This window comes from Orbicella faveolata, unplaced genomic scaffold (assembly GCF_042242905.1).
Source record: "Orbicella faveolata isolate gen_17 unplaced genomic scaffold, um_ofav_v1 contig_3, whole genome shotgun sequence".
Taxonomy (NCBI): Eukaryota; Metazoa; Cnidaria; class Anthozoa; order Scleractinia; family Merulinidae; genus Orbicella; species Orbicella faveolata.
Window position 1 is genome coordinate 23,335,230 of NW_028301558.1, and position 72,089 is coordinate 23,407,318.

Sequence of the window (72,089 nt, forward strand, 5' to 3'; positions counted from 1 at the left end):
AAATAGCGAGGATCTACTGTATGGGAAGCTAGAGACTCTACGGTTACTAGAAATGGGCAGTAACAACCACAAACCAGAGTTTCGGAAAACGTAGGGAAGGAACTAATTTGGTCACTTTGTGTTGCTTGGTTAGTTTGATGTTTTTGCTTTTGTCGTTGTTCTTGGTCAAGTCGTTATTCCTTCACTCTTAAGTCTAACTTGGAACTTTTAGTGGCCTTGAATGTACGATGACATGCCTCAGAGTTAATAAAGGCAGTGCTAACATTATAAAGGACTAATCATTCTGTCTAACCAAAGCGCCTTTTCTATGCACAACCCAAGTGCTATTCTCTCAGCGCTGTGCCTTGCCTAAACTTTTTGTTAATTCTAGGTAAAATGTCAGTGCCCAAGCGGGCTGCATTCAGCGATCATTCAACTTTTGCTCAAGAAAAAAAAAGAAATAAAAAAAAAATCAGGTACGCACATACATACATAAACTTATTTAGACACGGTAAAAACATCAGTTATAAGATTGAGATTTTAAAAAAATCTGATTTACATGCTTGCCGTGTGGGAGCACGAGGAGGACAGTTGGCAATTTATGTCATTTCTAAAGTTAATAAAAGACCTAATGGCTCTGACTTCAGATGGAAGGCTATTCCACAAATGCGCCCGCGACCGTAGCAAAAACTACGTTTCAAAAAATCGGTGCGGGGCTTAGGCAAAGCCAATTTGTTTTCAATATTTCTGAGTCCATAGTCCGTGCTGAAGGGTTTAAATAGGCCTTTCAGGTACTCCGGAGACTGATCATTCAAAGTTTTGAACATTATTAAAAAAAAAATATTCAAAATCTGTCGTGGTCCAAACATGTTAATGAGATTGCCAGGATTATCTCCTCTGGTATAGGTGCACTTAAAAGGTTGAGGCCGTTCATTTTCGAAGATGCAGCTATATTGCTATATAAAGCTATTATCGAACCATATTTCGATTACTGCTGTCCTGTGTGGGACGATCTCAGCAACGAGTTAGCCGACAAATTACAAAAACCACAAAATCGCTCCATTAGGGTCACCACCAAATCTGATTACTATCTAGCAGTACTGCCCTCGGCGGTAAGCTAGGATGGGATAATGTCTATATTACGTATCAGGTTTGTTTGCGGATAGTTCTACCCCGGTTTGCTTGCGAATAGGCTTCATTTTGTGGTATATATTTAGGCTTAGCAATGAATGCACAGCGCTCTCAACAGGATAGAACTGCCCTTCACCACCTGCTTTTTCAATTTCTTTTTCAATTTATTCTCGATGCCCTGTCGAGTCGAAACGGTTTCAGCTCCTTATGCTATTAACCTATCTCGACCTTGAAATTCAAGTTCACAACAAACTTAGCCCTCAGACAATGTAGAACAAAAGCTATGTGAAACGTCTAACTTCGCATTCGTCCTTTCGCTTACAGCGCCTTGTATTTAGATAGTAAGCGTTATGTTTTTTGAAAATACACTTGTCTGAGAACGCCAAGGGTGTGATGCTTTCCTCTTGTTTTACGTTTAACGCTTTCATTTTATACATAAACAATCAAAAAATCAATTAAAATCAGTTTTTTTTAGACAGATAGGCGTGCACGAATTTTCACATAAATTGCTGGCGCCTATTAAATTGTGCAGATCAGTGCATTGTCAGCTTCAAAAGAAACGAATACTAAACCTGCCTGGGAGGCTTGACCGAAATGGAAATCGGTTGTTAGGCGACATGCGATAATTAATCCCCCTCTACTGCCATTTCCCTTCCCAACGCAATCCTCTTCTGTTTCCTTATCAAATTCAGCTGCCATTGCAAACCGAGTGCAGCCCCCGCACGTCATGCGCCTCCATCATGCTCTTGACATACAGTTCGTTTAGCAGCCTCTACCCAACACAGACACGCACAGAGAAATCCCGGGGGTACAAGAAGCATTCTGTCATTTACAAGGGAGACATGATATGCACACACTCATTTTAATGGAGTTAAATAGAATACCACACTTAACAAAGCTACATGATGAAACATTAGACCCAAAGAAGCGCAAACGCTTATAGTGTTTATATGAGAGCCTTCATTCATCTTTTATCATCTCCATCAGGGTAGCTTTGATTGCACATGCCGCAGTCCTGATAGAAAAATGAATAAATATATATCCCTACTTCATGCTATTCCCTTCACACATGATAAGTTGCATTTATTGACTGTAGTTAAAGATCGTATTTAAGGTTTCCAAGAGGTGTACCATGTTGTCTGTAATATATAGATTTAGGCCAGCCTAAAAGCGGAGCTCCTCAGTTATTTTTCGGAATGTTGTTACTAATGAAAATAATCCAACATGTATTAGGTAAATTGCGAATGATTTAATAGTTTCAGCCGGAACTAGTATTACTTCAGCAGATCGAGGTGTAAGATGGTGTGATTATGAAATATAGAGCCACGATTTCAAGGATTTCTGGGAAGCTACCAAAAATCTTGATCACATAACAGAACTGTCTTCTGTGCTTTTTGGTGGCATTTCTTGTTCTTTCCTACCTTATTCAGAAAGACAAGGCATTGTCATTAATCATTATATTCTTCCTTAGTTAACATGGGGACTCCCACACAAAAGAAGTTTACACATTTTTTTGTTGTGGGGACTGATTGAAATGCAGTGGTTACAATATACTCAGTCCCTGAATCTCTACCAAATGAAATCTCACAAAAATACCAAAACAGTATACATATGTGAAAAGTTGGAAAGTTTTGTTTTCTAACTTGTCCCCAAAGATACATTTAGCCATCTTCACTATTGTATGGAGTCTCCTCCTGCTGGAAGGGTTTGCAATAAGCAAAATCACCCTCGCATGAATGGTAATTACGATATTTTTTTTTTGCTGATCATGAATACTTGCATAGGCTTCTAATAATAATTTTATTATTCAATTTCAATGTGATTTGTTCTTTTTCTCGACTGGCATTGTGGACTACAAAAGCTGCGATTGGGTTCCATTGATTAATTTTGCTATGATTAAATTATACCAAGAGTTATCAGTGAGCTAAGAGGAAGTTATATTATGTACATGTATTTTGTCTGCACTACACAACCAAATGCACTCAAAGGTTATGAGGCATAGGTACATTTGTCAGAAGAGCCCAGCATATCCAAGATATGTTTTGATTGACACATCAATTAAGATAATTTACAGCAAAATGGATAAAAAATACATCAATATCCTACATGCACCAAAGCCAGGCATGGGGTTATAAGGCAATCGTTTAAACAACAGATTGAAATAATTTATAAATTAGAGAACACTATTTCTACAACAGAATGGAACAAATTAACCTTATCGGACATTGCGAATGGCAAGGCTGTCTGTAGAATGTCACAAATTTCTCAACCCTTTCTTTCTACAAAAATGCTAATCCTGCAACTTTGCTTAAGACCCAGTTCTCCATTTCGTGTTGGCAAAATATCAATTTATGCCATGTCCAATGCAGATTATCACAAAATTGATTTAAAAGCTCAATAAATATCATTTTAAAGCCAAAAAGCCAATTATTTAAATAAACCATGAGTAAATTATCTCTAAGAAAAACTGATTAAATTAACAGGCACTTAAAAATAATTAGTTAATATGTGTTTCTTAATAATGTAATGCAGTGTATCTGTCACAATGTTGCAGCTATGATATTACTACACAGAGGATGGGTTGCAGAACTGAACCTCCAAGTCAGTTTATTCTATGAACTTGGTGTAGAATTTATAATCCCATCAAGTTGTCTGTAAATACAGAGAAACCAAACAAAGCATTACAATCATAAGTAATGAATTACTAAACTCTTTTACATGTACTGTATGAACAGTGTATGTTCCATTAATATTGGGGATCTCTCAGAAGCTGCATCCATGATAAATTAATTTGTTCCCAGATGCATTTGTTTATAGAACTTTTCACAAATTATTATCTCTGTCATAACAGTGACCTCTGTGTTCTCCAACAATTAGCACACAAGAAAAATACACTCAGTAAGATATTGTTTACAATAAAAATCAATGCCTATAAGCAATCATAAGGACCTTAAATTTATATTACCTCAGAAATATCTCACCAGGCCATGGTTGCTTTGAAAATCTTTGATGTTTTAATACAGGCTCCCCATCTGTAACCTGTTCATATATTGACTGACAGGAACAGGCATGTAATTCCTTTCTTTGATATACAGTGTACTTCATTGTTAGCTGTTTACTGAGTGTTAGTAGTGAATCAAATGCTAGGGGTTGGTACTCCAACTTTCACTGTGGCAGGCTCTGCCCTGAGATACAAAGCAAACTTACATAACTGTTATGAACTTCGCCACTTGCTTTCGAGAGCAAATGCAATTTGCTTCAAACAAGCAACTGGAACATTGAGGGTTACAACAATGTGCACAGTCCCAATCACAGGGTCATCCAGGCTGTTTGGTTGTACATATAACTGTACAACTGTATATGAGTTCAGCTTCCAGAAGAAAATCAGAGTTTGTCAGGATAAATACTGATGTTCTTGCCTACTCAATGAATGAATGTGCAGTTCCAGAAGATATTCACACCCAACACCCATTCACGGCCAGTCTTTAGAAATTCCAAATTAACGTATCAGGAATCAAGAGCTCTAATAGAGAAAAAACCTCCATGTGGGGTATGAATCTTTTCTTGAAGAAAACAATGTCTGAGAAATCATTAATTACAAAATAATGTTTAAGAAACATCTTACCTTTCAGAGAATTTTGTAATCTACACTGTCTGGCCAGTTCATATACATGTATTTGACAAGTTGACACTGGGCATGTTTGTAAATTTGTGCACTTCAACATCACATTACTATGTAGTAGCACTGGCCAACTAAAAACAAACAGCATAATTTGGTTAATTAATATACACTGTACATTATTAGGTTGAAATATTGGTGTAGATTGTTGCACATCAACAGATACAGAAACTATTTGCACCTGAATCATAATGAGTGAAAAATCGTGCATGAGACATTTGCATGTACATGTAACAGCCCTCCACCTCAGAACCATCACAGATATGATATGATATTTTTAAACTCTCTGAAATTTCAGATTATTCAAGATTAACATATGCACATACATCATCTGGGGCAACCCTAAAACACTGAATTTGGAAACCGAAATCCGGAATCCAGAAGCTGGAATCCAGAATCCGGAACCAAAAACCAGAATCTGGAATCCAGATATTATGAATGATGATAGAAATAATTCACTTCAGCGATGTCTAATAAATAAATATGAGCAAAAATCATTTTGTTGTTATTTATTTTCTTGGCTTTACTTCAGCCACAGACTGTAATTGCTAAAAAATTATTGACTAGTTCTGAACAACCCTTAGCTATATATCTGGCCCCGTTGTTCAAAAGCTGCATAAAGCTATTCATTCGGTACATCACTATCCAGTCAGGGTTACTGATTTTTTGGGTGGATAGAGTTACTCATAGCCTGCAAGCAGGCTCTAGTATCTGTCTCTATTGTCTGAGCAGGCTAAATAGGTGTCTAGTGTTTTTCTGCATTGGCATGTCACCAAGAGCCTTCATGCGGCTTTGCCAATCACACCCCCAGCCCAAACACGAGAGCCTGCTCATAGGCTAAGTTACCCATCTTTTGTTCAAGCTGACCCTGGTGAGAGCCCGGTTCTTGTCTAGATCAAATTGCTCTGAGAAGACTGGTGAGCAGCACATTAACAACAAGCTATTATAGGCTATTGCAGTGAGTTTCTGGCAGTCTTTTAGCATCTCTGAACAGCATGTGGTCTGATCTGTCAGCAAGTGAGAAGCAGACGGAAGTAAGTGTGCAACATTTCTACAAATTGTTTTAATATGATGGCCGCCAAGAACATGAAATGCTGATTTGTCACAGTATGTGTGGAAATTGTGTTAATCTGGAATTGGTCTCGTATCTGTTGGAAAAATCAAATTTCATATTTAGACCAGACGGGTTAGCCCTTGGACTTCGAAATTGGGGGGCGTGACCGTCAATGTACAGGGGGCTGCCACTGATGGATATCCTGTTCTCTATGACATTTTCTATCTTGTTCAGTATGTACTAGACATAAAGGATAAATTTATACTTCCGGTAAATTGAAGATCACTTATTAAACAAAATGGCAATTACCAGCAAGCTTATTTTAGACACTCTCAAGGTGCTTGGAATAAAATTAAGATGCACTTTACTGAGATTCTCATAATCATAGCCCTCACTAAAAATAACGGTTGCACAATTTCAACAGACGGGGAATTTTTGTTTCAAAAAAGGTTAAGTTTGAGGTCCTTTTTACTTGGCAGCTTACTTTTTACAGTCGAAAAGCTAAGCAAAACAATTTTCGCGTACTTGAAGAACTTATTTTCTTTGATTTGCGGATTCCGGTTTCCAGTTTCTGGATTCCGGTTTTTGGTTCCAGATTCCGGATTCCGGTTTCTGGGTTTTAGGGTTGCCCCATATTTAACATATTGTTTGCTTCACATTCAGTTTACACATGGCTGTTATCCAGCATAGGCAGACTTATAAGTTTTCCTTCAAAAATATATTGCAACAACTATTGCATCTTTCGTTACCTATTCTTGTGATGAAATGACACAAAATTTAAGAACAAGAAGTCATAAGCATAAAACTAACTTACATGGTAGTGCTTACAGTTCCTCTTACCGTCTGCATATGCTGTCCATAAACTGATGCTGCCTGGACAATGTACTCATTATTTTTCTGATCACACCTTTTAAAACGTCACTGTTATATAATTTGTCCTGAAAAAGCAATACATGAAATGTTATGCCTTTGGCACTCACCAAATGCCTTTACAAGATGTATAATGTACACCATATCAACATTCACAATTCTCTTTACTTTCATTGTAACTCTTTTGTGTCATTTTCCCTCACTTGAAGACAGGACTTCCACATTAGGTTATAATTGCCTCTGGAATCTCTATGAATTCACAGGGAGTGATAACAATTAAATCATGACTAATTTTAGCAAAGGAGGCATTCAAATGTCAGATTTTAATGCTAAGTTTATACAGTAACTTTACATTACTCTTCGTACATATATATAACCTCTCAATTATTGCACCTATAGACAGAAGGTGTGCTGGGGGAAGAAATGTTCTAAACTCTCTGAACTTTTCCCCCTTACCTGTAATAGGATGACTATTATGAACTACAGTTTGTAACCAACACCAACATCAGGTTATGTACTATACACATGTATATTTTGTTGTCGTCTGTAATCATAAAAAAATAAAAATTTAAAATCCCCCATAAAGTTCACACTCAATAACACTGCTACATGTAGCGCTGTTACTGGAAATCAATTTAAGTGAAACTGTTGAAACAGCTCTGCCAAAATTTTTCCTAACAGTTAAGGCAGGATAACAGAATATACATGTAGCACACAGCAAAGGCTAGAGATACACACATGTTAGTTATCAGTTAGGATTTGGTGAGCTTCTGTGCTGTAGGTATGGTGGAAAATAATAGATTATCAGAAATGAAGGTTCCTGAGACATTTTGACAGCACTGAGAGGAATTAATATATAAATTCACAAAAGAAGGAGAAGTTCTTGCCCTGTCCAGTTCTCTGTAATAAAAATATCATTTACATGAGTCATTTATAATATGTGGTTTGTGTTTAAAGCCGATATAATGCACACTCTGATTTGCCAATTCCAGTGCATTATTTACATTTACATGGTATACCTCGGTAAAACCATAAAACATTGCGTGGGACTAAAATAAAAAATATAAAAAATAAAAAGAAATGCCTAATTCATAACAATTTAAAATACTCAACACTAAAACGAATGTAATTCTTTACTTGAAAATTATTCTCCCGTAATGTCCATAGGCCAATTACAGGCAGGCTAAAAAGTCCTAACACAAAGTAAAAGGAAATTAAGAAAACTATTGCTTTTTTCCGGAAAATTGTAGCAACTGAAGACAATGATGGAACACTCTGAGAGTGCATTCTATCAACCTGATGAGATAAAATTTAAGGAGAATAGAGAATTCACGAAGTTATATCACAAACAAATTGGTACAGGACAGGAGAAAGGAAACTGTACAGCCAGGAAGAAACTGAAACTTTCTTCGACCAGCAAAAAAGTATGCATGCACAACAAAGAAAACAGTCAGTGACATTCATTTAATAAGTTAGTAAATAAAAAATTAGTGTGAAGAAGAGAGTAAAGAGAGAGAGAGAGTGGAGATAGGAGAGCACTCTCTCCAACTAAATTGTGTATATATGTATGTAAAAGTTCTTCTTATTACTGAGAAATGGTCAGGGCAAGAACTTCTATTACACTGTTCAATTTACCGAGTCAATTAGTACTATCTCACTTTTTTGGAACATTTCCATATTAAGTGTAAATACCACATTGGGGAATAACCTCTTATTAACAAAATACGGTCCATGTACCCCCAACCAAAAGCAATGGCACAAATAACATGAAATAGCCAATCAAAATCAAAGCAGAGCTTCATTTGCAGACAGGATTGCCATGCATAATCGTCTACATCTGAGCTCGAGTATCAACAGCAAATCCCTTTTCAATGAACGGTGACCGAATAAAAGAGAGGGTAAAGAAAATTCGTTTAAGCTTGCGGTGTTAAAGTTGCAAAATTATTCACGCTTAAATTTGAATATTACTGAGAGTCTGTATTTTTGCCGACGGCTTAATTTAGCTATGCAGTCATTTCATTGGCAGTAGCTTTAGCAGTCTTCAACCAATTTAACCTCGGAATTCACAAAAGCATTTCGCCAAACCGAATAAATTGAATTAACAAAACGAGGAAATCTCCATACTTTGTAATCACAATATGCAAATATTCACATAGGAACAAAGGTAAATTTAGCAAATCCTGTTCGCTTCGGCTTAAAATGGTTTGTAGACCTTTCTTGGTTCAGTTTTCAACAACAGAAGAACAAATTTTAGCAGTCTACGAAGCGGCAGTGCTAACTAAATCAGAGAAAACTTCAAAACTCGCCCGGCCGTGTTTACAAGTACGATTTTGGTTAAGCTTATTTTTAGATGTGAGGTTATAAGCTTAAATTGACGACGAAAATCGATAGAAAACATAATTTGTTTACAACTTACAGCAACCTCCAAAGCGACCCACGTGTTATTGTTTAGAGACGAGCGAAATTAAAACGATGCAATTTTTAAAATCTCTTACAGCATGGCTTCAAATAAGGAAGACTTTTAATGGATTCCAATTGAAAATAAGCTTATATCGCCGAGGAAACTTGTTAATTTTCATACCAAACGCAACAACAAAAGTCACTTACCGCAAGTTGGCAATTCAGTTCGGCCAGTGTAAATCTTCCAGGCAGAAACTTGCAGCAAAAGTTGTGAAGACTAAACTGAAGTTATATTTTCGATAGATCAACGAATCAACCACTTCTTTCCGCTACGTTTAGTGTTTCGCAATTTCTCTAAAACACTCGGGTACGTTTGATTTCTCTAATGTTCCTCACCTGACCAAATCAGGTGACTTTTGAATTTTCTTGCACGGCTGCACAGCATCACGTTCGCGCGAATTTTGAACTTGGCCATGGGGAGTTCGGCAGTCTTCTGAATCAATTTGTCGGGTACTTTCGCCTCCTTTCTATAGCCCTCGTTAGCTTTGGTTCACGGCATTGTTCGGTATTATTTCACCTCCTTTCTCTAGCCCTTGACTAGCTATAATTCACGGCATTGTTCAGTACTGTTTCGCCTCCTTCCCCAGCGCTGGCCCGCTCAGTCTTTTTCGCGATATTCTTCGCTACTTCTTTGCCTGTTAATTCTTGCTTTCTGTCTTTTGCTTCAGCGCAACCCTGTCTTAAAAATATTAAATCAACCTCCGCTATCGTGTTTCTTTTAAAATCCTGCCAAGAAAAATGGCATTCACCCGCTACCAACTGAGGGTGCATGTCTCTGTCAACCTATTAGCTGGAGTATGGCCGCCATCTTGCGCAACTCCGTCGTCGTCGTCGTCGTCGTCGTCGTCGTCGTCGTCGTCGTCGTCGTCGTCGTCGTCGTCGTCGTCGTCGTCGTCGTCGTCGTCGTCGCCGTCGTGCGTACGCGCCCACGAGCAATACCGCTAGCCATGATAACCATGAGAAAATCAATTCATGGGTTTCCTTTTCTCCCCTATATGGGTATGGGGCTCCGCCGGAGCTCCGCTAATATTGTTTTACACTGCTGTGATGGCTGTCAGATCTATACAGCTAAATGCTTTGTCTTTGTTTGTACGCAATATAAATGGTAAATTTTTGAAAGCTTCAAAATTAAAGTCGTCTTGTGTTCAAGTATTTTATATATGGCCGGTGATTTAATACTCTTGATGTCTAGCAGATAGTGTTTTACCTTAAACGTCTGCGGTCAAATAAACAAATCAGAAAATCCACGCAAGGGAATTGCTTTTTTTCGTTGGCAAAAATTAAAATAAAGCATGTTATGCAATTATGTCCATGGAAATTACAAATTGTATTAATATTTGGAAAAATGATGATTGATTGTTTCAGGAATAATGTATTTTTTCCTCCATTTTCTAAGGGTTATTAAGATCAAGTCCTCCATTAGGCAAAATAACACCTGGACTATCGAATCTTTGTTTTTAAGCGACTTTATTTTCTTAGGTGTCCATGAGTGAAAGAAAAATGTACATAGCATTGATCTATATTAATATCAACAAGGAATTATTTTTGATGTTTTATTCTATCTTGGACAACAGTTCTTTCCAGTTTACGTAGAAAAGCTCAGACAGTATATCACTCAGATTGCTAGGGAAGGCGATTAAGCGACCACGACATATCCAGGCGCCAAGCTGGAATCATTATCACCAGCCACGAATGCTCAATTACTGGGCGATGAGAAATTTGCCAGAAAGGGTGTCGCTTCACACGCTGATTAACATAAGCACAAATAGCACCGTAAGCCATTGCTTGATCTCAACCTCTCATTGTCTAAGTAATTTTTTTCGGTGCAGAGTTTTCTTTTAGAATTAAATTATCAGTATGTTTGAACTTTTTTTTTTTTTTCAGTGCAGGACATAACAGGTTTGATTTGACGAAGCAAATAATCACTTGCTTGTGATATTCGAAATTCATGTGATTTTCAAAATTCATGTTTTCTAGTTTGTCATCTACTTAATTAATATAATGAGTCGGCGAAAGGCTCTTGCCGTTTCAACATAATTACAGTTCAATTACGTCCTTCAGAATTAAGCATATACAAAATACTCGCTTGCGTAAAGTTGAATACCATGTCGGGAGCGCAAGGGAGAAATAAGACGAAATATAATGGAACATACAATGTATTCCTAAACTGACTAGCTAGCTTGATACGAAATATAAAAAGTGCTTAGCCCTTTGTGATTCGATGTTTTGCCGTCAGAGCTCTTTGAGAGCTACAAGATGTGAAATCTTAAATTTCTTACTCTGTTTCTAGCCGAGTGCTAACCGTTTGACAGTGTAAACGAAATATGCGCCAAATTAATTCAAATTAACTCTTGGGCTAGGATAGTCACCGATGAAACGGAAAAAAATAGGACAAAAATTAAAATTGAAAACGCGCACAATATACTACGCAGACAGTAAAAAAGAATAATTGGAATTAATGCAAGTGTTGATGTAAAGGTTCTTATCAGGTTTTGATTAAACTGCTAACCTCGTTATATATGTATATGTGTAACCCGCCAATGTTTTCATGTTGTGTCAATTATAAACAGTTGAATACTGAATGGACGGAATATTACGCTTTATGTTTAAAGTTTTTTTCTGTTTCTCCAAGGCTATTAACAAGGAGCACTTCTAACTGGAAAAAAGAACAGGAACATTCCTATTATTTACTCGGCAATATAAACTTGGATTTTTCACTTCGAGTTTTGTCAGTTTTGGTGAAAAAGTTGCTGGGAAATCTGTGTTTTACTATACGAGAAAAACTCAAACTTTAAAGTAAACAAAGTTGTTAACATATTTGCACCTGTTTGCCAGCTAATTTCAAAGATTACCGGCTTATATCGTGCCGTGAACATAAAAATAGTTCAACCTTGACAAATCATTTGTATTAAGCTTTTCACATCCTAAGGAGAGTAACAAAAGAGCAAGCTAGCTTGAAACCTCGAGATACCTGTAAGAAAGAAAGAGGCATCTTGACGCGGACCAACAGGTAGGTTTGAATGAGAGTACCAAGCCATTCATGTTTAGAGAGTTCACTCTCAGATTTTTCATCATTCGTGAATGAAAAGGAGCTCAGAGTGCTAGCACTGAAGAGAGCATCCACAAAAAGAAAACGAAAGGAAGTCTGCACTGGGCAAAAGAGGAATGCACTTATTATTTCACCTATTGAAAATTTGTTGGAAATAAATCTTCTTTAGGCAAAGCAGCAGGATCCTAACTAGACCTAGAATGCATATCGCTTCCATTACTGCCCGCTCCACGATCTTTAATCTTTCAATTTTGTATTTCCATGACGAGCCAAATGGAGTGTGATGTCAATCCAGGTAGAAGGGTTTCGGCTCATGGCTCTACTTCTCGAGTCTGGGAAATGCTCTACTGTATTTTGTAATTTACCTCGCGTTGACACCTGTACAAGACTGAATGGAGCGGGAGTATCACAGCATCATCAATAGATGCATTTAACATAGAGGACAAGGTGAAATATCGTAGTGTCTATAGTTTATGTCTTCACCAAACAAAAGCAAATTTCTTTAGAAAAACAGTAACTCAGTATGTAAAGTACGAAGAAAATGGAGAAAAAAAGCACTTGCGTACACCTGTTGAGAAGAAGAAATTATGTTTCGTTTAGGGCTGAATGGGTTAAAACTGTCACTTGTAATATCATAGACATGGAGAATAGCATAGCATTGTCTCCAAATTATAACTATCCTTGTAGATCCACATTTAAGGAAATGGAATTGTTATACAAAGCTTATCATGTTCTTCTTTTCTATTTTTCTTATTTCTAAAGGCGGGGAGAAAAACAACGTCAGCGGAGAGGACTGAATAATCTAAAACATGTCATCCAGCTTTGTACCGCTCTACTTGTGCGTTATGCTGTTGAATTTTGATCTATGTCTTGGTGAGCACTTTCTCATATTTTCAAACACGAAAATGGCTAAAAGAGATGATTTACTTTCTCCATAAGAATAAGAATAAGAATAAGAATAAGAATAAGAATAAGAATAAGAATAAGAATAAGAATAAGAATAAGAATAAGAATAAGAATAAGAATAAGAATAAGAATAAGAATAAGAATAAGAATAAGAATAAGAATAAGAATAAGAATAAGAATAAGAATAAGAATAAGAATAAGAATAAGAATAAGAATAAGAATAAGAATAAGAATAAGAATAAGAATAAGAATAAGAATAAGAATAAGAATAAGAATAAGAATAAGAATAAGAATAAGAATAAGAATAAGAATAAGAATAAGAATAAGAATAAGAATAAGAATAAGAATAAGAATAAGAATAAGAATAAGAATAAGAATAAGAATAAGAATAAGAATAAGAATAAGAATAAGAATAAGAATAAGAATAAGAATAAGAATAAGAATAAGAATAAGAATAAGAATAAGAATAAGAATAAGAATAAGAATAAGAATAAGAATAAGAATAAGAATAAGAATAAGAATAAGAATAAGAATAAGAATAAGAATAAGAATAAGAATAAGAATAAGAATAAGAATAAGAATAAGAATAAGAATAAGAATAAGAATAAGAATAAGAATAAGAATAAGAATAAGAATAAGAATAAGAATAAGAATAAGAATAAGAATAAGAATAAGAATAAGAATAAGAATAAGAATAAGAATAAGAATAAGAATCTTTATCGAGATTGCCATGCTTGATGAGCAACTCTATTTTTGATAAATCACGTCAAATCTTGATGTAAATATATCAAAGAAAAATGTGATATTCAACCTCGCGTCGTTGGCAAAGCTTTTATTTAAAACCCGAAACATTTTATACATTTATACATTTTTATACCTAAAAGAAAATGTTTTAGGTATAAAGTTAAGTTTTTTAGTTAGGCGAAGTTAAATAAAGAAAACTTTTCGTTTGTTTTTCTTATTTCCATAACAGGAACTCGTATAACAGTTTCATATGACATCAGTGGTAACAACGGAACAATAACAACCCCGAACTTCCCATTATCTTATCCCAATTACATAAGAAGGCTTTGGAACATAACAGTGCCAAGTGGAAAGCAAGTAAAACTCCATTTTATCTCATTTCATCTGCACTCCTCCGTCATCTGCAAGTATGATTTTGTTCAAATCTGCGATGGCCATTTCCCGTCCAGCAAGGTCATCGTGCGAATGTGTGGTCATCAGAGAACAGAGAAAACTTTGTACTCTAGTGGCCGACACCTGCAGATATATTTTGAAACGGATGCTTCTGTTTCGTACCCGGGTTTTCGAGTTTCCTACAAAGCTGTTGGTAAGTAGTTTCAGTAGGTAAGTGATCGAGCATTGAATACGCAGGATTTTAGGAGGTAGAAGTGGGATAGTTATTTAGAGGACCGAGTTGTGGCACTATTCTGTAAAAGGATTATTCAGAAATGCATTCCGTGGAGTTACCTCCGCTCATATTTAGTTCTGAAAGCGCAATTGTATCGAAATGTTGACACAATTTCAGCAAGAGCGCGTCTGAAATTCGAAAACAAGAATAAGTCAGAATAGGAAGAACTTTATAGAACATGTAATTGCGCTCGAGGCCAGCAAAAAAAAATGAATGACTGACTAAATAAATGGCGAAATTAAGAAGTGAATAAATGAATGAATGAATAAATAAATGGAGAAATTAAGAAGTAAATGGATGAATGAATGAATAAATGGAAAAATTCAGAAGTGAATGAATGAATGAATGAACGAACAAACGAATGAATGAATGAATGATTAAATGAATAAATGGAGAAATTAAGGACGTTGCCGCTAATTGTTTCTGCGCATCCTTACTGCGCACGCAAATTCACAACTCCGCGTCATGCATGAGCACGCAATGATAAACAATGAAGGGCAGGTGGCCATTGCCACAGCTTTTCCTCGATTTAACGGTCTCGGACGTTCGGTGACCCCTATCTATTTTTCTTTTTTTTTTGATGAATCATTTTCTCTACCGATTTTATACGCTTAGCGAAAAAAATGGAGAAAATCTATCGATTAGAAATTTGATTTTTTTGCAAAATGCACCATCGAATTCCGTTCTTTTTAGCTCTTCGTTTATCTGTGCGGCAGTTTCAAATACCTCTTGAAGGCTTAAGCTTTGGGAAAACATTGGATCCATTCGGAGTTATTTACGCAACAGACCAACTGCTATAAAACATGACTAAGATCGTTTGCCTCCGTTGACTCACCTTCGTTATTTTTAACTATAAACCCCTGTAGACCATGGTTAATTACGTGCGCCAATTTTTCAAAATCAGGGCAGTTTTCCACACGCTTTATCTCGCAAACAAAGTCGGTGACCCCAGATTTGTTTTGCATTTCTGACACAAGTAACTCATTCGCTGACTGCAGTAAAAATTTAAAAAAGAATCTATCGACTGGAGGAAGGAAGGAAGGAATGGATGGATGAATGAATAAATGAACGAACTATTTTAGCAGTACTATCATATCAACATGGCCAGCATATCGATTAAGACACTCAATTTAATTAGCTAGCGTTTGTCTACAAACAAAAGTTGTTTAATTGTTTCTTTTACACGGTGTTTTTCTCAGAACTTAACCAGAGTTTTATTGAAGGAATAGATCAGGAAATGTCTAAGTGGTCGGGTAAGTTCATGATTTTTTTGTGTGAAGGAAAACAATGATATATTTTAACGACCATACAACAGAAAGCTCACACTACGAGTAATAATTTCCTAAGCACTTAAAATAACTGATGCCTATGTAATAAATAAATCATTGCAGTTTTCATTTGAATTCATAGAATTGAAGGGTGAGGCCAAAGAATGCAGATCTGTCAAAGTTGAAGATGGCGAAGATTTGTTTCACAGAGTCAACTGCTCCAGTTTGAAGCTTTCTTCACTGCCTGCTTTGGACATCCCCAATATTGCTAAATTGCTGTAAGCACTATGACTAAATGGAAAAGAAACCACACTTTATACGGCCATACTAATGCTCTTGATCTGAGCACTCATTCTCAACTAACGGGAACAGTTGGTAGTTTTTTGGGTATAAAACTATTTTTTCTTTTCTTTAGGCAACACATGTCGCAGAATTTTATTTACTAACACGTGATTAATTGGTTTTGTCCCGTAAATTATGTTACTGTAACAGTACGTAATTTACACGGTTTTTTGTGCTTAAGGTGACTAAAAATGACATCAAAACTAGAACTGCTGTACTATTTCCTAAGTTCCTAACAGGCAATAATGTTTAACAACACCAAATTTCAACTTTCTGTAATTTGTAGGTAAATTTTAAGAGTAACACTAATGGTAACATAATTTACTGTCCAAATTATAAATCACCCTGATAGGTATATGCTTGAAATTGCAAATAATTCAAAGACGCCAAAACATAACCTCAAGGCAAACTATTGGATTACAATAAAATAGTGTTCGTCTGTCGGGCTATTTCCTGCCATTTTAATAGTATCTATAACAAAATTCTTGATCGTGATTGGTTCTTCGCGCTTCTATTAGGTGTGTTATTACATGGGTGTCATGGTGGAATTGTACTCCACTCGGTCCAATTACTACTTTTTTCAAAGTATGGTTTTGTGTTTTTGCAATCTATTCCAAGTCAAGCATACAGATGTTCGTATTCTGGGATACTGTACTTGCCATACACCATGAGTTAACTTAAGATGTTTGTAGTATCTTTTTAGAGCAACTCTGGTTCTCGCAAATTGCAAGTTTTACCTACTTTGAGTCCTTTCGCTTATCGTTTCCATGAACACATCGGCTGCCCTTTAAATTACTGACATCATATACCAAATCTCAATCTATTCCCAATATATAGCAGGTGTAAAAACATTACTTTGTTTATTTTTCCTTTCAGAGACATGTACAATAACGAGCTAGGCAGTATTGGAAGTGCAAATTTTACTGGTCTTAGCAACCTTGTATCTTTGTAAGAATAAAATTTGGACTTCTAGTTCAATTTTGGGTCTGGTACGCTAGTTTAATAGTTGTTGTCAAATCTGACCCTGCTGGGGTCACAGTGTTGAATCACCGTTCAAAGGCTGGAAACAGATGAGTTGGTAAAAAGAAATAAATAAAATAAAATAATTTACGCTGCCTCCCCGACCACTTCGCACCACAGATAAGCAATCAGAGTTAAGCAAAAGGTTTGTTGATAGAACAGGATGATATAGGCATGTAGCCAAAAGAGCCTGCGAGTAACATTATATACTGGTGTAGTATGTGCTTATGTCCCCGTATCAGACGCTCACTGGTTTCTGAAAATGATTTTCTACACCTGAGCCATAGATCGTTTGAGCCTCATTTGAGTATTTAAAAGCTTCTCTTTTTCTCTTTTTTTTTCAGAAATCTTGCAAAAAACAAGATCGAAACTGTAGCAAATGAAAGTTTTTCGGCTCTGGTAAATCTGGAGTATCTGTAAGTTGACTATGCACACAAGCGCGTGCGTGTAAGGACCAGACTCGTAGACACGTGTTATCAATGCACTTAAAGGAGATAACGTTTTCAAATGATTGGGAAAATATTAGTCCCGAAATAATACGATGGCAGGAAAAATGCTGTAAAAACTGTAAAGCCCTTTTTTGGCAGCTACGGATCGGAAACGACGCTAGAAAAATAAGCATTATTATTGTTATTATTGTTATAAGTCTGATTAGTTAAAGCGGTTTTCAATTGAGTGTTGTAAAACCAAAACCAAACCAATTAATTGCCAATTAGACGACTCGCCCAATCTCAAACTTAAACCAAAACCAAAGTAATTGCCTGATTACTTTGACACTCAATTGAAAACCACGCAATTGGTTTGGTGTATAGTGATATATTATATAAGAAGAATAATGCAAAGTTGTAGAAGACGTAAAAATACAAGAATTAATTGATTCCATATATGATTGATTAAAACTTTGCTTTTTTAATTTTCCAGCCGACTTTAAACATCAACCCCGTTTAAAAATTTCGATTTTTTTTTCAGCAATCTTGCTAACAACAACATCAAAAGTTTAGCAAATGGGATTTTTGCAAATCTAGTGAATCTGACCGAACTGTAAGTTAAAGACATCTCTTTGACACTGGATTGCGCATGTTAAGAAACTCTTTAAGGTTACCGTATACCTTAAAAGGTGTCTCGCGTCCAAGCGATGTGGCGCGTCCGGTTTAAACTGTAGATACCTAGACCCACATATCAAATTAAAGCTAATAGAGCTGGCTATCAGACTATACTAAAACGTTTGAAATAAAATTTATTGTCAAATTTTTTTATGTCCTCTAAATTCGAGTGTCCAAATCGCACCTCTAAAGGTATATGGTAACCTTACTTGTTTGTTCAAACAATCGTCAAATGTCAGTTTCAGATTCATTTAATTCATTGCCTTATCAGAGTGAATCGACCCTCGAGAAATTGAAAGTTATTTATCAACTTGAAGTTGGTAAGTGGCAAGTTAGTGAGGTCGTTCGTCAGAGCGGAAGAATGAGTGTTTACAAAGTGGAGCAAGGAGTTACAATATTGGAGAAGGCGTAACAACAAAAAACATAAATAAATTAGTTAAATGAAAAACGTTCATTGATCCCATGTGAACCCGTTCAAGGTACCGAATCGACAGAAAAATTCATATTCTGCAAGTTATGCAGTAGATCACATTGGAGAATGTGAAATCGAAACCACCGGGCCAAATCAGAAGAAATATGTCACTTTTTCATAGATCGTGGCTATCCTGATTCCTTTTTTTTAATCCAATTTTATTTACAGGACGAACACTTACACTACTTACAGCACTGATATTATACTTACATTTACACTTCCACGGTACTTGCTACTTACACTACTTGTACTTACACTATGTATACATGCACTAGTTACAATACATAAATTACAATACAATCACACTAATTAAATTACGGTTGGCTTACGTACAATGCTCTTTTTGTTATAGATAAATTGCATTAACATATAAGTTACATACAAGCTACATTTCATTTTCTACAACGCACTTAATTATGCTAGACTGCTCCCTTACTTTTTAATTACTACCAACGAAAAAACACTAAAAATCACTCACAATACTGCTGATTAAACATACGCAATTACATGATTAAAAAAAGGAGGAAAAACAAACAAACAAACAAACAAACAAGAATAGACAAAGTTGAAAAAAAAAACAAAAAAACAAAAAAAACGCGGGATTGGATTGCGCTCAACAAATCAGCCAACAAGACAGCCCTTCAATGATGCACGAACTAGAGTTAACCGACTGCCATAAAACACAATGCGCTACATTTGTGATACGGGAAAACGCTAGGAGATCGTTTCCGCGAGCATTAACAGACGTAAAACAAAGACAAAGACTTCTCTGACCTTGTCTCCCTGGTCAATCTGGTCATCCTGATATCTCTCTCCATCAAGGCAATAGTGAAACTTGTAAACATTTGCAACATAGATTTGTCTTTCACCGCGGTACTTTAGCTCCGCATGGGATCAGTGATTTTTTCGGTTTAACTAATTTATCCGTGCGCTCTCTGTTGCCATGCTTCCTTCAATAGCGTGATCCCATGCTTCACTATATCAACGACCCACAATCCCCCTCTCCTTTGCTCTGATGAAGGGCTAACGCTTGATCAATTGCTCAAGGGTTTCACTGGCCCGCTTACTCGGCCGAACAGTTTGATCGGAAAAAAATGCCTATGTTCAGTGATTGAATCCTTGATAGTTCGTCACTTTTTTTTTTTTTTACCACAGTGATATGTCCAAAAACCTTATAAGACACATCCACAGAGAAACTTTTATTGGACCGAACCATCTTCTTGAACTGTAAGTAAATGGGGCTACAACCATCCTTTGGGGTTCTCAAGATAATATTGGAAATAAATTACTTGTTGATCTTAAATTTTCTCACGTAAACCCAACTTGAGGAAAGAGGTTGCCTCGTTTAGCCGACCAAAAAGCGATGATGTTCTGTGGCTTACAAGAGTTTTCAAGTTCTTTCAGTAATTATTTACATTTTTGTTGCAATTATTGAGCCCATAACAATATATTCTTTAACACACTGTGCAGATGAAATCATCCGCAGAGCGACTTTGCAGGTTTCTTCTTGAAGAAAGTTTCGTTATACATTTCCGGAGTTAATATCACTCAATCATTAACAGGGTCCAGTTGTTCAAAATTGGAAATGAGTTGTTTCCTTCCTTCGACCGGGTCAAAAGTAGATTTCAGCTCGTTAGACATCCGAGTCATGGCTATTCCTGCTTACGGCATATACTATTCAGCTCGGAAAAACTAGACACATCTATGATGGTGTAACTAAATAAGTCGCTACAAAAAAAAAGTGTCAACTTAAAATTTAGATCTAGCTTATCAATGTAATTTTGTTTTACTCTTAACTGCTTCATCTGCAATCAAAATATTTAGAGAAGAGTTACTGAAAAAGGTTGTTAACTTTTAGTCGTAAATTAGCGTTTATCGGTTTTAGGACCAACCGACTGTCCTGTGTGTAATGAAATAACGGAGATTCACTAAGGAAGTGCGGGATATATTTGTGTTAATGTATAACCAAACCCAGCTTGATTTGCTGTCTTTCTTTGTGGTTTTTAATATATGATATATTTTTTAAATTTCCTATTCAGAAACTTGGCTGAGAATTTCATTGAAACCCTTGACAGTGACATTTTTAAGGGACATTATACACTGATAAATCTGTAAGTTGAGGACAATAAGTTTGAAGCTAGAGAGTCGTCCGTGGTTCCACCAAATCTGTAGTATTTTGACTTGTAGTCTGGCACCTGAACATTCTTCAGCTTGTTTGTGACGTCACGCCTAACCTGGTAGTCTGCGCCTGCTTGACACAGAAAACTGTATGTTAATTCGACTGTGTCTTGCTAAAATACGAACCTTGGCTCAACCAAACTCTCCTAAGATGTCGTCGAGGAGTACCAAAAGGTACTATCAGGTATTAAAAAGTCTTCAGCTTTCTTCTAATGATGAACTGATCTTAATCAACTTTACTCCAATGTGGTATAGATCGTTTTCACGTGACGTCATCACTTTCTAAGATCCAAAACTAAAGAGCCACCAAAGTTTTTATCCTCATCAGGCATAAGAGGCGGTATATTTATATCTGTTTACAATTTTACGGCTCAATAACGTGCTTCGTTTGGAATCCAGAGCATTTTGAATTTCAGGTTTATGGAGGTTCGTGACACAAGGCTACGATCGAGTTCGTCAAAAAATATATACTTATCTCATGATTTTGAGCCGTTTTAGAAGTTAGAGCATTAGGAAAAGTGCTTCTGTAAATGCTTGTTTGATCAGTACTGATAATCAGTCGCCTAGATAGCCAAAGTAAGTTCCAGATGTTTACACTATTTTCCGGCCACCATATTGGTGTACCACGGAGGTACACCAACATGGCGTTTTCATACTGGACTCTGTAAATATCTGCGAAACATTTCGACGAATATCTGAAGTTTGGGGAAACGCACAGGCCTAAAACTTGGAGAAGTGTCTTATTTAGTTATCTTCTATAACATCATAATTTCAGAGCTTTTTCCAATGGATGGCTTTCGATTTATTTTTTTATTGCGTGACAGTGAAAACGATCTATAAATAGTACCTGCGATATTTAGTTGAAACTCGCGAAATTTCCGGGATTACAAGCCCGTTAAAAAAGATTTTGAAGTCTGTTTTGAAGGTGAAGGTTTCGAAATTAATTTTTTATAGTCCTCTGTTCGACATCAGTAGGCAAATTTTATGCGGGCGGAAACTAATAACACGCGCAGAAGTAGACACGGCCTTATCACTCTAAGCCTTTTTTGATTTATTTTCGATTTTTGCAAAATACCTTAAACCCATAAACTTCATATAGCAGTGATGCTGACAGCTTTTTAAACACCACAAAACGATCCTAACGTCTTGGTAGCATTAAGCTGTGACGGAGAGCGCTTTATAACTACGACAGTTTTGAATGTCTGATTGAAGAGAGCAAGTGGCAAATGCTTCTTCTTAAATGACGAATTTCTCGAGGCTCTCAAGCGAAAGCACTCGACGCTTCAACTTGTGGCAGAATCTCTTGTATACTTATCCAATCAGGGCATTGCATGCTGGTCAAAATGTGTCCGAAATGTCCGTGACTGGTGGCATTTGTATCAGGCCCAGTTTTTTTTTCCCGTGCTACTTCGCAGGTTGAATATAAGAAACACGGCGTGGTCACACAGACGAACACTAAAGGGTTGTCACGGCGTGATGCCGTGACGGTCACGCTCATCTTTGATTTCCTGGACTGTTCAGAGAAGATGACAAAATATGATATCTTAAAAACTTACCCGTAGATATCAAAAACAGAATGTTTAATTAATAAATAGAGAAGTGCGATAAAAGTGATAAACGAGATAAATCATGATAGTCCTCATATGTTTGTTTTCTTTTTAGAATTTTGAGGGAAAACAGATTATCGAAAATCGAAGAAAAATCGTTTCAGGACCAATTTTGGCTTTTCTTTTTGTAAGAAGAATGCTGTTTTGTGCTTTTTGATTAGATTAATTTCATTATCACATTGTTGGCAACAGAAATATTCACTTCGTAATTGCTTTTATTTCTGTTCAGAAGTCTGGCAGGGAATGAGTTACAGTACATTGCGCCAAGCTTTCCATACATTTGTATTTGGCTTTGGTTTTTGTGAGTAAACATCCCAGTTTATTGTATTTATAATTTTTTCATGTTTTCTTAGTCATTTTTTATTCATTCGTCTCTTATCACTTTCTACCCCCGAGGTTTCAGTTAGGAGAAAACAAGCTGTCAGTCAGCTTCACGACTGACTAACGGCGTTGGTTATGACTTTCATCGAAGAGACAGTTAGTTCATTTTTGGTCTGTTGATTGGTTAACAGTAAGATTTAGACTCTGAGACCTACTGGGAAGGATGGCTGTCCTGTTGTTAAAGGGTTTGATAGCACACTATATTCGTAGTCTCTCTTTTAAAAATTGTCAGAATTGCTGTCAATACCTTACAATCTTGTTACTGATACACGCTTGCTTCCAGTGTATGACACAATATGTTATGTTATCTCACTTATTTTATTACAGGGATTTGTCGCACAACCATTTAGCTCAAATTCCCTCTGAGCTTTTATCACGGACGCCTCGTCTTTTCAAATTGTAAGGGAACATTAGTTTCTTCACCGTACGGAACACAACATCATAACAAAGTCCGCAACAACAGTAGATCAGTTTCAGTAGGACAGGATGTTTTACCTGAAATAAATAGATATACTTGAAATGTATAGCTGGCAAAAATATCCAGTCCTTACAAACCATAAAATGCCTTGTCATAACAGAGTTTTAATCAACTTGTACATTGCGTCTTGTTTCTTAAGAAAATTAGGACATAACCGAATCTCTAAAGTGCCTTCTGGAGCATTCATTCATCTTAAAGACCTTGGATTCCTGTACGTAGATATCACGATGTGTGTAACTGTAAGAGTAACCTACAGTAGGCAGGTACATACCTCTATTAATGGAGACCTGTTTTCTAGTGATGGGTGCGAGGACTGAAGTCGTTTGTCCGTTTCTAAAGCTGATGTCTGCATTATTGTTTGAGTTGAGCAGAAGGAGTTCCTCAGTAGACTTTGACCTGAAGTATCTCTCGAAATGTCAGAATTAGAGTGATTGAATATGAGACAATAAAGTCTCTCCATTTACTCTATGGTAAGCTATCTCGCCATGTATCAGTCGCCTTCAAAATCGCCATCGATTCGTGAATAGAAGTAAAGATTATACTTCTGTTCTTATGATTTGTTGTGCCAAATAGCAAGCCTTTTCTTTAGACTCGATCAAAAACTGTAAGCATTACATATTATAGATTAAAGAAATCGTTGCAGTCATAATTACTATTCAATGAAATAACATCTAAACTGAGCAAACTGTAATAATGAAGTGACGGTGAACCTAATCTCTATCTGAAAATTTAACGACTAACTTTTAGGGACTTGTCCAAAAACAAGATTGAAATTCTTCGGCCAGCCGCGTTCACGGGCCTCCAACGACTTGTTATTCTGTGAGTTATACGCCATTACTTCTTAATTGAAGAGAACAACACCTCCAGGGTCAATATTAAAACTGATTTTAATAGGTCCGTGATTTAAACTCCAGTCAGTACTCCAAACGGCCCCAAGTTTTGATTCCGTGGCAAAACTCTGTTGATGACTGATGATTCAAATCTCAACAGTTGAAAGTTGGAAGACCTCGGATGATCTTCGGTCATTGATAGGGTGATCCTCGAGTACTCAGCTTGTGATAATGGCATGAGTTGAAATTGCCCACCGTGTTATAATCGACCACTGTTTCATTCTGTCAAGCTGAACAGGCAACGTGAAAAGACATACATACAGAGTAGATGTGTTTGGCTGTAATTAATATTCTGATCTTGCGTAATTGTAGCTGCGCTCAGGGTTGAAACTTCCCTTAGCTGTCAGAGAATGATTTAACGCCTGTAAATATGAAAACAAACTTTTTTTAATTTATTGGTGATCAAATGATTAATTAATTATTGAATTTCGTTATCTCAAATATCGTGATTTGTCAGCTTCTCTGTCAGTTTGCCGGCCACTGACAAAACACGATATTTTGATCAACCTCGCCCAATAATTGTTAATTAGTATGACCAGTACTCAGCCATCAGCTAGCCCATACAGACCTTCAAGTAAGATGACAAATGATTTATTTTCTCAGGTTACTTCAAAACAATCAATTTTCATCGTTGCCTAATGGAACTTTCACGAACATGACCTATCTGAAATATCTGTAGGTATTTTATGGATCAAGATATTCTTGAACACTGGGCAATTTCAGGATATTTTCCGCAGGATAACATTATACGAAGCTCAGTGTATTTATAGTAAGTGCTCTATAAAACCCTTTCTTTCTAGTTCTTCGTTATTCATGTTCTCTTTCCTAAAAGATCTTTCGAAAGAAAAATATGTCAACCCAACAGAAGCATAACTCGTCGATTAAGACAAGAACTAACTTGATCTTTCTGATGTCTGTACTTTGTGTAAACAATTCAGGCGAAATGATTCTACTAAACCATTTATATTTTGCAACGAGCTAAAATGAGCCGTGTACATTAATTACCGACTTACTCGGTAATGCACTGAAAAACTTAACCGACCCAAAACGGGAAACAAAGGTAAAAGTAAATTGAAACTGCTAAAGAACGGGATGACCTGTCGTGATAGCGTCTTGAGTACTGTCGCTTTTTTCGTATTGCACAACATTGTAACCTTCACCCGACTAACTTTTGTCAATATCTTTCTCCCAGTGACCTTTCGAGGAATCGCATTGCTGTCATTCAACGTCATCACTTCGACAACCTTAACGATTTATCCTTCTTGTGAGTAGATTTCAACCATTGATGATTTTGTCTTAGCAGCCCAGAAACAACGACCCTCGAGGATCCGTGTCACCCAAATACAGTGTAACTGCTCGAACCGGGCCGCTTGAAGAAGGTGATCGTTTTCATTTACGAACTAAGGACGTTGGAGAGTACAGACAATAGTTCTGAATATTGTAGACCTCTCAGGAATATTTGTCATAATTAGATTGGTTCGTTTCGATCCTGAACTTATAGCATCTTTAAACGGGTTTCGGGTTATCTGTCACAAGACGAATTTTGAGGCTAAATATTTGAGAAAATTGATAATTATGATAATCAAAACCAGGCACGGGATCTGTAGAGTATATAAAGTATAAAAGAATCATTGGCCCGTTTACAAAAGAGATCGCCACCGTTGGTCCTACAAGTATCCGTGTTTCGACGATACAAACTCTTACGAATTACTATTTTACCGAATTCTACAACGACTCAACAAAAACTGAGCACTAACACGAGCGATTAGAATATTAATTTACATTAAAAATTAGGCTATCTTCGCTCCTAATGAGGAGCATAGGGCGTCAACCCTGGACCTCCACCTGACTTTATTTTTTTTTTGAATATTAATTAACAGCGGCGAAAATTTAAGTAAGCATTCAAATCAAGATAGTTCATAGTCGGCAGTCTTTTGTTCTACCGTCCCAACGGACGGCATAAGCGTTAATGAACATTCGTGGGAAGAATCCGGTTCAAGTACTTTTACATTACATCTGGAAATTTAATGCAGCTCTGAACCGCCTTCAGAGGACATTTTTAGACCTAACCAAGAGTTGTTAGTTGTTATTCTGAAAAAAAAAAAAAAAAAAAAAAAAAAAAAACGCTGATAAAAAATAAGGGCCACAGAGTTCGTTTTTGAGTTATTAGAGAGCCATAGAACCATAACCGAACCATAGACGGCAACCAGAATTCATGTTTCTTTTTTATTTGGCCCTCTTTTATCCCCGGCAATGGGTTGAAAAGCTCTCATTTAAGCAAACGTAAATTTAAAACGTACGTCCTTGAGCTTCCCTATCAGCAGCCGTTGAGACTACAACTACGGGTGATTTTAACATTATTCCCTTATGTCAAAAAAGTGACCTAAAAGTGTTCACCAATAACTGGGTATTTACTTGATCCGTTATTTTAGATGCAGCAGATAAAAAGTGCTACCAATAACTCATCAAAGCACGAGTTACAGAAAGCACAGGAAATCTACACTGAAATATTAAGCTTAGCTTACGTCTAAACTTTGGAAAAAAAGGGTTAAAGTTATTAAGGCATTTAGACAAAGGTCTAAGGTCTGTAGTATTCATAAGTAGTGAGCACAGAGTAATTTAAACAGGTCCCCGTAATTTTGTGTTCAGTGACAAACAACGTAATGGAGTGTGTAAAATGGTAGACCATATTCTCGCTTTGCTAGATGTTAATGCCCGCCTGGTTATCTCTTTTTAATCTTAAGGAACCTAGCATACAATCCTTTGCGGGAAGTAGAAGAAAAAGCTTTCTTTACAACACCTAATCTGAAGTATCTGTAAGTAACGAGATGCTGACTGATAAGAGTGGCTTACACAAAGACCACATTACTATGCTGCGTAAATATAATAGAAGCATAGTAACGGCTCAACTTGTGTTGGTCTGATCAGCTTCGTGATCGAGAAAGCGAAATCTTGAAAAGACTGTGAAATCGAGTGGTTCCTGTGTGGAAACTGTTCACTCGCCTCAATACAGTATACTCTTGCCTCGCTCAATTAACCACAGAAGGTGTATCCCCGGCTGAAACTAGAGAGAAAAGTATGGAAAAATTCCCTGCTATTACAGAATTTCGAACACCTTATGTGATCCCAAACTAATGTTTATAATTGTTCTTCTCTCGTTACAAGCGATTATGAGCACGTATCAAAAGTTTATGAGGTTAGCTTTCATAAGTATCACCTCACTAAGCAACTTCAAGACTTAAATATCTTAAATACAGTCGACTTTCGTAATTGGACAATGTGCACTAATAGAGGGATGACGTACTAAATAGCAAATTTATTTTGTAATCTTGGAATGTTTACTAGTTCGTACACTATATGATTACTATATGATTATGTGTCAAAGTAAATGTGTACTCTAATACTATAAATTAAAAGGGTTCTCGCTTTAACGGGAGTCGACTGTCTTTAAATTAACGGTCTTGAATGTGATACTTATGAAAGCTGACCTCATAAACTTTTGATATGTACTCATTACCGCTTGAGTGTTACCATTACTAGGTAATTTAATCGAAAATTCTTCTAGTATTTTGAAACAAGGTATCGAAAACAGCACCTGCGTATTTGCCTCATGCAATCAAGTGGAAATCGAATATCTTGCATGGGAATTCGAATTAGTACCAGTGTGCACTATTGGAGTTTAAGCAAGGAACGTTTGTCACTGCTTATCAATGAATGCGCTTGAAGATGCTTTTTTTTAACTTGACAGGAATCTAATGTTCAACTCTTTAGACGTGCTATACCCTTATCATCTCTCAGGATCACGTAACCTGGTGGTAGAAATGTAAGCAGCAGTGGATATTTAGTAAAAACCGTAGATGCTTGTTAATTGATTGTTCTTCGTTTATTGTTACAATATCTCTTATCAAAATCACACTAACTCGTGTAAATGGTAATGTATTAAACAGCTATTACTTTTGGGGGTCGAGTATGGATCGCCGAAATAGTACTTCGTTAAAAAGATGCGTGAAAATTTTAGGATTTCCTTTAGCATGCTTTAACGAGATTAGAAAAGTATTTTTCTGTTTATTTAAGATTTCATAACACTAGCACTTTAACAAAGCAAGGAATTTCGTTGCTACTTATTCCAAACGTCTGCACGCATAGATATAATCGAAAAATCAGCTACTTGCCTACCTTTAAGTCAAAGTAAAGAACGCATGATCTAAGAATGTTCACCATCCTTTGTAAAAACTTGTCGAGAAACATCTACGAATCAATTCTTCTGCCACTGTGTCGGGTGGGGAAGGAAAGAACTTGTAAATTCAAGACGTATCAGGGGGAGATGAAGATGTGGCAGGTTGCTTCCATTTTCGTTCTTGCTTCCATTATTTTAAATAAACTACAACCTGGTAGAGGAATTGAAAAAGCATGGTACAGCATGGTAATATCCTTATCTCCATACCAGGTATCCTGCCAAGGAAGTTCTTGATTATCAACTAGAACCTAACTACATTAATCTTGATGACACGCTCACATCATCATCATCTGGTTACAAATGCACCAACTATGGAAATGGGAGTGACACGTGTCGGCCTTGTCCTCTCGGAACATTCAGCGGTTTAAAGGAGGACTGCACCGCATGTCCTGCAGGTAACCTTCTCTTCATCGGTGTTTTCATGTCCGACAGCGGGTAACGGGTACACGGTCAATCGAAGTACCGGTATGCAGGAGCACTGTACTGCAGGTGTCCTTCAGTCTATTGACGTATTCTAACCTGACGGCGACTTGCTAGTGCGCAATCCAAAAGTCAACCTACATGTATAGCGGAATAGGGCTGCACCGTATGTCCTCCAGGTAACCTCCTGTCTATAGACGTATTCTTTCCAACAGCTATAGTTAGCAAAAAGTCGATAGATCAACCTGAATTTGAATGCATTGCATGCCCTTCTGGTGGCTCCCTCTCCTGTGACGTACTGTTGCATAAAAGAAAACATTACGTTTTTGCAAATACAAATGGGTAATCCGAAAACGCAATAAGACCTCTAAAATGCCGTGAAGTGGCTCTCTACAATACAGAACAAGTACTAATCAAGCAACTACCAAATGCTTAAAAATTGGTAAAAAAGGAAAGGAATTAAATGGTTGTCACTGGCTAAAAATATGGTTATCGGACGTTTCGACCACTACTGTTGCCTTCTTCAGCAAAAGATGGAAAATACAAATGTTAAACGGCGTCCTGCTAGAATATGTAATAGATGTGTGATAAAACTAAATGAGCAATAGTCTCTAGAGTATTCTTAATGAGTGTAAAAATTCTTAATGCCATTGTACACGTTCGGTAGCGCTATGTGTTCGTTTATAGCGTTCCTGTCCCGCACGGAATGCCAAGCTTCAAGAATTAGTCTTTGTTTCCATACTGATGATCTGTCGACAATTTCAACGTTCTCCAAATCTATTTGGTGACCGTTGAGCATATGGTGTTTGGCCAATAAAGAGTTTTTGTCCAATGTTGCTATAGCCTTTGCGTGTTCTTTCATACGTGTTTTTAACGCGCGTGATGACTGACCAACATAAACACAGTCACAATCTTTACATTTGATCTTGTAAACAATGCCTCTGGAAGCCTCTTTCTCGATCTTGTCTTTAGGTTTTTTGAGTATGTTCGAGATGGTACGAATAGGTTTATGGACGACCTTGATATTGAAACCTCGAAGAACGTTTGCGACTCTTTCGGAAAAACCTTTGGCGTAGGGGAGGATGACAAAACCACGATGGTCGGTATCATTCGTTTCTTGTTGTCTACTCAGTTGGCGGCCATTGTGAATGAAATTTGCAGGGTAGTTATTAGTGGCAAGGGCTTTCGTTACTCGTTTAATTTCCCGTGAAACTTCCTCCTCCGTGGAAGGGATGTTCCTTGCGCGATCCATGAGAGTGCGCACGACCGAGTGTTTATGCTGAGGATGGTGGTGTGATTTGAAATCAAGGTAACGGTCGGTGTTAGTAGCTTTCCTGTAAACAGACACAGCGATCGAGCCATCTTCTTGTCTGGTTGTTTTTGTGTCGAGAAAGGCAATGGAACCTTCTGATTCTATCTCGATTGTAAATTTAATGTGAGGGTTGATGGAATTGAGATGTGAGTGGAATTCATCTACGTGCTCTCTTTTAACACATACGTGGCTGTCATCTACGTATCTAAACCACCATTTAGGAGGGTTAGGGGTCGATGAGACTGTGTTTATGTCAGTCATCACGCGCGTTAAAAACACGTATGAAAGAACACGCAAAGGCTATAGCAACATTGGACAAAAACTCTTTATTGGCCAAACACCATATGCTCAACGGTCACCAAATAGATTTGGAGAACGTTGAAATTGTCGACAGATCATCAGTATGGAAACAAAGACTAATTCTTGAAGCTTGGCATTCCGTGCGGGACAGGAACGCTATAAACGAACACATAGCGCTACCGAACGTGTACAATGGCATTAAGAATTTTTACACTCATTAAGAATACTCTAGAGACTATTGCTCATTTAGTTTTATCACACATCTATTACATATTCTAGCAGGACGCCGTTTAACATTTGTATTTTCCATCTTTTGCCGAAGAAGGCAACAGTAGTGGCCGAAACGTCCGATAACCATATTTTTAGCCAGTGACAACCATTTAATTCCTTTCCTTTTTTACCAATTTTTAACATGCCTGGCTACACACCGAACATTTTTTTTTTTTACCAAATGCTTGTTACCTTTTCGTCTTCAAATAATTCCTTTATCGAGTAGGGTTAGAGTTAGGGTAACCCTAACAACAACAGCTTCCAATTTTCTCGATAGAAATATTATTACAGTCGTGGTATATTTAAATTCAAGACAGGTTGCTCAAATAAGGTAACTGCTGTAATCATTTGTTTTGTAAAGCGAAAGGCAGGTGAATCTCCACTGCGAAACTCGGCAAAACAATTAGTGCATACATCGCGTTTAAACCAGATAAACTTACAAATGGTCATATAGATTGCTCTCACAAAAGGGTTTCTCTTTTGCGGATACCTGATTTAGCCAAGCTAAGGACAAGACTTCGAAGCTGATATAAGTTTAAAAAGTTCATTTGTGTTAAGGATATTGGATTTTAAAGATATTGAGGAGGTAGTGTGGCCAAGTGGTTAGGGCGCCGGACTTGAAATCCAGGCTGGTCTCGGCTGCGGGTTCAAGTCGCGCTCTGACCACTAAGCTGGAGTTGTTTCTCAGTAGACCCTAGTTTAACTCCTCGGCCACGCTTGTAAATAGCCAACTGGTCTGCCTCCTGCCATTTGGGATTTTTAACCATGTTATGTTCGTTTGCATTACTTGTTCATCATTTGGTTTCCGGCATTGGCCCTGAAAACCCTCGTTGGGCAAGTGGTCAATTAAGATATTTATATTTTATTCATTTTATTGCTGGAATAGGCCAGTCATTGTTTTAAACCAAACCAGCTGAACGATTTGACACTTGTTTTCCGGCAGGCGGTTTCTATCAAGATGAGTTTGCCTACACTGGAAGACTATTCCATGGCATGGGGTGTAAAATTTGTTCGTTAGGTCATTATGTACCCCCTCACGCTGCCCCAGGAAGAGCCATCACAGAGTGTATTTTATGTCCTCAAGGTTGGTACAAGGCGGTATAAAATTTAAGGCAGGTTTGTTGGCAAGGCCTATCAATTACGATGATTGTTCATATCCAGATTACCGAGAAACCTTACAAATATTCAGACTGTCAACCTTTAAGTGATCGCAAATGAATATGACAGCCACTATGGCAACGGCTGCCAATACGTTTTTGAATTATCAGTCAACTGAAAATTAATGTCCACCCTAATAAACGGATAAAAACATTTCATGGCCACTTTTAGTTTCTTGGCATCAAGTTGTATTAAAGTTAAAAGAGAAAATATCATTGTTATAAAATAATATTAATAAAGAGCTGATACCAGGATCCATGCGTCACTTTCAGGTACCGAAAATATCCAATTTGCGGGATTCAAAGGGTGCAAGTGTCTCCCGAACTTTTATCGATTGGATCGATTTGGCCCGTGTACACGATGTCCTTTTCAAGGACTCGCCTGCCAAAACGAATCAGTGCGACTGCAACCAGGTTTCTTCTGGAAATGGGCAACAAACGAAAGTCTTTCGAAATATGAAGAATTTTCTGAAGATCTTTCAATCACTGATAACTCATACAAACAGCTTAGATTTCAAGGAGTAATCCCACAAGTCTACAAATGCCCAGCCTCTGACGCCTGTCTCGGAGATATGAAGTCGAGTTGTTCCCATGGTTATGATGGTCCCTTATGCGCAGTGTGCAGTAAAGGCCATTACCAACTGTTGAACCGTTGTCGAAAATGTCCCAGGATGCTTTGGTTTGTTTTACAAGTGAGCGGGATCGTCATTATCATTGCTATTCTCGCGGTGAGCATCTTTCTGGGCAAAAGAAGAAAATGCGCTTCCAATAGGACGGTAACTGACTTGATCCTAGCAAGACTTAAGATTGTTATTGGGTTTTACCAAGTCACTTCTGGTACATTGAACACATTTTCGTACGTTGAATGGCCGAGTGCATTATTAACAGTTGTGTATTATGCCAATATTGTTCAACTAAACCTGTTGGAGATTTTTCCTTTGCAGTGCTTCGTTGACAATTTAACCATAAACGTATATACCAAGTTATTGCTGGTTGTAGGGTCAAACACTGCAATTGTTTTTCTAGCAGCGTTCATTTACCAAATAAGGAAACTGATGCTTATCCACGGTAAAAAGCTAGCCAATGCTGAGCTGGCTGAGTCTCTTTCCTCCGACAAAACGCAAATCTATCGCGTCGTTTGCCTGCTGATTTTTGTGACATACCCCTGGACGTGCACCACCATCTTCAATCTTCTCTCGCCAACGTGTCAGCGGATTTGCTCCACCGCCGACTCGTGCCAGTACTTCTTGCGCGCCGACTTTTCAGTCCAGTGCTTCACTAAAAAGTACAACAGATATGTGATAGCGGTCTATCTCTTACTCCTTCTCGTTGTTGCTATACCAGTTATAGTTTTGCTTTTGCTGTGGAAATATCACCACAGAAAAGTTTATGAGGAAGCGGAAGCCCAAGTTTGCAAGGGTCGAGAAATATCCAACGGCCTGAGCTTACTCTATGAAAACTACGCACCGCAGTGCTGGTTCTGGGAAATCATCGAGTTAGTGAGAAAAGTGTGGGTGACCTCAACGCTCTTTCTGATGGGAGCAAACACACGAAGTCATCTTGGCGCAGCTGCCATTATATCCGGGATCTACTCCATTTTGGTGGCGTATTACAAACCAATCAGTGACACGTTTGAACACTGGCTGCAGCTGGTGTCACTTATCGCCAACTTTGTCACTATGAACGTTGGAATGCTGTTGAAAATACCAACAGAAGAGGATTCATCAAGTACCTTTGGCGACAGGGAATCTGACTTTGTTTCCGTCATCCTGGTGGCTGTAAATGTCACCATTATTGCGCTAATGATGGGTAGGTCGTCACATTAAATACTGCTAATTAAATCTTGACGGTTCCACTTGTGTTATTTTCTGTCTAACAAAAAGATTCCTTGTTGTCGTGCGTCTGTTCAGTAATAGATCACAGATGATGTCAAAATGTGGTAAGAACAATTACTGAACAGATGCACGGCAGCATGAAATCTATGTTTTATCTTATGTTTTATATAATAAACACATAAAAGCACTTTAATGACGCCATCAATGCGTCTCCCTCCATCAGATTATAAGCAAGAGCCAATCAAAATGTGAGAATAATATGACTGATAATTTGATTATATAATCCCGATCGTATGATAAAAATATGTTGTCTCCGATTAGTTAGAGAGTACGGTACACGAACTAGATTAACTAATCAAAGCGCAGCGAAATCAAAACTAAAACAAGGAGACAATTTCTAAGTCTTGTTAAAACCACTTTGAGAGAACTGATAACCAATGTATGAATGTATATGAATGAATTAAAATCCGAAATCCAATGCAATCAATTCTCGCTATATCAACATCTTCAAGATGGATCGAAATGTGTTTATTTGCTTAATAGTCTTAAATAGCCGACCTCGATTAGAGGTTTGTATGTTACAAACTCGAGGGCCTCTCATGGATTTTATCATTGAGGGAGCAAGGGATACCTTGACTATCCATAGAAACTTATAGCGAACTCCTTAAAATGACAAGAGAATTTATCAAAAGTGAACAATTAATTTATTAATATATGATGAATGTTTATGGTGTTAAGCGGAACATGTAGCTCTCCCTTTCCCGGGGATCCTCTAAATCCCTCCTTCCCTCTTGAATCATTTCCTATTCATCAACAATGGAAGATTGAACGCTAAAGGTGTCGGTGGAGGATTTCATGACTGCCCATGAACTGTATTTTCGTCGAAGCAATTAAACGAGAGGAGGAGAATCCCGGGAAATAAAGCTTGTTAGTAATTTAATCACTTTTTCTTTCCCAGTGCATTACATATACACCTTCATCACTGCAATTAAGAGTGTAAGAAGCAAGCCTCAGTGTGGAGCCGAGTGTTGCGTGACATTCACGATGATAATGGTCGGAGCGGGAGAGGATGCTACAGACATAGACAGCGGAGGAATTCAAAACTCGACAAGGTCTCAAACTGTTCCTTAAAACACCTCTTGGATTTACAGAGGATTTCATTCTTGTATCATGGACAACCAATTATTTGCTGCCCTCTTTAGAAGCCTTTCAGAAAAAAGAGAAAAAATAATAAGGAAACTATGTTAACTGGATTTTAAAATCTAATTTAGGTTTAAAACATAGGATTTACTTTAGTTAAATGTTGCTTAAATGTACCAATGTAGATTGAATAATCAAGGGGCGGATCTCAGTGTCCCTATTATGGAGGTGGAGATGACAAGAATTCTCGTTTCTCTGAGCTTGGACAAAGTAAGCTCTTTGTAATGTACAGGTATCCGTATTATACAGTAGAGTTGTCCGTAAGGATTGGAGGGCCTTGACTGCAATACATTTGACCTGTTTCGAGTCCGATCTGTCAGTGGATTGTTCTAGATAACAACCCAACAACTGCAACATTACTTTCTCGTCATCAGCATCAATAAGGAAAACGTGAATAGCTTTCCGAGAAATTTACAGTCGCAATTCAAAACTGAACATGCCACTCCCTCCAAGATCACAACAAACTCCTCACGGAGTACCCAGCGATCAATCATGCAGTAGTCTCGTAGCGTATCGGAAATTTATCAATCCAGTAATAAGCTTCTGAAAGTATCTATAGTCGGATTTTTTCACTGCGCAGACATGGTGGAAACTTATCCCCTAGTTTTCGCAATAGGAGCACCGGAAAAGAACAACCAAAAAGAAAGGTAGTGATTCTTCAAAATACGAATTAACTACTACAAAAGGGCACCGGACAATATATATGGAGCTATGTAAAACGAACAATCACAGCGTTACTACGTCTTCTTCTATATGCGTGTGTTGGCCTGTCACTTGTACCTAGGCCCTCCCTGAGGGAAACTACATCCGGGCTCCCCAGATCATGTTGTTGTTGTAACACGAAGTCCTCGTGGTCAAGCTCAGGAATAAAGACTGTGTTCATTGAGCTCTCGATATTGTTTGAGTCGTCTGTACCGCCCGACATGGTGTCAGAAGTAGGATCGATCCGATAAATCGACAAGAGAAGCATTCACGGAGAGTAAACGTACATCTAGCGAATTTAACGACCACAGCCGACTCGTCAAACAGCGATGGCGAACCTCAAGCGACCCGAATTGAAACTCGGGGGGAATATGTCAGAAAATTTCAAGAACTTCCAACTCAGATTCCACGACTACTGTATCCAAGCCGACTACAGAAACTTGGCGAAAAATCCCGAGACAGAGAGAGCAGATTACTACAAGAAACCGTTACTGGAAATATCAGCGCTCCGATCGTCAATGCCGGACGAAGCTTTGCAGGTGATCCGTTACACAATCGAACCCCAGATAACAGCTGATGATCAGAATAAACCATGGATCTGGATGGACAAATTACGACTTCATTACACTGGATCTATCGGAAGCTCCCTACTGGCAGACAGATTTAAATTCTGGAACACTCAACAAAGCCCACACGAATCTGTTCAAGAATGGGAAGTTAAGGTCAGACAGGCGGGCAGCCTGTGCTCGTACAATACACTGACAGACGAAATGTGCCGCGACAAATTCGTTTCTGGCTTACACGATGGCACAATGAGAGCTGAGCTACTAAAAACGCACTTAAAGTCGGATGGAATGCCTAAGAACATGCAAGACGTCGTCGCCGAAGCCAAGGCTCTCGAGTCAGCCCAAAAAGCCAACAAACTCATTACAGACGCCACAAAAGGAATTGAGGAACAAGTAAATTGGATAAGCCACAAACAAATGAAACTAAAGCGGGAGCCTGGAACCTGCTTTTGGTGCGGAGACCGACGTGGACCCCACCCTTGGAAAACATGCCCTGCAAATGGTAAAACCTGCACAAGTGTGGAATTAACGACCACTTCTCCAGAGTCTGTCTCGAGACAGGTCCCCCTCAACAAGAACAACCACGGAGAACTACCCAATGGCAAGCTCAGGGCAGGGGTCGAGGCCACAGGGCACCTCGCGGCCGGTCCCAACCAAAACCCCCTCGTGAACAAAACCTACATCTGCTGCAGACGGCAAATGATCACCACCCTGTGCAATACTACACAGATGACTACGAAGAACAGTGCTACTTCCTGGAAACACGGCAAATACACAGCATCCACACAAACCACGCAAAGAAAAAGTACTTTGTTACACTGCCCATGTCTGCAACTGGGAACAAATTCACCCCGGTGACATTGCAGATAGACACCGCCGCCACCTGCAATACCTTGTCTGAAGATACTTTTCTCAGGCTCACGCCAAACATGAAGCTTAGAAAGTCACCCTACATACTACACCCCTATGGCGACTCCCAGCCGCTGAAACCACTTGGGCAGATTGACCTTCTGTGCGAAAGAAACAAAAGATACGAATCGCTTACATTCCAGATACTTCCTCGAGATGTCATGATGAACAAACCAGCCCTTCTCTCTGGCTCCGACTGCGAGGCACTGGGGCTCATCACCATCAGGGCGCACGAAATATTTTCACTCACATCAGCAGTAAAAGACTCGCAGGCAAGAGAGCCCCTGCCTACCCAGCCAGCTCATCACAAACCAATCCAGACCCAGGCATCCCAACAGCTCAAACCAACAGTACACTCAATGGAGTAAAAGACCGCCACCCTGACCAACCCAACAGTGCCGGCCCATACGGTGACCCAGCAACGCCCTCACCTTCTAAACCTATAATGATCCCTTCCAAAAGACGCCTGGCCCCACCCGGGAAACTCACAAAGGAAGACATACTCAAACAGTATCCTGAAAACTTCGAAGGCCTTGGCTGCCTGGGACCCCCAGTTCATTTCGAAGTAAAAGCTGACGTGTCACCAGTACAAATGCCAATACATCGAATCCCTGTGGCGAAACGCATCAAAGAAAAGGAAGCCCTTGACAGATACGCTGCAGCTGGTATCATAAAGAAAGTAGAGGAACCCACCTCGTGGTGCTCCAATGAAGTCATTAAAGAGACACCAAAGAAGACAAGAATCTGCATTGACCCCAGTCAAACAGTCAATAAAGGTATTCTCAGACCAGTGTATCAAATGCCAACACTGTCTGAACAACTCCATAAACTCTGCCATGCCAAATGTTTCTCACTAGTTGATGTCAGAGAAGGTTTTCTACACGTACCCCTTGATGAAGAATCGTCACTGATGACGACAATGCACACGTCCTATGGGAGATACCGATGGCTCCGCCTCCCATTTGGCATATCAAGCGCCCCCGAGGAATTTCAAAAGCGCCTCATGTCAGCTCTAGAGGGCCTTGATGGAGTATTATGCATCGCAGACGATATACTTGTCTTTGGAGACGGAACAACCTACCAAGAAGCTGAGAAAGATCATGACCGCCGTCTTGTCGCGCTTATGGAGCGCTGCTCAAAAAAGAACATAAAATTAAACCAGAGCAAACTACAGTTCAAACTGAAACAAGTCAAATTCATGGGCAATGTCATAACTGATCGAGGAATGCAAGCAGTCCCAGACAAGATAGCAGCAATCTCAGCAATGGCCCCACCCCGAAACAAAGCAGGTGTTCAGCGATTCGTAGGAATGACCAACTATCTCTCACCCTATTGTCCGAACCTCAGCACCATTATCCGACCTCTCACTCAACTCACCAAGTCAGATACCCCCTTTATGTGGGCACAAGCACAAGATGACGCATTTAACAAAGCCAAACACCTCATTTCCACTGCACCAGTGCTCCAATACTATGACCTCAGTAAACCGGTCACACTTCAAGTCGATGCAAGTGAAGAAGGCCTGGGCGGTGCTCTTCTTCAGCCCAATAGTGAAGGACGCCTCCAACCTGTAGCATACACATCAAACAGCCTCAACGCAACAGAGCAACGATACTCCCAAATCGAAAAAGAGTGCCTGGCCATTTGTAACGCATTTGGAAAATTCGACCACTGGCTCTATGGCAAATCTGACATAGAAGTTCACAGCGACCACCAACCACTTGAGACCATCTGCAAAAAGCCTCTCCATAAAGCCCCAGCACGGCTACAGAAAATGCTAATGAGACTGCAGAGATACCGCTTCACCATCAAATACAAGAAAGGAACCTCACTCTACCTGGCAGACACTCTTTCAAGAGCAGCACTGCCTACCCCAGTACATGCCAGGGTCACAGACTTTGAAGTATTCAGGACCGAACTCACAGAGGAAGCCGATACCCACAACCCTTGCCTCACAGAAACCACCGAATCTCGCCTACGCGACGAGACCAAAAAGGATGAACACCTCTCCAAGTTAATGGCCACAATCGCCCAAGGCTGGCCAGATGACAGAAAGCAGCTACCACAACCACTACGAACATACTGGACCTACAGAGACGAGCTAACCACTGACAATGGCCTCATCTACAAAGGCACACAAGTTATGATACCGCAGTCCATGCAAGCTGAAATGCTGCTGAAAATCCATGCAAACCACTTTGGTCCTGAGTCAAATGTACGCATGGCACGAGAAGTACTATTCTGGCCCGGAATGAGACAAGCAGTTTTTGATATGTGCAACAACTCTAGTACCTGCGCACAGTATGGATCAAAGTCAACAAAAGAACCTATGAGATCACTTCCGATTCCAACACTACCATGGCAGATCATCAGCCAAGACATCTTCACGCACAGACAGAAAGCCTACCTTGCAACAGTGTGCCATTTTTCTGACTGGATCGAAGTGGATGAACTTGACGACACTTTGGCAACATCAGTCATCAACAAAACCAAAGCTCATTTTGCCAGGTTTGGCGTTCCACGTATCTGCCACACAGACAACGGACCACAATTCACCAGTAAGGATTACATGGACTTTGTCTCTCTATACGGGTTCAAACATACCACCTCAAGTCCCTACCACTCCCAAGGCAACGGTCGAGCAGAGGCAGCAGTGAAAGTATCGGAGTCAATGCTAAAGAAATCAGATGACTTCCAAATCGCCTTGCTCAACTACAGGAATACACCACCAAAGGGCCACACCTACTCTCCGGCCCAACGCATGGTGAACCGCCGGACACGCACGATGCTCCCAACACCTGACCACCTTCTCGAGCCCATGTTAATCAACCGTGACACTGTATCAGCAGAAATCAAAGCCAAACGCAACGCCAGTAAAGCTCACTATGACAAGACAGCGGGTCCAGAGCACAATATAATCAACATTGGTGAATTTGTGTATGCACGACCACCGACAAGCAAACCAGGCAATCCATGGGCGTATGGCCGTGTCGCTGAAAAACGCCACTCAAGATCTTACACCATACAAACGCCCCACAGTACCATTCGACGAAGTCGGATACACATCAGGCGTGCAGCACCTCCTCCTCCCCCAACACCACCCTCCACTCCACCTACACTCCTGCCTCGACCAGGACACAGTCTTGCACATCACTACAATCCTCTAGGATCAGAGCTGAACATGCACACTAATCAGCCTAAACAGCAACCACCTCCCTCGTCGGACACAAGTAACAGCGGCCCTGATCTCGACACCTCTTCCCCGCCACAAACACAAGAACCCAGTACACCAGACACGGACCAAAGTGCGCCGTCTACCGACACACCTCTTGCTACAATCCAAGAACCGCCAAGGGATCACCAACCCGAAGTGAGAACACGCACAAGACTCATCAAACCACCAACTAGGTTCAAAGACTTTGAACTCAAGTAATGCCTGCCATTAACGTTTGCGCTGCATAACAACACGGCTGCAGAACCTTCCATGATAACAGTTAGAACAGAATCTTATATAAGGCTGATATTGCCTACTTTATTGTTTTTATTTATCACTATTTTTTTTTTTCAAAGAAGGGGGGATGTTGGCCTGTCACTTGTACCTGGGCCCTCCCTGAGGGAAACTACATCCGGGCTCCCCAGATCATGTTGTTGTAACACGAAGTCCTCGTGGTCAAGCTCAGGAATAAAGACTGTGTTCATTGAGCTCTCGATATTGTTTGAGTCGTCTGTACCGCCCGACACGTGGATATCGTGTGACATTTTCTTACTACAGTCGGAACTCTCCTTACTTTACCTTTTCTTACTACAGTCGGAACTCTGCTTACCTTCAATTTCGAAGAGTGAAATGATCAACATAACTAGCAGTATGCAGGACGCTGGAGTTCTCGCAGCTCAGTGGATAGAGCGCCCGCCCGGTATTCGGGAGGTCATGGGTTCGATTCCTGTCGGGGACTCAGAGTTTTTCTTTGTCCCACGCTCGTGTCATGTTGATCAGTTCACTTTTCACATTTCATTACCGAGCTTTAAATTCACCATCTTTAAGTTATTCACTTATCACCTTCATTTTTGTTTGGTTCAAGAGAATTGTCTCCGCGTCATGATGCGGACACCAAGCTCTTTGGAGTCAGAATTTAACATTATTATTGGACGAAATATCGTGATTTGTAAGTGACCAGCAGACCAATGTAATTAATTGCCGAGGCCGAAGGCTGAGGCAAATAATTGATCAAATAATTGATCAAATAATTGATCACAATATTCTGCGATAACCGACTTCAAGAGTTCATGTTTAAATCGCACTCTTACAGCTCAGGGAAGTGATCTGCCACTTTTCAACCGAGAGCGTGGTTTTAATTGCGCATGAGCAGAATATTATTTGCAGCAAAACACACTGCGAGCAGTTATTTGCAGGTCACGTGGCGGGAACAAATTCTACAGCAATATAAAATAAATGAAAACTTTCAAGGTGTAAAGTTTTATAAAACAAGGCATTTGCCGACGGTGAATATGGCCGCCCAATGACAACACTTCAAGAGTGAGTAGAAGTGTTTGTTTGGTGTAACTTTGAACTTCTTGGCATAAAAGTTGGTTAGCTGCGCCAATGATTATCATGGTTTCTTTGTCGAATTGTCCATTTCTTCCTTGAAAACATTAATCAGCTCGTTGAGTATAAACAGCGTTCGCCATATTTGACTAAGTATTGTGCGTGGTTTCTACTTTGTTGCACGGCCCTATAAGCAGTGACGTGACTAGTTATGTAATGCCACAAGCCTCTCACGCATGTCAACTGTCTACTAAGCGCGCTCGTTTTAACATTCACCCACAGTTTATATATATATATATATATATATATATATATATATATATATATATATATATATATATATATTTTTTTTTTTTTTTTTTTTTTTCTACAAAAGATTTTACCTAAACCAAGCTCCAAATGACGGTATAAAATTACCACTGACTGATTCAACTATAGGTAGGGCCACCTGGGCGAGAAAGCATTTGAGCAATAGTTCTAGGCTAATGCGGGGAGTCTTTTCAAAAACAAATGACATAAGTCTCTTGTGAATAATATTCCACCGCACGAGCCTCCATTGGAAGCTAGTTCCAGTGCTATACCGAGAACACGACTATGGCCTATTCAGTCGAGCAGCTGTTGTAACTTCTGTAGTCTGGACAGAGTATGTATAGGAAAAAATAACATTTACAAGAGCGGCTTTATTGTAAGTAAAGCACAACGCTGGTTGTTATACTATGGATATCGCCATCACTGTGAAGATTCTCCCCGAAACAAGCGAGTAAACGCGTTATAAACGTAACGCTCTACACTTGCACATGGTTTTTTTCTCGATTACACACCGGGGGCAAGAATAAACTACAGTCAAACCTGTATTAAGCGGACCCCATATTAAGCGGACACAGTGCAAGTCCCATTTTCCTTTTCCCACATTCACTGTAAAAAATACCTGTATTCAACGGACACTTCTATTAAGCGGACGCGGACAGCTTAAACTTGACTTTTATGGTCATTTCTATTGTTAGAAACCTGTATCAAACGGACACTGCAAAAAGAATGCATGATTTTACTGTCCACGTTTTAGTAGATCAGTCAGTTAAGTTTGCCAACAAACTGAGCTGTCACAGAAATGCAATATTTTGTTCTTCGGTTTTGGTTTTACAGAACATTTGTTCTTGCTTGATTTAGTAAACCTTCACATGATTCGATCAATATAGATACTGTTACTGCATACTTAAATCGCTTTACCTCATATACTTGTCATTGTTTATGGAATACTGTATTTCAGAGTTCTCAAACGTTCACGAGAATGCTATTTGACCCTTTCAAGGTCTTTTAATACTGACGAATATTAATATGACCCTTTTAAGACGAATTCTGAGGGAACCAGTGTTCAACGGACACCCTGTATTAAGCGGACACTAGCACGGATCATAAGGGTGTCCGCCTAATACAGGTTTGACTGTACCACATATTGGAGATTTTCAAAACCGCCCACGGCGCTAGGATGCTTTCTAGGCGCTTTATTTGAACTAATTATTACGTATCAATATGTGTGGTTCCCGTGCAATTGCGGTACAGAAGTTCCATACAAAATATTTTACTCACTCTACGACAATTAAGAGAGAGTGCGAACTGGTTAATCTGAACGTACAGCGAAGAACGTTGGTGTACTGTAATTTACACTCCACTAAATTTAAGTGAGAGCCACAGGTTTCTCAGTCCAGGACTGTAAAGTGTTTCCCTCTTTAAATAAAGTTATTATTATTAAATACAACATTCTCCGAGACATGTTTTAAAATTACAACAACTATAGGTTCCCTTATAATATTTCAGTGCAAACCATGTTGCAACTGTTGACCTTTTAAGTACTTTACGAAATTACGGCTTCAGGACAAAACTGATCATTGAACACGAGTAATACGAGTAATTACTTCACATGGCATCAAAATGAAACTTGTGAGCATCTTGACGTTTCTCTTTTTGGTCTTCTCTCTGAAACAAAATGTTAAAAGCGTCTTAAGCTGGCTTACAGTTCTCGGGCAATGAGAGAAATTAATCTGGTGTAATCGATATCTATAAAAGGCGTTCGTATTCCAACGTGTGCAAAACCACAATTTATTACTTGGTAGTGCTTGGAAAAGAGTTAAATTACTTAATCATTTGACAGGCCGTCACATCGCCACACTGCCTACTCGTGCCTGTTACGATTGAAATGATTTATGGATTCATATTATTAGACGAAAGTGGTTTCCTTTGCTTTTTCCTCATCCTCACCTCCCACCTCCCACCACTCTAATTCTCAGTTTCACGCTGCTGATCATTCAACTTAGGGTTAGGCACTCATCCGTGTTGAGTATCACCTATACTAGACTAACGCACCCCAACATAGCATGTACTCACCTTTTCTTTGAGATGCAACAACAAGATGATCAGACCGATGAAGACACATATGCCCAAAAGACTGGCACCTGTCAATAACACCAGCTTGCTTGGCGTTACCAACAGCTTCGCTTTCCAACTGAAACATACATGGATCATATATAAGATAGTAGAATGTTTTTCTACGGCGTTGGAGCGCCGTAGGATGAAAGAAAGATGGCGAGTGTTGGAGAGCTACCTCAACAACGTTTAATGACATCAGCTTTGGATGCTCCTTTCTGAGCGCCACACTTTTCTTCCAATGTTAGTTCTGATGAAATTTAGTGGTTCGTGAACATGACATCTTGGAAGTGAGTAACTCTCATCATCGTAACATTCTAAATATCCATTCATCTGGGCACGGTTGTTCGCGTAATTTTCTATTTTAGTTTTGAAACTTCTTAGTGAGGTTGAGCTATGAACCCAGAAGATTGTTTAAAAAAAAACTGTCCTCGTTCTGTGCATACGTGGGATGATATCTTGTCATCTGCTACTGGGTATCTTTAATAAACTTTCATAAGTTTCAGAATATGCTTGTTACCTTGAAGGATTATCCGGTGGATAAGGAATCACAATTACTTGGGAATTCGGTATAATAGAAGTCCACACGTGTTTTCTCTCCGGCTGCACAAATTAAACACAAAGAACGGTCGTAAGCCTACATGTAAATATGAATATGAACAATTCATGGAACATTCATATGCTCTACACATGTACAGGCATGATTAGTGCTGATTTTGATAAATCGATCAATATATAGACCTAGGCCAGCCTAAAAGCGTAGCTCCTGGGCCGGGTTGTTCAAAGCCCGATTAAGTTAACCCAGAAAAAGGTAGAATTTTGATTTGAGTTTTGTAACGTTGCGGTGAGGTTTTCTGTATATTGTTTGGCCTTCTGTTTTGAATTTTAATAATCACCCTATACACAAAACAAAACAGCAAAAAACATTTGTATAGAAGAAAGTTATAATTTGGTTAACTTTTAATCCTGGGTCAGCGTTAACCGGCTTCCGAACAATCCTGCCCTGTTTCCAACAAGTTAACCTAATATGAGCCCGCGATCTAATCGATAACCAGCACTTATTCAGCGGTCAACTTCAAAAAAACACGTGACCTCGAGGAGCTGTAAACTTGAGCCCGCAATATGGTCACGTGATACTGGTCAGCGGATACCTTGTTTTGACAGGTGTCAATTGATCATAACGTGGATGTCCATGAATATCAAGGAAGTACACGGGAAACCAAGGCTGCATGTCTATCAACCTATTATTTGGAGTATGGCCGCCATGTTGGGCAACTCCGTCGTCGTCGCCGTCGTGCGTACGCGCCCACGAGCAATACCGCTAGCCATGATAACCATGAGTAAATCAACTCATGGGTTTCTTTCTCTTTCCTATATGAGTATGGGGCTCCGCTTGGCGGCCCTTTGGGCCGCCGGAGCTCCGCTAATATAGCTGTTAAGGTGGCCGAACACAGTTTTCGCGCGCGCTTTTGCTGATGCAATCCAGCGCGCGCACAAGGATGGCAAAAAACAAACATGCCGTCAATAAAGTGACCATTTTATTTACTCAACCCCCGCACTATCTGTGCTATTTTTCTAATTGAATGCAGTGAATTGATGGCTTTAGTCTTTTATTACAAAGATATGTCAGAAAAGGTAACGATGCAAAGACCCAGCAATTCTCAGCTTTTTCTTTGTTACCGAAAGAACTCAGCTAAATGCAGCGCATGCGTAGTAAGTCAAAAGTCTGCGATTGAATGAAAAATTGCACTCTCGGAAATACGCCTATTTCTCGAGAACCACTCAATAGAATTTCACGAAATTTGGCACGAAAATACTTTAGGAAATAGGTAACTGGAGTATTGAAAATACTTGAACTTTAACTAAGGAAATTCTAGATATTCCAGTTAACCGTCAACAAGGGATAATTAAATTTAGTATCACCCAACTAGTGGACTAATGCAAATCCTGCATTTTAATTGGCTACGCTATTAGAGGACTATTAGTAATAGTCTTCGAGTAGCGAAATTGGCGCAATCGAGCGTGATGCTCTCTTTTGTTTTATTCCCAAATAAATATTTCTTCAACTTGCATTTGCTAACTTTATTAGTGCCTTTTCTGTTCGGCTAGTTGGGTGATACTAAAACAATTAGACCCTTCGCCCTCAAGGGCCACGGGTCAATAGCCCATGAGGCTAAGCCGAATGGGCTATTGACCCGTAGCCCTTGCGGGCTGCGGGTCTAATTGTTAAATCTCCCTGTTAAATTATTAGCACAATGGTGTTAACTTGTGAGAATCGTTACAAGCTCGTTGCATGCAAATTATAAAGAAAATCTAATAACTAGATTTTCTACGAATAAATAAAACCGATTTTGAAGGCCTATTTATATTTATTCATGTTGCCATGGCAACGACACATACGTCAGCTTAACCATCAAAAAGCCAAAGTTTTTTTTGTTAACTTGCTTGCTGCCATTTTTGACGACGAAGGGATCAAGGGTTTTAGAGAAAAAGGTGAATGAAACACAGGTATCAAAAACTGTGTTCAGCCACCTTAATGCAGTGACCCTGCGGCTAAATAACTATTTTGCCTACAAAAAGCACACAAAACAGGCGAAAATTTTCTTCAATCGCCCCGCCTTTTATTTCAATTGCGAGAAGGGAAACCTAAAGTGATGTCTATCCTTACCGAGTCTGTCGATCTTGGAATTCCAACGGCTAACTCGTCGACAAAATTGGGCGTTCTTCCCAAGCCAAACACAGTGTAGGGACACTGAAGGGCAAAGTAAGCCGACTGGGACAGTTGTGCAGCTGTAGAACACAATCATAGATTAACAACTCCACAAAATGACATTATGCGCCATGTGATGGGCCATTGAAGCTGTTCTATTACACTAAAACGTAATTAACAATTAGATTATAGGCTTGAGATTTTTATGAAGTAATAGTTGATGAGGCCGAAGGTTGAATCAACTGTTGCCTCATAGAAAGCGAGAGCGAATATGAGAGAGCGAGTATGTAATAATCTAATTGCTTTAGTAGCATTCTAACTGAAATTAACTTCAAATAACGGTTTCCAATTATTTCTCGACGTGGTATTCATCTTCGCGCCTAAGAAAGATCGCTTGGATGAAATTGTTATTTGAAATTGCAGTCAAGGACGTCCGCGCCCATTGTTACCATGCATTCTTTTTGCCCACGAAATTCATGTCGCAACGTCACGCCACGTCATACATCAAGCACGCGCTTAAGATGAAATATAAACAAGTATAGGTTTTGGCCACCGGGTGAGCTAACTTGGCCTGTAATTTACTCTCTTGGATGTCCGGTGACCCCCATTTTTCTTTCCGCAGATCTATTCCATCCCATTTTATCCTTTTTGACAAACAACAGGAAAAATATATCCGTGAGAGGTTACAAATATTCGCTTTTTCTGCTCTCGTACGCGTGTCACAAGGTTTTCTGTATGTAGACGGGCTCGGCTAGTATTTATTCTTTTTCTAGGCCTACATGTATTCTACCTCGAGGAACGACATCAGCACCAAAAGTGTATTTTATATACTTAGTTGTGTTGAATTGAGTACGTTAACCTGATCTAAATCTCACTTATGTAGCTTTTTTATGACCGACAGTTGTAATAATAATAATAATAATAATAATAATAATAATAATAATAACAACAACAACAACATTTCTAAAGCGCCCTTTCCCAAGCTAACATTGTCCTAAAACAATGAAAACCTCTAAAAATGGATGGTCTTCAACGCGCCTTGTCTCGAAAACGAGCACGGTGACCCCCCTCTCCCCCCCCCCCCCCCATTAATTTTTTTTGTTACCTTTCTTCATGTTAAGTTTTTAAAAATCTGTCCGTGGAAACATTTTGGGCACGAAAGTCCTGACATTATGTAAGGTCAACAAGCCGTGAATGGCCTTCTCTTAGTCTTCGTAAGAATTTAACTATCATTTGCATCAAACTGTTCCTCCAAAACTTTGGAAAAACGACAAAAAGGTCGCCATTTCGTAGACCACCTCCAGTCACTGCACACTAATGGATAGTGTACGATCACTCAACCAATCAGATTGCAGCATTTGCATTAATGTTTAAGTAGAATACTAATAATCACCCTTATTATAGGGCAGTAGTGGCGCCTATCAACTTACCGCTTCCATACTTTAACTTCCCGTCTGTGCTTGTGGTAGTGTACTTAATGTATGATCCCAGCTGATTTACACCATAGGGCTGAAAAAAGGAGACCAATTGTTACACATTGCACCAGTCTGCCTCGTCAGCTAGTGGCATCATTGCAGCAATGGGTTTGAAGAGAGTAATACCACTCCGCATTCATGCCGCCGGATTACAAACCTCCATAATTGTTCTTTTCTATTTTGAAAGGTGCTCGAAACCGTTTACTGAGAACATACTCTATTCAAAAGTCCTTTGAACTTCAAATAAGTGTCATGTTTTATTTCCAGCATAACCACGCCTCATGCTACCAGCTGCTGAATATTATATAGTGTTAAGATTCAAAACTACTCGACCGATCTAAATGGATGATTCTTATGTTCACCTCTGGAATTAAGCTTATTTTTCATTGCTAGAGCCTGTAAGATCGTAATAAATATGAAGATACCATTTGGCGAGATTTTCATTTTCGGGGCGACTTACGCGTGTACCAACTCAGTAATTTCTTACTGAAACACGTCCATGAAAGAAAGAATTAATCCTAGATGCAATCTTTCACACAAGCAGGTCAGTACGTCTGGCCTGATCTTTTTTGCTAGGACCAAATACGATGCCAAGCGGTGCAGAGGTGTTATGCGAATATAGTATGGTATAAGATTACAACTGAGCAAATCGAAGTAAACACAACAGAAATAAGAACATCTTAGCTGCATTTATTTAACCTAACTTTCGTCAGTCCATGCAACAAGTGGCATGTATTCATTCGAGTGTCAGAGATAATCAATTGGACAACAAGCATGAAGTTTGTCTCTATAAGAACGGGACAAGTTGCTTAGCATTGATCATTTCTGACCAGAAAGGTTTCTTGCGTCTCCACTGTAATGCATCGCGTCCCCATGACTTGTTTACAACAAGGTTAATAATGTATGCCTCAAAAGGTATTAACAGTACCTACCAGGTTTTCGTTAACGCAAGACGTTAGACTCCTACCTCCTAAAACTGATTTGGAGAAAACGTTTTGTGAGCACTACATTTGTAGCCCATATGTTTGCTTATTACAACATGACACTGATCACTCTGGAGGCTCAACTACTAGTACACAACTGGATTTATTTGTAATATTTAATGGCCACCCGACTAGTTAAGAAGCTCTACATAGTTATATCAGGTACCTAGCCACCAACCTTTCTGCCAGATAAAGTCTACTATAATGTAAAGTGTACAATTTTTTTTGTTTTTGTTTTTTAAATTTTCTGTTCGTTATTCTATCGGTGTGTTTGTTCCACATTTCTCAACTTGCTTACTTTCAATTCACCTTTCACAGTGACTCAGATTACAAGAGTCTTGTAAGAACCAAACATAAATCTGCTGTCCAAAAAGATCGTAGTCATTATAAGAAAATTCTTACAAGGATACATAAATGCCTTAGATCATTTTTGCAACTTGTATGGGAATAAACATGAAAAAATCGGAAACATTGAGGTAGGCAGTAATGAAGTGTTATATATCATCCGTGCTAGATTGAACTGCCATTTTGAACGCTGCAAATAGTCTGGAAAGATCAACATTAATTGATGGTAGGTGGTGTGGTTCCTGAACGAGTCAAGGCAAACTAATGCTATGACTGAGCTACTACTGAGCTACTACTAAGCTGCTACTGAGCTGCTACTGAGCTACTACTGAGCTGCTACTGAGCTACTACTGAGCTACTACTGAGCTACTACTGAGCTACTACTGAGCTACTACTGAGCTGCTACTGAGCTACTACTGAGCTACTACTGAGCTACTACTGAGCTACTACTGAGCTACTACTGAGCTACTACTGAACTACTACTGAACTACTACTGAGCTACTACTGAGCTGCTACTGAGCTACTACTGAGCTACTGCTGAGCTGCTACTGAGCTACTACTGAGCTACTACTGAACTACTACTGAACTACTACTGAGCTACTACTGAGCTGCTATTGAGCTACTACTGAGCTGCTACTGAGCTTCTACTGAGCTGCTACTCAGCTACTACTGAGCTGCTACTGAGCTACTACTGAGCTACTACTGAGCTACTACTGAGCTACTACTGAGCTGCTACTGAGCTGCTACTGAGCTACTACTGAGCTACTACTGAGCTACTACTGAACTACTACTGAGCTACTACTGAGCTGCTACTGAGCTGCTACTGAGATACTACTGAGCTGCTACTGAGCTGCTACTGAGCTACTACTGAGCTACTACTGAGCTACTACTGAACTACTACTGAGCTACTACTGAGCTACTACTGAGCTACTACTGAGCTGCTACTGAACTACTACTGAGCTACTACTGAGCTACTACTGAGCTGCTATTGAGCTACTACTGAGCTGCTACTGAGCTGCTACTGAGCTACTACTGAGCTGCTACTGAGCTACTACTGAGCTACTACTGAGCTACTACTGAGCTACTACTGAACTACTACTGAACTACTACTGAGCTACTACTGAGCTGCTACTGAGCTACTACTGAGCTACTGCTAAGCTGCTACTGAGCTACTACTGAGCTACTACTGAACTACTACTGAACTACTACTGAGCTACTACTGAGCTACTACTGAGCTGCTATTGAGCTACTACTGAGCTGCTACTGAGCTTCTACTGAGCTGCTACTGAGCTACTACTGAGCTGCTACTGAGCTACTACTGAGCTACTACTGAGCTGCTACTGAGCTGCTACTGAGCTACTACTGAGCTACTACTGAGCTACTAATTAACTACTACTGAACTACTACTGAGCTACTACTGAGCTGCTACTGAGCTACTACTGAGCTACTGCTGAGCTGCTACTGAGCTACTACTGAGCTGCTACTGAGCTGCTACTGAGCTACTACTGAGCTACTACTGAGCTACTACTGAACTACTACTGAGCTACTACTGAGCTACTACTGAGCTACTACTGAGCTACTACTGAGCTACTAGTGAGCTACTACTGAGCTGCTACTGAGCTGCTACTGAGCTACTACTGAGCTACTACTGAGCTACTACTGAACTACTACTGAACTACTACTGAGCTACTACTGAGCTGCTACTGAGCTACTACTGAGCTACTGCTGAGCTGCTACTGAGCTACTACTGAGCTACTACTGAGCTGCTACTGAGCTACTACTGAGCTGCTACTGAGCTGCTACTGAGCTACTACTGAGCTACTACTGAGCTACTACTGAACTACTACTGAGCTACTACTGAGCTACTACTGAGCTGCTACTGAGCTACTACTGAGCTACTATTGAGCTACTACTGAGCTACTACTGAGCTGCTACTGAACTACTACTGAGCTGCTACTGAGCTACTACTGAGTTACTACTGAGCTGCTACTGAGCTACTACTGAGCTACTACTGAGCTGCTACTGAGCTACTACCGAGCTACTACTCAGCTGCTACTGAGCTACTACTGAGCTGCTACTGAGCTGCTACTGAGCTAATACTGAGCTGCTACTGAGCTGCTACTGAGCTACTACTGAGCTACTACTGAGCTGCTACCGAGCTGCTACTGAACTACTACTCAGCTGCTACTGAGCTACTACTGAGCTGCTACTGAGCTACTACTGAGCTACTACTGAGCTGCTACTGAGCTACTACTGAGCTACTACTGAGCTACTACTGAGCTACTACTGAGCTACTACTGAGCTGCCACTGAACTACTACTGAGCTGCTACTGAGTTACTACTGAGCTGCTACTGAGCTACTACTGAGCTACTACTGAGCTGCTACTGAGCTACTACTGAGCTGCTACTGAGCTACTACTGAGCTGCTACTGAGCTACTACTGAGCTACTACTGAGCTGCTACTGAGCTGCTACTGAGCTACTACTGAGCTGCTACTGAGCTGCTACTGAGCTACTACTGAGCTGCTACTGAGCTGCTACTGAGCTACTACTGAGCTGCTACTGAGCTCCTACTGAGCTGCTACTGAGCTGCTATTGAGCTGCTACTGAACTGCTACTGAGCTGCTACTGAGCTACTACTGAGCTACTACTAAGCTGCTACTGAGCTGCTACTGAGCTGTTACTGAGCTGCTACTGAGCTACTACTGAGCTACTACTGAGCTGCTACTGAGCTACTACTGAGCTACTACTGGGCTACTACTGAGCTGCTACTGAGCTGCTACTGAGCTGTTACTGAGCTGCTACTGAGCTACTACTGAGCTACTACTGAGCTGCTACTGAGCTACTACTGAGCTACTACTGAGCTACTACTGAGCTGCTACTGAGCTACTACTGAACTACTACTGAACTACTACTGAGCTACTACTGAGCTGCTACTGAGCTACTACTGAGCTACTGCTGAGCTGCTACTGAGCTGCTACTGAGCTACTACTGAGCTACTACTGAGCTACTACTGAGCTACTACTGAGCTGCTACTGAGCTGCTACTGAGCTACTACTGAGCTGCTACTGAGCTACTACTGAGCTACTACTGAGCTGCTACTGAGCTGCTACTGAGCTACTACTGAGCTGCTACTGAGCTGCTACTGAGCTACTACTGAGCTGCTACTGAGCTGCTACTGAGCTACTACTGAGCTGCTACTGAGCTACTACTGAGCTGCTACTGAGCTACTACTGAGCTGCTACTGAGCTGCTACTGAGCTGCTACTGAGCTGCTACTGAGCTGCTACTGAGCTACTACTGAGCTACTACTAAGCTGCTACTGAGCTACTACTGAGCTACTACTGAGCTGCTACTGAGCTGTTACTGAGCTGCTACTGAGCTACTACTGAGCTACTACTGAGCTGCTACTGAGCTACTACTGAGCTACTACTGAGCTACTACTGAGCTGCTACTGAGCTACTACTGAACTACTACTGAACTACTACTGAGCTACTACTAAGCTGCTACTGAGCTACTACTGAGCTGCTACTGAGCTGTTACTGAGCTGCTACTGAGCTACTACTGAGCTACTACTGAGCTGCTACTGAGCTACTACTGAGCTACTACTGAGCTACTACTGAGCTGCTACTGAGCTACTACTGAACTACTACTGAGCTACTACTGAGCTACTACTAAGCTGCTACTGAGCTACTACTGAGCTACTACTGAGCTGCTACTGAGCTGTTACTGAGCTGCTACTGAGCTACTACTGAGCTACTACTGACCTGCTACTGAGCTACTACTGAGCTACTACTGAGCTACTACTGAGCTGCTACTGAGCTACTACTGAACTACTACTGAACTACTACTGAACTACTACTGAGCTACTACTGAGCTGCTACTGAGCTACTACTGAGCTACTGCTGAGCTGCTACTGAGCTGCTACTGAGCTACTACTGAGCTACTACTGAGCTACTACTGAGCTACTACTGAGCTGCTACTGAGCTGCTACTGAGCTACTACTGAGCTGCTACTGAGCTACTACTGAGCTACTACTGAGCTGCTACTGAGCTGCTACTGAGCTACTACTGAGCTGCTACTGAGCTGCTACTGAGCTACTACTGAGCTGCTACTGAGCTGCTACTGAGCTGCTACTGAGCTACTACTGAGCTGCTACTGAGCTACTACTGAGCTACTACTGAGCTGCTACTGAGCTGCTACTGAGCTGCTACTGAGCTGCTACTGAGCTGCTACTGAGCTACTACTGAGCTACTACTAAGCTGCTACTGAGCTACTACTGAGCTACTACTGAGCTGCTACTGAGCTGTTACTGAGCTGCTACTGAGCTACTACTGAGCTACTACTGAGCTGCTACTGAGCTACTACTGAGCTACTACTGAGCTACTACTGAGCTGCTACTGAGCTACTACTGAACTACTACTGAACTACTACTGAGCTACTACTGAGCTGCTACTGAGCTACTACTGAGCTACTGCTGAGCTGCTACTGAGCTACTACTGAGCTACTACTGAACTACTACTGAACTACTACTGAGCTACTACTGAGCTACTACTGAGCTGCTACTGAGCTACTACTGAGCTACTACTCAGCTACTACTGAGCTACTACTGAGCTGCTACTGAACTACTACTGAGCTGCTACTGAGCTACTACTGAGCTACTACTGAGCTGCTACTGAGCTGCTACTGAGCTACTACTGAGCTGCTACTGAGCTGCTACTGAGCTACTACTGAGCTACTACTGAGCTGCTACTGAACTACTACTGAGCTGCTACTGAGCTGCTACTGAGCTACAACTGAGCTACTACTGAGCTACTACTGAGCTACTACTGAGCTGCTACTGAACTACTACTGAGCTGCTACTGAGCTACTACTGAGCTACTACTGAGTTACTACTGAGCTGCTACTGAGCTGCTACTGAGCTACTACTGAGCTACTACTGAGCTGCTACTGAGCTGCTACTGAGCTACTACTGAGCTACTACTGAGCTGCTACTGAGCTACTACTGAGCTGCTACTGAGCTACTACTGAGCTGCTACTGAGCTGCTACTGAGCTACTACTGAGCTGCTACTGAGCTGCTACTGAGCTACTACTGAGCTGCTACTGAGCTGCTACTGAGCTACTACTGAGCTGCTACTGAGCTACTACTGAGCTACTACTGAGCTGCTACTGAGCTACTACTGAGCTACTACTGAGCTGCTACTGAACTACTACTGAGCTGCTACTAAGCTAGTACTGAGCTACTACTGAGCTACTACTGAGTTACTACTGAGCTGCTACTGAGCTACTACTGAGCTACTACTGAGCTGCTACTGAGCTACTACTGAGCTACTACTGAGCTGCTACTGAGCTACTACTGAGCTGCTACTGAGCTGCTACTGAGCTACTACTGAGCTGCTACTGAGCTACTACTGAGCTGCTACTGAGCTGCTACTGAGCTACTACTGAGCTGCTACTGAGCTACTACTGAGCTGCTACTGAGCTACTACTGAGCTGCTACTGAGCTACTACTGAGCTACTACTGAGCTGCTACTGAGCTGCTACTGAGCTGCTACTGAGCTACTACTGAGCTGCTATTGAGCTACTACTGAGCTACTACTGAGCTACTAGTGAGCTGCTACTGAGCTACTACTGAGCTGCTACTGAGCTACTACTGAACTACTACTGAACTACTACTGAGCTACTACTGAGCAACTACTGAGCTACTACTGAGCTACTACTGAGCTGCTACTGAGGTACTACTGAGCTACTAGTGAGCTGCTACTGAGCTACTACTGAACTACTACTGAGCTGCTACTGAGCTACTACTGAGCTGCTCTGAGCTACTACTGAACTACTACTGAGCTACTACAATTAAGGTGAATATAAGTACTAATTGAAGATATCACTACCACAGAGCTCCAGAAATAGGGTCAGGAAATGACTTCCAGGTTCAGTTATGGGATCTTATTCTAATGATCTTACCTACAACTTTCAGAAAACAGGCATCGGTATAGATATTATTGCGGATGGCATGAAGATGGTACTGTACTGACTCATCCTTCACAGACTCAGTAACACCCATATTCCCAATTTTTCCCTATACAGAACGAAAATGTGTTTAGCATTCCTTGGTGATTCTCTATTCATGGGTCTTAAAGCATGGTCGCATCCCAAGCATGCCATGTATGTCAGAGATATGTATGGTTGCATCATTGACCTCATACGCATGGTCCCATTATTAAGAGTTAATGCATTGGGTATATGCATGGTGGAAGCGTTAGGCAAGTAGGTCATTCTGCTGATGCATGAACGCATCCTTGGCACTCCATTCATATGCATGGTGCTATTATTGACATCATATGCATGGTTGCATCACTGGCGGATTATGCATTGGTCCCATACATGGTCCCATCATTGGCACTCCATTTATAGGCCACTATGCTAATGCATGGCCCCAAGCCTGGTATGCCATTCATATGCATGGTCGCATACGCAATAATGCTTCACTCTCACGATGTCACTCTTCCCACTAGTGAGCTGCGCCAAGTAAACAGTATCCCAAACTTCCATAAACTATTTAACAAATAGATTCCATGTTCCATATATGATCTTTCATATATTCATTTGTATTCTTCACCATCTACGGGCATATTACGAACTCACAACGTGACCAGCTCCCTTTTTAAATGCAGTTTTTATTAGTTCCGTTTGTAGTTTTAGTTTTCATTATCATTTTAATGTAACAGAGTTGGCGTGATGTCCTCTGGATGTTGCCGACGAGGTAATATGTAGATTTAGATTTAATTGGCTTCATAGCTTAGGTGGTAAAGCACTACACCGTTATCGCAGAGATCATGGGGTCGAATGCCATTCAAGCCTGAATTTTTTTCAGGCTTTAATTTCATGTTGCCGTGCGTCTGCTCAATTACAGATCACAGATGACGTCAAAATGTGATAAGAGTAAAAACGTGGCACACCCAGAAAAGATGAAGCAACGTGAATGTCCGATCACAGAAGCCTTTCGGAATAGCGTTCAACAATTTTTCGTCTTTATTAAATCATTGTTGACTACTTGGTAGATATTACATTTACTCCTGTAAGTACAATAATGTTTGAACATTCTCAATGGAATAAGTTAATCAGGTTAGATGCAATTTAAAAATAGAAAAACAAGTTTCGATTATTACGGGAACACAAAACGCATTCCAACAGAGGTGGCACAAAATACTCCAGTCATTTTATTCCCTAATCTCTCCTTTGAACTTTTGTTTAAACAAGCAATTTAATGGAATGATATTTAGGTTCTCCTTTTCATTTGAACAGTTTTAATTAAGTATTTCATGGCCCAATATATTATTTTCGCTTCTCTTCCCTTCTCTTTTGTTTTTATTGCATATTTACTTTTGTCAGTTGTTAGAATAATGTATTAGTAGCAGTAGTAGTATTGTATCTGTTAGTTGTATCATTTTTAGTTTTGTCCTTATTAGTGATATTGTTGTTATTTAGAATTAGATCGTGTTAAAAAAGTTGTTATATTGTTAGTATTGTAAGCAATAATGATTGTTATTGTAATTTGTACGTAATGCTTGTGATATAAGGAAGTTTAGTTTTGTGAAATTGAAAATAAAGTGTAGTATTGCAAAAAAAGAAACAAAAAGAGAAACCTGGCACACAAGCCGCTAGGCGACTGTCACTGATGCTCTTAGCACATATTGACGTCATCTGTGATCTATTACTGAACAGAGACACGGCAACATGGAATCTCTGTTTTATGTAATAGAGAGACAAAAAATGTTATTGACGTCATCTGCACGTCTGTCCTCCAATAGATAAAGATTATAAGTAAGAGCCAATCAAAATGCGAAAACAATTTGACGTATTATATAAACCATTATATATGTTGTTTAAGTAAAACACGTACTTACATTTTCGTACAGATCAAAAAACGTCGCTAATACAGCTGGCTCTAAATTTGGCAACTCCTAAAACAAGGAAAGCAAGGGAAAACTGATACAACTTTTTATTCAACATCTCAGTCATTGATTAAAAACTCAGTTTAATAGATTCGGTGTTTATTCAAGGCCTTTTATATTAAATAACGATACGTTTCATCAACTTTGTCAATCTCATTTTCTGTCTTCAATACTTCAAGATCACGGAATTAAATAAATAAATTGACAAAATCAACAAAACAAGAAAAGATAAACTAATTTATTAACTTATTGACGTAGTCAGGAGGAATTTAGTATTTGGAGGAATCCAGAGTGTGCTACGCCTTTCTTTGGTTATCAGAAATAGATTTGTCTGCTTGCTTCCTCAAGGTGTGGAGTGATTAGTATTCCTTTGATTTACAGAGAATCAGTCACATTTTTTTAAGAGCAGGGACGACGCAGTTGTAAGAGTGCTCACCTCCCACCAATGTGACCCGGGTTCAATTCTGGCCTGTTGCCATATGTGGGTTGCGTTTGTTGTTGGTTCTTGCATTACTCCAAGGTATTCTTTGGTATTCTGTTTTCCTCCCTCCACAAAAACCAACACTCCAAATTCCAATTTGCAAGGGTAGAGGAACCGCATGAAAACCAGACATAGTGGACCGCCAATTAAATGGAACCCAGTTTTGTAAGTCAAGATTAAGAAAGTATGGCAAAATCTGGGTGTTGTCAACAATAAATGATTCATTAAAAAACACAGATCACAAGGAACATTCACCTGCCACTGAACATCAAAGGTGCGCCTATTGAAACAGGGCTCATCCATACTTGGGCATGGAATGTTCTCCAATAAGGCTGCAACTCTCTTGAAATGTTTGTCTCTAACAAAAAATCCCAATTTACTCTTAACATGAAAAACAATGTATAACATGGAAAAGGTTGTTGTTATTCATCGTGGGAGATGCAATAATAAAGTGTATTATCGTTTGTCTCACGATGTAGTCACTTGAGATGTTGATCGCGACGTTGCGACTGTTTACTGCTAGTCTTCTTCAGGCGATAAGGTCGACTGATTGCACGGTATCATTTATATCACAAAGGTCGGCGGTGATTGGTGCATTTCGATCCTCCTATTCGATCCTCCTCCTGCATTCGCGCCGTCTTTAAGTCCGACACGACACTCCGGTCACACTTAGTGCGACCAAAGGACACCATCAACCCGGTTAAACAAGATGGTGTTGTCTACAGGATTCCCTGTGAGTGCGGCAAAGTCTACATCGGGGAAACAGGGAGATCTATGCAGGAGAGGATCAAAGAACACGACAGGGATATACGACTCGCCCGAACCCAGACCTCCGCCGTTTCTGAACACACCCACGAGACCGGCCACTATCCTATCTGGGATGAGGTCAAGTTTATTGATCGAGATCCTCACTGGTACACACGTAGGGTCAAGGACGCTATTCACATAAGACTTCACCCTAATAACATCAACAGGGATAGTGGAATTGAAATTCCTGAAACATGGATACCCACGATCAAGAAACACAACAGGAGAACGGTACAACAGCGGACCACTGAGGGGACAGCTACTCGCCGGAACAATGGAACAATAGGAGGATCGAAATGCACCAATCACAGCCGACCTTTGTGATATAAATGATACCGTGCAATCAGTCGACCTTATCGCCTGAAGAAGACTAGCAGTAAGCAGTCGAAACGTCGCGATCTACATCTCAAGTGACTACATCGTGAGACAAACGGATGAAACATAGTTTTCGCTCAATATTCAAGGATGTTTTAAGCGCTGTGCAAACTATGTAATGACATTGTATACTGCACATGAAACCCATATTAAAAATAACGCACACTGAAAAATAAAAAAAATTGCACAGAAATCAAATGCATTTTCGTGTGATTTTTAATTGACCACAGAATTAAAATTATTGTTAATGTGAATCTCACCCTGGATCCCTGACATTCAACACTACAATCGCATCACTGAAAGTGTCCATGTTGTAGTCACCTGTTCAATAAGAAAGAAATATCTTTTTTTTTTCAATTACGAATACGATAAGTTTGACGTATTTTCTTTGTAAAAGCATTGTCTTCCAGCTCTGCAGGGCGGGGGCGTTAGTGTTCAGTCAAGTTCAGTAACAAACCTGTTCTGATGGTCATTAGTGGAAACAAGGATGAAGTCTGATTTGATGGTGAAATAAACTGCCACGTGGTAGGCTTCTTATCATTGGATAACATCTTAGTCCACTGGAATAAATAGTTAAAGGTTGATGAATAATGTTGCTATTTACAAATAAATTACATGTATACCTGTAGAGAGGGAAAAGTTCAAGGACAAAATAAACGTTCCTTCTGAACACTCACACTGTAGACTGAGATACAGTAAAAACCCGCATGTAAGAACCTATAGTTTTTGAAGTCTGGCAAAAGAGGTTCTTGTATTTTGGGGTAGGTATTGGCAATTTAGGTTAGGTACGTTCTTAGGGTTAGGGTTAGGGTGAAAGAGATGTATGTATACTAGTTGTTGATTACCAGAAATATAAATAAACATGGGTTTGGTGCCTTAATATACAGTATATATTCACAACTGTATTATATTACTATTATGATAAGCCTAACACAACCGGTTTCAGAATGTATATGTAGTGTTGTCTCTATAACAAGAGTTCATAATTCAACTATTTATCCAGATATAAGAACCTGCTTGACCTTGCTTGGCTAAGCAGGTTCCCTGGTTCTTACATTTTTGGGTATTAGAATTTTGCAACAGTATATGTACACTGAGTAGAACTGTTAAAAAGCTTTGTGCGCTCGCACTTAAATTGCTTAAAAAATTGCTTAAACTGCCAAGCTACACAGGCTATGTAGTATATATTAATTAAATGAACATGTACCTGACCACTAGAGTACACATAAATGTGACTTTCTTCACAGTAGTCAGTGGTACATACTGGTAACAGGAGGTCAATATTTCCATCTCCATCTGAAAAACATACGTTACAATTAGGTGGCTTTCACTGGGGTGTCATGAAAGCTAAGACCCTCTAAAACTATGACCTAAGACCCAAGACCTCATCTCAGTTTTCACGCTATGAAAACTAAGATCCCCAACGTAAACCGATGAAAACCGTCAAATTATGGGCTATGTGACATTTTAATACCATGTCAAGGTTTGCTCATGTGGGGACTAACAGCTGCTTGACAAAACAAAATACTAAGGATATCTTTGCAAATCTTGAATTAATGTTTTCCAGCTGCTTCAAATAATGCTTGAGTGAAACAATCGGCAAAGCGTTTTTGCTGAGAAATTTTCAAGGTCTTCGTGACACCCATTTTAATTGACATGTAGAACGTCTCTTTGCTAGACCAAACTCAGTAACAATTGATGAAAGAATATGGAGATCAAAGTTGTATTGTAACTGGATAGGAATACAACTTAAATATTGTTTAAGAAAAATTACCACCAATGGGAAGTCTCCATCCCTGGACGTCCTGTTCACAAAAACTTAAAAAACCTAGCCTCTAAACCTAAAAAATAACAAGCGTATCCTTTGGTTTAGATTTGTCTTATTTGGTTTATAAATTTCCAAACCAGTTTAACTTTTTTCAGTGCTTCATATGCATCATCTTAATTGGAATCAAAAGAATATAAAAATGTCAAACCAAAGATAAGTTTACACCACAACAAATACAAATGTTTTATACTAAATAATTATTTATTAAATTGTCTTTACATGTAGGCTCAAAATAAAGGCCTAAAAGCAATTTAATAAATATTTAGGACAAAACATCAAATACATTTACATCTATGATTTTTCACTGACAGTCTGATTTAACCTGAAAAATTATACATCATTAAAAACATTTGATATTTTGCAAACACCTTTACAAGTTTTTCGGAGTTTAAACGTTAAAATTCAGCTGTCTTTCAGGAGATACTACTAATAAGGGCCGATTTACATGGTACGACTTAGTCGCATGCGACAACCTTACGACAGGCCTATGACATGACTTAGGGTCATTTACACGTGCACAACATTTTCACTTACAAAATTAAATAGGCAAAAGTTTGCACCTGGATTTTCGGAGCAAAAGTTCTAACAAACAGTAAAAGAGAAATGTTTCAGCTGCCCTGCCCTTTAAAACAACTTTCTAAAGAGATGTTTTTCGCTTTAATCCGTTTAGTACTTTTCGAGAAACGTCTTCATGTGAATCGGTCAACAAGTTCGTCTGCCATTTTGACGCAAGAAAACTTCACCTCGTCTCCTACTCAGTAGAAATTTGTCACAAATATGTCATTTTCCATCGATATTGGCTACGATTGTCGCAGCGTTTCAAAACATGTTGTAAAATCCTATGACATTTTCTTTGACGTACACAACAGTCGTGAGCAAGTTGTAGGTTTGATTTACACGAAACAATGTCGTACGCCTGCCGTAAGCTTGTCGCATGCGACAAAGTCGTACCGTGTAAATCGGCCATAAGGCATACACTCAATAATACTTGCCAATGTCAGCAAATGTTGACTGGCCAACATGTTTTATTTTCTTTGTTATTTTTGGAGGCCTAATCATTTCTGATTCAGATGGCTGCACAAGAATGCCCTCCTACAAACAAATTAGTACCTCTGTTTATGCTCGTCAAACAGGATCAAAATGTCGAAGAGTGATATTTATGTACCGAGTTGCCATATTTATGTCCAAATTACATTATATATATCCAAAGTGCAATATATATGTCCAAAACTGCGACATGTATATCCAAATCCGGCGACCTGTTTTCGTTTTATATATAACAGTCAAATGATTTTACATATTTCAATACAGTTTCGATATAAATATTTCACGGACTTTTCTCGATATATATTTCATGCGGTCAGTATATCATGTAAGTCTACATGACCTGTCCCGCATCTTGCGAGCATGACGTCGAGGCCGACATGTGAGTGGACGACTTTGCAAAACAGCAATATGGCGGCGGAAGAGGGGCGAATTCAGCGGATTGTTCGAGAGATCGTTAGCTCGGAAATCGGCGAACCAAACCTACCCACAAATGTACAGATTTATCAAAGCAACAGAGAGGCACCCGTTAATACTGGTGGTGGTTTTCAAAACGTGAATGAAGAGCTGCGATGCAGGTTTCAGATTCCGAGACGTTTTCCCGCCAACGGGGACCGTGAATGTGCTCTCTCCCCGCTGCTCGCTCCTAACGCAGAAAGGCAAGCTCCTCAGCAGCAAATTGCTTCCAGTTTCAATCCATCATTCAATTATGGTGGAAGAATGAACCGGCGAAGACCACGTCGCCAGGGAACTCTTCCTTACTCACATGGAGGCTCGAGGCGTACATCATGTCCCGGGACAGGTCCTGTGGACTTAAATGAAGTCCACCGCCATATTGCTGTTTTGCAAAGTCGTCCACTCACATGTCGGCCTCGACGTCATGCTCGCAAGATGCGGGACAGGTCATGTAGACTTACATGAAATACTGACCGCATGAAATATATATCGAGAAAAGTCCGTGAAATATTTATATCGAAACTGTATTGAAATATGTAAAATCATTTGACTGTTATATACAAAACGAAAACAGGTCGCCGAATTTGGATATACATATCGCAGTTTTGGACATATATATTGCACTTTGGATATATATAATGTAATTTGGACATAAATATGGCAACTCGGTACATAAATATCACTCTTCGACATTTTGATCCTGTTTGACAAGCATATCTGTTATAACTAGTAATTAGAGCTGCACTATATTCAATATATCACAGAAGCAACAACATAATAAAGGGGAAAATCTCTTTCAAGCAATTAAATAGATCACAGGAATATCTATCAGATGTATCATTCTTTGGATATTTTCCTTGATTCTTCAAAATTATTCAATAACAACCTTTGGGCAATACTTCTCTGTATAAAGGGTCTTAAAAAAATTCAAAAGTGACAAGAGATGTTTGAATGACCTTCCTTCAATTCTTAATATAACAAGAAATTTTTCAACATGATGGAAGAATTCTCAACATTTTTATTATTAGTGAACAGATCTCAGTGCACACTTACTTTATTTATCCAGACTTCACCGTTATTGTCCTCATTCGTAACATATAGATCTGAAACATGCCGAATCGATTTTAATTATTTTTTTTCTGTAGATCTATCTAATTAAATGTACACAGCAAATTGCATCATACTGGTATACACAATAAAAAACAATAAAGCAGAAAATTCAGGAAACATTGAGTACATTGTACCTGCAGTGAAATCTCCACTAAGATCTAAGAATGCATTTGAGTGTGGTACTTTTACAGAAGGTAACTTGCTGCTGGAATTGGTCTGTGCCTGTACATCAAAGCTTCTATTTGATCTGTACAATTATATGCAAAAAAAATAAACATTTTCAAATTTTTCAAAAGAGAAACCAACTGATCACAGGGAAGCAAACTGTAGCAAGAGTTAAGCTAAAACTATTTGGATGTTTACATGCAGGTTATCAAAAAAAAAAATGCTTTTTTGCAAGCAAACTAACAGCAAAATAATATTTCCCTGCTATTTAGTGATGACAATTTTAATGTGTTTAAAAGTGTTACTTCCTAGTCATGATACATTCTTAGTACCCTTTTGAAATCCAGTATGACCAGAGTGAGGAACTTTCATCTGTACCAAAAAGGTCAGGTAAAAGGTCACCATTGGCACTAAAAGAACAAACAAACAAACAAACAAACAAACAAAGAAAAACTATATAATACTTTTCCATCGTGACATCATCAGCATTTGATAAATAGATTACTATTATTAGGTATTGTAAGATTGATAATTTATCAAATCAAATCAGATCAAATCCAAATTGCATGAGGATCTTGCAAAGCTGCAGAGACACTGACAGTCTGATGGATCCCAAAACCTTTAGAAAATGGAAGTTGGGATATTTCACTGCAGTGGGTTGTGACTGACAGAGCAGGCCAGTAATACTGTTTCATTACCTTGAGGCAACAAATCGGATCGGATTTACGGTATTTCTTTATGGTATTTCTTTCTTGGTGGTTTGCTGGTTTTCTTGTGAGTGACTCAGCTGAATGCAGGGTACAATGATAATAATTTTTTCTCCTATGGACATACATGTAAGGAGTGTATTTATAAACAGCCTTTATTCATAAGAAGCTCATCATATTTTGCTGCCCCCCTTCAAACTCAGTATTATTGTTATTATTATTATTATTATTATTATATTACTATTATTAAATTATTATTATCACTATTGTTATTACGTCAAGAATGCGGATTTTTTCGTCAAAACTGCAGAGGGAGCGACCTATTAGTTCCTTTCTTTTTTTGGACGAAACTCTGATTTTTAATACTGGTTTTATTCATTTTAGATTTTAGCTTTGTTTTCTTCAACAATGATGGAAGTGAGTTTAATTGGAGCATGTACTTTTTTTAGCTTTTAGGTCGTATTTACTCAAAAATTATTTCTGCAGTGCAAACTTGTGGAATTGTTAATGAACAGGGTGTATCAAATTCCTTTTCTTCAATTGTTGTATCATTATGTTTAATTATTTTATTGGATGAACAGTAGAATTTTGGCAGAGTGACTCTCAGCTCTCAGCTCTCATTTCGTAGCACATTGTTTTGTTCTGTGAATATTCTGCATTGACATATTTTATTTTTTAAAAATTCTTCATTATTACTATTATAATTTATTATTATTCTATAAAGGTACATGTTCTGGGTTTTCTCTAACATTTTGAGGTAGAGGCCATTCACTTGTGTAGCACACTGTTCAAAGTGCTCACAAGCGATGTTGTTCCATACATTGCTTTAAAAGAAGTAGTGCACTGAATGGCTTGTTTGTCTGAGTCACACTGGGGGTTACATTTTTGTGATGTCATTTGTGTGTGAGGCTATTTAGAACATAATACATTCCAAATGATTTCATCTGACTATTGCAGAACTTACTCCAGGACTAAGGGCTGGTCTTTCATTGCCAAGCTTACAGCACCATTGTTATCTACAGGTGTAAGACCAAACATTTAACACAATGATGATGATAAGATTATCAACAAGACTATTAAACACAAAGGTGTGCAATACAAGGAAGTCTTCCCTGGGAAGACCAAGGCTCATTTGTCAGTCACTATTGATGTGCCCGGGTCAAATTCAAAATCGCAAGTGCTTTGAATACGCAAAGTATACATATAGTTGAGGAAAAAGGAAGTCAAAGAAGAGGGACTGCTACCTTAGAGTGTAGAGAAACTGAAGGAAATGGAAACAAAGGAAAAGAATCAAGAAACTAATTTTGAAGTCTGTAATTTTGTTGGTTTATCTCATAATGTCAATTGAGTCCAGCCACTTCATAACCTATATCAGCATTGATCAGTGTGGCCACTCATAAAATATAACCCCTTGTTTCATCATAACCAACCTTTAACAGAGTTAAGTTATCTGGGATGTAACCAGGTTTCTAAAAAATAAACTCAGTTAACTCCCTTAGAGCAGCGGCAGCACTGATCTAAACAAGTAATTTAGGATGGATTGAATCACAGTGTTTGTGTAGTGTTGGTTTCAGTTCTTTGATAAAAAATGTTTTGAAAATAAGACAGTCAAATTTGTTCTGACACTTTCTAAAGCCGAAAGAACTTTCTATTCCTGTAAATTTTTTTAAAATTTGTACATAATCACATTTTATAAATATTTTACCATGTATGTAGGCTTAATTATTTTATTTTAATTATTTTTAATATTGTTACGATTGTACTATTTCTTTCTTTTTCTAAAATTTTAATTTTTGAGGGCCATTAGGCTATCAGTTTTAATACTGTCAAATGTTAACCTCATAAAATAAAGTCTTACCTACCTACCTACCTACCTACATGTACCTTAAAACTTTGTGCAATGTCATCTGCCTTCCTATTATTTTGCTCTCTAAGATGGTTTCTGACTGCCGATCCTTCATGTTCTTCAATTTGTTGGCATACATGTAGGTGGGGAGATTCAACCTACATGTACTGCAGCTAGAATATCAATAAGAGCAATTATTATCACTTCATCAAGCATTGTGGCACATTTTGCAGGCTAAAATGGTGAATCTGGTGGGCTAAAGTGTATTTTAGCCTGCTGACAGTTTGGTAATTATACAATTAATTTCAACACTTACAAATAAGCTAAACTGAACTTTCCTTTTGTGTCTGTTACAATTCTTGAAAACCCACATGCCAAGATTTTGTAATTTCTAGTTAGCTTCGCTTGATGTATTGCATATTTTCATTGAGGGAAAACAAATAAAGGAATTCAACTTGTAAATGCTTGCATGATTGTTCGGACTGTTTTGTTGTCATTTCTTCAATATTTTTTCAGTTTCTCAATACCCTCCTAAGTGATAATAATATCAGTAGAGTTTATGTTCTTGGGCATAAATATGTTTTGGCCATCGAGCCCTTCAAAGACCTCATTTTAGCCCTTGCCTAGCAGCTCAGGTTTAAATGAGTCTAAGCTAGGACCAAAACAACTATTTATGCCCTGTGACAACTGAACATATTAAACTCTTTTGTTTTATTATACCATGCTCTTCATGCATACACGTAATTTCTTCGGGCATTATCATTTTTATTTTATTTTAGTTTTAAAAATAGCTCAGATATTTGTCGTTTGATATTATCTGTTTCTCGAGGCTCACAGTTTTCCAAGAGCAAACTACTCGCTTCTCAGAACAGATAATGTCCGCAGACAAATATCTGTACATATTTTCGCGCCAAATGGAGGCTATCATTTGTATATCCTGTGATGTTCTTGTTCCGAGAGTATGATAGAATCCACCGTAGGAAAAAGATGGCCGCTGTACATTTTACCACAATGCCCTGCGAGCCTACCACAGCCTATAAGGCACAAAGAAAGCCAACTTCTTTTACAGTATTTGTCTCTGTTCCAAGGACATTAAGTAGCCTAGGTTTGAAGATTTTATAACATTTCTGTACGTTTTTATGAACGTTGTTAAGGTTTTCGTGCGTTAAGAACTATGGATAAATGTGCCAGTCACCATCTTTTTTCTTACAGAGGATTGGATAAACATAGCTTTAGTCAACAAGATCTAAGTTTTATTCCAACATGGCTAACTGGTATTGGTACCAGTGCGCATGTCTACACTTATATGAAATACCGCTGATCATTACATATCCAACATGTGCTTGTGGAATAATTGTTAAGTCCCTTGTGAAGAGCTTGTTTCATATTTTAGAAGCACTCTATATACCCTCAGCAAAAATAAAATGGAAATCCTTTTGATCAAAAAGTAGCCAAGGGGCTCGAATAGCAAATATATCAGTGAGAGTAACATGATTGAAAAATGTTACTCTGGAGATTCCCAGGAGATGGTGTGGCCAGAGTGTAAACAATGTTCCGCTAAAGCTGACTTGTGCGAGTGTTTGTTTACAACCGCTTTTTGATGTTCTTTGAGCCGGGTGGAAAATTTTTGTTTCGTTTCCCCGATGTAGCTTTTGTCACAACCTTGACAGGGAATTGAATAAATTGCACCACGAGTCTGATCTTTCGGGACTGGGTCTTTTGGTTTGGGAAATAAATTGCCGATGGTATGGTGTGCCGATTTGCATAGTATAAGAATGTGCCTTTTTACAAATTCCTTGTCACTTTCCCCTGATGAAGGCTGAAGTTTTAGCCGAAACGTTGGGACTTTTACAGATAAACGTTTTTACTAACATTTTCACATTTGTTTTAAACCAGAGTAACGTTTTTCAATCATGAATCAACCACCTGGTTACAGGACCATTTTTAATATCAGAGTAATGGTATTAGTATGTTGTTATTTGTATGCCAACCAAAGAACTAGTGGCTGGTGGAGCAAAGAGTTCTCTTGATTAATTTTTTTGTACATCTAAGCCTAAACAACTAAAGCAATTTTTGTAAACTGATAGCTTAAGACTTGCAAATTAAGATAGAAACTAGCTACAGTTACTCGAGTCTCACGCTTAAAGCGATCATCACACTGATGATCGCTTTAAGCGTGAAACTTGAGTAACTGTTGCTTTATTTGAATCTTAATTTGTATTTCGCCCTGTATGTATTTGTATCGAGCACTAGCTCCTACCACTGTGTGAAACCACTTCTGTTTTTCTTTGTTTAGCTTAAGAAATAATTTTTGTAGGAGTTTAATTTTACGCACAATGTATATCAGTACAGAAACAAATATTACCGATAAACCATTAACACTTGTTCTTTCTTTTTCTTCAAAACTACAAACCTCTCTGTATTAAACAAAAATATATACCAGTAAGCTTACCGCCATCGGTCACGATGAAAAGATCAGTTTGTTTATCACCATTGAAATCACCAAACGCCGCTAAATATCCATCAACCACTGAAATACCCACGCTCTCTGTTACATCACTGAAGGAGGAACACACCTGCCTCCAAAAGAGAACTAAAAGACCAAAACAAAGATGAATTCGCATCTCATCGTTTGTGGATCTTCTTCATAGCGGTTGAAAATAAAATCAAGATGTCAGTGACTGCTCCCGCAAAAAAGTACCCAGCGGTCTTTTTGAAAACAGTGGTTTGGGAGTGTAGGATTACACGTGACGTCTTCTACATGTCACTTCTCCACGGTTCACCTACTCCACGGAAATATGGTTGGCCATTCGTTTTAAATTTACGACAGGGTATACGCGGGTTTTTCTGCCGCGTATACCTGTTTACATACGTTACGTATGGGCTTTAAGCCCACATATACGACCATTTAGATCGCGTATATACGCATTTTTAAATGGCCACATATTTGCGTAAATTCAAGCGCGGGGATATGCGGAATAAATGCCCAAATATACGCGTCCTACAAGGACCCATATATACGCGTGCTAAAATGCGCGTATATCGGGGTCTCGTAAATTACGTTGTATATGCCAGCACGAAATGTGCCTTTTAACAGAATGACTGTTCGTGTATAATAGCAATGGAAATTACTTTAACTAGAAATCGTCAATATGGCGGCAGTGGTGAAATGCCTTGTCTTAGTCTAACTGCTATTCAATATTTGTTACTGCAGCTCTCCCGTGAATGAACTTCTAGAAACAGTTATGCGTCTTTTGAATGACTGTTTAAGATTTTATCCCAGCGCTAAGAAAACGACGAGCCGTGATAACGAGCGCCAAATGCGGCGTAGCCACGAGGAGCCTGGGGGGTTCTTGCTGGTTTTCGCGGTTTTGTCGCTTTTTGCGCTCGCGCTCAAACTGCTTAAAAAATTGCTAAACCGCCAAGCTACGCAGGCTAATCCTTTAGTTGACTCATTGGACAGAGGTACCAAGGCAAATGCTGAGAAGATACGGCCTCTAGAATCGCTGGTGAGACAAATGCAATATTTACTACTTAGATGGGAAATGTTTCCATTAAGAGCAGTTTCATGCATCTCAGTGTATTCCCATTAGGGCTTTGCCAACTGTATCAGCTTCTAATGGAAGAGTGGCTCCTCCAGCCTATGATATATCAATACCTAAAGGGGAGTTTTAGGAAACAGAATGTGATTTTAGTGTAAGTCCTATTGGATCACCAGATAATTCACCTGGTTGGGTGTTATCATCAAATGTGTCCCTGACAGCTAGTATTTCCAGTATTACATATATCTTGTAAAATCACTGCGTTCACCCATATTGGTTGTGCGTACAGCATGGTTATTCCATGCCTCAACTAGGAGGTTTAACTGGTTGTTAATTCTGGAAAGAAATATGTAATACAAACAGAACAGATCGATTATGCTGGTCGATTCCGGGATGCCATTTTCTTCCATCTGGTAGAACAGAGTGTAGTAGAACTGACCGACTTCAATAAAGACTTCTCTCCAGAGAAGCTTAATTCACTGGTTGTGTACAGACAACCCAGCAAGTTTGCTTCCCCTATTAAATCCCCTGTGCCATAGCATAGCTCTTCCTACCTCTAAATTTTCATCCCCTTCGTCTGAACACACTTTAGGGGGCAATCCATAACTTTGCACAGCGGCTAAGAATAGAGCGAGCCCAGTCGCAGAATTGTTTGTTGCACAACTTAAAGTCTAAAGCCCTGTCAAAATTACCATGTATTACGAACCTCCAACTGATAAGGCAGTGTAGTCCATCAATGTGCCAGAGGGAATTAGGTCCCCTGACGCTGTCAACACGCCTTGTGATGGTATTGAACCACCTCAAATCAGACCCTGCTGGGTCAGTTTGAAAAAAACTTTCCCTTACATGCTGACGCTGAACATTGATATTTCTACTTCGCAAATGACCCAGCATGATACTGATACCAGAATTGGAAAAACCACTTTAGTCTTATTTCTCGAATCATCAGGGCCGGGTTGTTCGAAAGCCGGTTAACGCTAACCCAGGATTAAAAGTTAACCCAATTATAAATTTTTCTCTATAAGAATGTTTTCCACTGCTTATGCTTTGTGTAGTTTGAGATAACTCAAGTTCAAAACTGAGCTGCAAACATTTCCCGTCTATGCAGTAAGTATTGAATTTGTCTCACCAGCAATTCAAGAGGCAGAATTCTCTCAGCATTCGCTTGGGCACCTCTGTCCTAAACGGTGAACAGAATCCAAAGCAACTTCACGACGAACAATCAAGTTCTCTGCCATGTTACGATTACCGTGAGGATAAAATCTTAAACAGTCATTCAAAAGACCCATAACTGTTTCTAGAAGTTCAGTCACTGGGGAAGCTGCAGTAACAAACATTAAATAGCAGATAGACTAAGACAAGGCATTTCACCACTGCCGCCATATTGACGAGTTCTAGTTAAAGTAATTTTCATTGCTGTCATACACGAACAGCCATTCTCTTAAAAGGCACATTTCGTGCTGGCATATACAACCTAATTTACGAGACCCGCATATACGCGCATTTTAGCACGCGTATATATGGGTCCTTGTAGGACGCGTATATTTGGGCATTTATTCCGCATATCCCCGCGCTTGAATTTACGCAAATATGTGGCCATTTAAAAATGCGTATATACGCGATCTAAATGGTCGTATATACGAGCTTAAAGTCCATACGTAACGTATGTTAACAAGTATACGCGGCAGAAAAACCCGCGTATACCCTGTCGTAATTTTGAAACGAATAGCCAACCATAGGCGCGTGACGTGCTGCACTCGGTTTGCAATGTCAGCTGAGTTTGTTAAGGAAACAGAAGAGGATTGCGTTGGGAAGGGAGATGGCAATAGAGGGGGATTACTTATCGCATGTGGCCTAACAACCGATTTCCATTTCGGGCAAGCCTCCGATGCAAGTTTATTATTGTTTCTTTTGAAGCCGAAAATGCACTGATCTGCACAATTTAATAGGTGCCAGAAATTTATAATGTGAGAGTTCGTGCACGCCTGTCTGTCTGACAAAAACTGATTTTAATTGATTTTTTGATTGTTTATGTATAAAATGAAAGCATAAAACGCAAAACAAGAGGAAAGCATCACACCCTTGGCGTTCTCAAACAAGTGTATTTTCAA

At 39.2% G+C, this 72,089-nt stretch overlaps 3 protein-coding genes, 1 long non-coding RNA gene and 1 pseudogene across 11 annotated transcripts in view; 3 read left to right on the forward strand and 2 right to left on the reverse strand.

Moving 5' to 3' along the window:
• Positions 1 to 3,705: 3,705 nt before the first annotated feature.
• On the reverse strand, positions 3,706 to 9,890 carry LOC149106922 (uncharacterized). 5 transcript variants are annotated; one of them, XR_016209831.1, is made up of 5 exons: positions 9,321 to 9,890; positions 6,684 to 7,257; positions 4,736 to 4,863; positions 4,076 to 4,295; positions 3,706 to 3,762 (listed from the first exon to the last, which is right to left on the reverse strand). It is a non-coding gene; the product is annotated as an uncharacterized LOC149106922 (long non-coding RNA). The 5 variants fall into 5 exon arrangements; XR_016209828.1 differs by lacking the exon at positions 3,706 to 3,762 and having other exon boundaries at positions 4,116 to 4,295; positions 6,684 to 6,781; positions 7,170 to 7,257; positions 9,321 to 9,486; XR_016209829.1 differs by lacking the exon at positions 3,706 to 3,762 and having other exon boundaries at positions 4,116 to 4,295; positions 6,684 to 6,781.
• A 4,353-nt stretch (positions 9,891 to 14,243) lies between these two features.
• LOC149106923 (uncharacterized) lies at positions 14,244 to 16,089 on the forward strand. Its single transcript, XM_089297401.1, has 3 exons — positions 14,244 to 14,458; positions 15,739 to 15,792; positions 15,950 to 16,089. Exons 1-3 carry the CDS (start codon positions 14,338 to 14,340, stop codon positions 16,087 to 16,089), a joined length of 315 nt encoding a protein of 104 aa, XP_089153527.1. The 5' UTR covers positions 14,244 to 14,337.
• A 484-nt stretch (positions 16,090 to 16,573) lies between these two features.
• On the forward strand, positions 16,574 to 35,901 carry LOC110047429 (uncharacterized). The gene is made up of 18 exons (XM_089298841.1): positions 16,574 to 17,097; positions 17,514 to 17,585; positions 18,139 to 18,210; positions 19,900 to 19,971; positions 20,784 to 20,855; positions 22,585 to 22,656; positions 22,759 to 22,830; positions 23,238 to 23,309; positions 23,528 to 23,599; positions 24,136 to 24,207; positions 24,882 to 24,953; positions 25,471 to 25,542; positions 27,023 to 27,094; positions 28,027 to 28,101; positions 28,726 to 28,910; positions 31,761 to 31,901; positions 32,248 to 33,783; positions 34,768 to 35,901. The coding sequence occupies exons 1-18, from the start codon at positions 17,030 to 17,032 to the stop codon at positions 34,938 to 34,940; spliced, it is 3,042 nt and encodes a 1,013-aa protein (XP_089154967.1). The 5' UTR covers positions 16,574 to 17,029; the 3' UTR covers positions 34,941 to 35,901.
• Positions 35,902 to 36,019: 118 nt separating this feature from the next.
• LOC149106924 (uncharacterized) lies at positions 36,020 to 37,554 on the forward strand (annotated as a pseudogene).
• Positions 37,555 to 42,389: 4,835 nt separating this feature from the next.
• Positions 42,390 to 72,089, reverse strand: part of LOC110047434 (T-cell immunomodulatory protein-like) — a 46,112-nt gene continuing 16,412 nt past the window's right edge. The window contains exons 1-18 of one of the 4 annotated variants that reach the window (XM_089298834.1): positions 68,889 to 69,155; positions 65,555 to 65,606; positions 64,216 to 64,293; positions 63,853 to 63,965; positions 63,662 to 63,711; positions 62,101 to 62,200; positions 60,488 to 60,576; positions 59,738 to 59,840; positions 59,541 to 59,601; positions 58,354 to 58,456; positions 57,570 to 57,626; positions 55,627 to 55,741; positions 49,268 to 49,311; positions 48,291 to 48,369; positions 46,819 to 46,940; positions 44,671 to 44,753; positions 44,112 to 44,229; positions 42,390 to 43,703 (exon numbers count right to left, since the gene is read on the reverse strand). In XM_089298834.1, the coding sequence (XP_089154960.1) occupies positions 43,644 to 43,703; positions 44,112 to 44,229; positions 44,671 to 44,753; positions 46,819 to 46,940; positions 48,291 to 48,369; positions 49,268 to 49,311; positions 55,627 to 55,741; positions 57,570 to 57,626; positions 58,354 to 58,456; positions 59,541 to 59,601; positions 59,738 to 59,840; positions 60,488 to 60,576; positions 62,101 to 62,200; positions 63,662 to 63,711; positions 63,853 to 63,965; positions 64,216 to 64,293; positions 65,555 to 65,606; positions 68,889 to 69,060 (1,599 nt within the window). In that variant the 5' untranslated portion in view covers positions 69,061 to 69,155 and the 3' untranslated portion in view covers positions 42,390 to 43,643. Of the gene's footprint in view, positions 43,704 to 44,111; positions 44,230 to 44,670; positions 44,754 to 46,818; positions 46,941 to 48,290; positions 48,370 to 49,267; positions 49,312 to 55,626; positions 55,742 to 57,569; positions 57,627 to 58,353; positions 58,457 to 59,540; positions 59,602 to 59,737; positions 59,841 to 60,487; positions 60,577 to 62,100; positions 62,201 to 63,661; positions 63,712 to 63,852; positions 63,966 to 64,215; positions 64,294 to 65,554; positions 65,607 to 66,474; positions 66,765 to 68,888; positions 69,156 to 72,089 lie in introns of those variants that run through there. The other 3 variants (XM_089298838.1, XM_089298836.1, XM_089298837.1) reach the window with 3 other exon arrangements.

What these genes read in the sequence shown, in the direction of transcription:
- LOC149106923 (XM_089297401.1), top strand. Translation starts at nt 14,338, where the DNA reads ATGTGTGGTCATCAGAGAACAGAGAAAACTTTGTACTCTAGTGGCCGA. An exon ending in AGTTTCCTACAAAGCTGTTG is followed by an intron (nt 14,459 to 15,738) that starts GTAAGTAGTTTC and finishes TGTTTTTCTCAG; the next exon opens with AACTTAACCAGAGTTTTATT. An exon ending in GGAAATGTCTAAGTGGTCGG is followed by an intron (nt 15,793 to 15,949) that starts GTAAGTTCATGA and finishes TTGAATTCATAG; the next exon opens with AATTGAAGGGTGAGGCCAAA.
- LOC110047429 (XM_089298841.1), top strand. Translation starts at nt 17,030, where the DNA reads ATGTACAATAACGAGCTAGGCAGTATTGGAAGTGCAAATTTTACTGGT. An exon ending in CTAGTGAATCTGACCGAACT is followed by an intron (nt 18,211 to 19,899) that starts GTAAGTTAAAGA and finishes TTTTTACCACAG; the next exon opens with TGATATGTCCAAAAACCTTA. An exon ending in CTGCACCGCATGTCCTGCAG is followed by an intron (nt 28,911 to 31,760) that starts GTAACCTTCTCT and finishes GTTTTCCGGCAG; the next exon opens with GCGGTTTCTATCAAGATGAG.